Source organism: Miniopterus schreibersii (assembly GCF_964146895.1).
Source record: "Miniopterus schreibersii genome assembly, chromosome: 4".
Lineage (NCBI taxonomy): Eukaryota > Metazoa > Chordata > Mammalia > Chiroptera > Miniopteridae > Miniopterus > Miniopterus schreibersii.
Window position 1 is genome coordinate 9,288,042 of NC_138105.1, and position 70,442 is coordinate 9,358,483.

A 70,442-nucleotide genomic window follows, 5' to 3' on the forward strand; every position below is an offset into this window, starting at 1 on the left:
GATTGAACTTGCAACCCAGGTACGTGCCCTTGGCAGGGAATCGAACCCGAGACCCTTCAGTGTGTGGGTCAACACTCTAACCACTGGACAACACGGTCAGGACCCAAGCCTGGAATATTTTAACTCAACATTCTTCCTCTCTCCTAAGCTTGCATTGCAGGGACTTGGGCTCTAAACAAACAACACAGAGATACCAGAATAGGACACAGCAGGGTGTTCAGATACCTACGTAAAATTAACTCTGCAGAAAGAGGGGGATTATTCTCAATGTTTACTTCAACTTCACAAATCTCTTTTTTTTAAAAAAAATATGTCTTTATTGATTTTAGAGAGAGAAAGGGAGAGGAAAAGAGAGAGAGAAACATCAATGATGAGAATCATGGCTCTGCTGCCTCCTGCATGCCCCCGACTGGGGATGGAGCCTGCAGCCTGGGCCTGCGCCCTGACCGGGAATCGAACCATGACCTCCAGGTTCATGGGGTGATGCTCAACCAACTGAGCCACACCTGCTGGGCTCTCTTTTCTTTTTAGAACAATTAGGCTGACTGCCCAAATATTTTTGTACCATAAATTTAGGTCTGTGAATTATGTCTAACACGCCCAATGCATAAAGATGACATTTATACAGAACTTGGAAGGACGGGGAGACTTGAGACTGATTAACCCCAGTGTGAAGGAGCCTGAAAGGATCAGGGTTTGACTAGAGAAGCCGACCCACTAGGAAATGTTGTGACAGGCATTTATATGGGGCGTATCCCTACACTTGTGGGATCTGGTTAAACAATCGACGTGGGTCTGTGGTTGCTGTGTCTGGTGCCTGAGGTCCACACGGCAGCCAGTCAGGAGGGAACATGAACACAAAGTGGGGAGAAAGGACAGACCAGAACCCGCTGTCCGAGTCCAGGATTTTAATGTCCTTAGAAGCCAGTAAGTCAGCCTGCTAACTATTCAAGGTTCTGGCAGAAGACACAGACCCTGGGCCAGAGACAAAGTATTCCAGCATCCTGTTTGTCTTGGGTCCTCTCTCCCCAAGTCCCACAGGGGCCATGCAGAGGGGCCCAGATGGACGCCGTCCTACAGGGAATTTACACACAGCGAGAAACTGGTCTGGGAAAATTCACCGCAGTTAGAAGTGCAGTGAGAGCGAGCATGCCCGTCCTTCGTCCCACGAAGGGCATGCGGAATGTTCTAGAATGGCCCCCTCAGGCGAACTGCCCAGCAAGTCATGGCAGCCATCTGTTCAGACCACTAGGGTATGCTCCCGACTACCTGTCCGCCTTCATAATAACTTACACAAATAGCGGCCACGCTCCTAGGGAGAACATGCTAAATACACACCTGGACCCACAGATTTATAAGGTGCTGTCATCACAGTCGGACGTGTTCAGTCTTCCCTCCATGACCCACTTCAGGTAACGCCACTGATCCGGACACTGTACGTGCCTCATTTTCCCCACACTGTGAGGCAGAAATCTCACTGGTCTTCTTTTCCTTGGATCAAATTAAATCTGAATCTGAATTCCCGAGCTTCCATGCTAACAAGAAGTTCCAACTTTACCATGCTTTGTGAGCCACTCCTTGCTCCCTTAAAGTCACATGAGAAACCAGGGGCGGTTACACAACACGCAACACAAAAGAAACAAAAAGAACGTCCTCAGGCTTCTATGATCAGTTCATGCTGGTTCCCCCGGAAGATGCGAGTCTGTGGGCCCATCTGAAGGGGCAGCTACAGAACTTTCCAGGTCTCCTCCTCCACTGCCCTCTGCCACCTGCCCAGCAAAGGCCTCGCTCCTCCCAGGCTCCTCCTGGGGGCCAGGAGGGGGGACGAGCCCAGCCCCTCAGAGGCCCTGTCCTCCCCCCATGGGCCCCCCCCCCACCACTGCCTGCCCTCCCACCCAGGGTTGAGCCCACCGCTGTCCCCACCTCCTTTGTGGTGACAAAGGGATAAACAGAGATGCTTCCGTCCGCTCAGACCCAGAGGGACGCCACCGCCAGCCCTTCGGGTCCATGGGGCTGCAGGGGGACGTGAGGTCTTCATCTTCTCCTGGTGAGCGTCCAGCAGCAGCAGCAGCGACCGGGGGAAACGAGAACAGAGCAAGCATCCCCCTGGTCACATACTCACCAAGGCAGGGCCCAGCCACAGGCCGCAATAAACTAGCGCTAGTCCGTTCACCTACGGTTCACCTTCCTGCCCCAGCCGGCGTGGCTTGGTGGTTGAGTGTCAGCCTATGAACCAGGAGGTCAGGGTTCGATTCCCGGTCAGGGCACAGGCCCGGGTTGCGGGCTCCATCCCCAGCAGGGGGCGTGCAGGAGGCAGCCGACCAATGACTCTCATCACTGATGCTTCTATCTCTCTCTCTCCATCTCCCCTCCTCTCTCTCTAAAAACCAATAAAAACATATTTAAAAAAGATTTCACCTTCCTAAGATTTCACCTTCCTACTGGGTTCAGGGTGCCGGCATCACCTTCTCCAGCCACTCAGCACAGGCCCAGTTCCTTCCTCACTCGGTCGGGCCACACACTGCTCGGCAGATGCTCACCACACGCTTCCTACCTGCCCCATCGCCGGCAGGATAAAAACCCCAGGCTCGAGCACAGGCTCCGCCCCGCGCACCTTTACAAGTCCTGACTCGTGTCGTTTCAATAAAGCACACGCATCCCTCACTTTACACACGAGGAAACTGTGCCGGAGAAAACACGCTGCTCAGAGTGGTGCAGCTGGTCATTGTGGAGAAGGGACCGGGACGCCAGCAGGCTGTGCTCTCCCGGGGAGGTGCAGGTGTCTCCTCAAGGCAGCATCCACGTCAGCAACCAGGGCAGACCCTCATTCGCACCTCCACCGCTGTCCCTGGGGCCCCTCACGGTGCCTTCCCCTAAGGCCTATCTAAGTGAGACCATCCCTCCTCCAGGCTCCCCCAAACCAAGAACCCCACCCTTCACTTCCCCAGGCAAGACATTTACACCCAATACATGCTGAAAACACAACTTTATGTTTTAGAAATGAGACAAAGCTAAGCTATAAGAAACTCATTCTGTTCAAAATTTTCAGATATAAAAACTCTACAAAAGTGTGTTGATGTTGCATCGCTGTCTCCTCGCCTCTCCCTCTCCTTCCCCTCTCTTTTCCTCCCTCCCTGCCCCCTCCTTCTCAGGCACCCTTACACAAGCTGTCTTCATGTGGGTGATCTAGTCCAGCCCAGCCCAGCCCCAAAGATGGGGTTGGGTAGGGTCCTCGGGACACGCCCACCAGCCGGGACCCCCCATTAGACGGAGAGGAATGCTTTCCACAGAGAGGTGATCCTCGGGGTCAGCGCTATGTGAAAGCTGTTAAAGTTACTATGCTCTCTAAAGCTGTGTTTGGCTGTAACTGTCAACTCCAGTCTAGCTGTGACCATCACTTCTTAAACAAAGAGAAATGAGAATACCATGACTCCTGGCTCCTGCAGAGGTTTTGGTTTATGTCTACCACACACTGTGTTCTCCCCATTGATAAATGTATTCAGTATCTGAATTAGAAAGATAAAGAAATTAATTTATTTTAAAAAACACATAAATCTCTTCCTTCACACCATCAAAAATGTTCTCCTATTATGTCTTTTTCAGTATATACACTTGGGGTTTCTGTTCATCAAAATTCAAAATAATTCAATTACCAAAACAGCATCGGTGCCGCCTGCACAGGACTGTCTGGGCGGAGTGGAGTGTAAGGCTCGGACGCGCTCTTGGAGGGCTGACATTGTGTAGGAGGAAAGAAAGCTCTGAACAGCATCATCAAAGCACAAAGTAATGAATTTCCATCTAATGATGATATAGGTGAGATACGCTATTAAAACCTGGTCAGCCTGGTAGTAGGAACAGGGCTGAGATGTCTGGAAAGGAGACGCTAGCCATGCAAAGGGAAATGGGGGTGACGGGGACACAGGGAATTGGGCGGTACTGGCAGACCACGCTCCACACAGCAGGGCACTTAACCAGTCCCCTCGGGACTTCCAGGTCACCACCGCCGCTGAGCAGCTGTGAACCCGGGCTCCACGGACCCGAGAAGAAGGCATTAAAAAGCTCACAACGAAGAGAGTGGGAGGAAAGCCGCCAGCCCGAGGGAGGTGTGTCAGAGTTCAGGGAGATGCGGAGGTGAAGGGGAGGGGACGGTTCATGAAGCCCTGACAGGAATACACCGAGGGGCTGTGGCTGGCGAGGAGGACAATCCGCCCTGTGGTGCCCAGCAAAGCTGGTGGCCCAGACACCGGACCTGGAGGGAAGAACGACATGCAGCCCTGAGGCAGAATTAACTGCAAACCTGTTTTAGATGCAGGGCACGTATGCATGCAACACCCCAGAGCTCAGAACCCCTCTGTCAACTCCCCACCCTACCCATCCACAAAGAAAGAAGGGGAGGAGGGAGACAGGCCTCTTCTAAAAAGACCGAACAACCTGTCTAAGGAGAGCAATGTCTGCATGAGTGTGAGCCAGCCGCCCTGGAGCTTCACCCCCCACGTGCCGGAGTTAGAGGTGCCCTGTGTGGCCCAGAGAGAAATCAGCCCAAAGGATGGAGGATCCAGCAGAGAAACCCCAGGAGGAAAATGTGGGGAAGTGCCGCAGACTTCACACAGCTTGGACAACACAGACATTTAAACAATAAAGGCAGACACCATATGGGTGGGGGGGTGCAAGGACCAAGAACGGAAATGAATCATAGGTCAGATATTAGTAAATAGTCTAAACTTTTCTATTCCTAAATTCTAGAATGAACATACTGACAAGAGATGCCCTGGGGTCACAAAACAGAATATAAATAGCATCAACCCTGACTGTTCAAAAGGCAGAGCTACAGTCGGCAAGAGCTGGCAGATGAAAGGGGGGGAGGAGAAATGCAGGATAGAGTCCCCGTGCCCTCACCTTTCAACAGGAGGAGTCTAGGGACAGTTGCTATAGTTGTTGGAACAAGAAATAAATATGTAACCACGAGAGGAGCTGAGCAGCAAGTGTGCTGAGCGGCCTGGGAGACGAGAGGTGAGCCGATGACCAGCTCGATCACCATCGACCGCAGCAGGAAACCAACAGGGAAGCTTGAACTGAACGAATGAGGGAACAGGCTATATAGATACACACATCACTCAGAAACACGGACAGAACTGCCTGCGAGACATTTATATGGAAAATCATAAACATGTTTAATGCCTGTGGCACCCACCCCAGTGGGGACGGGACGGGGTGGGGAAGTGAGGGGATAAGGGCCTTTTCCTTACCCTTTCATGCCATTTGACTTTTTACACTGGTGTCTTTATTGCTTTGATAAAAATAAGGAACTTTTCTTTAATAAAAAGGAGTCATTTATGTAGTCCCAATAAGGTAATTCCTGACACAGGTTCACAGCAGGAATGGAAAGGAGGGGCGGTTGTGATAGACATAATGAGGGAAGATTGTCTGGACTTGGTCGCTAACTTAACGTGAAAGACAAAGGGAGGGAAGATATGAAAATGTTCCCAAAGTTTTGACACTGGTGAGTAGAAGGATTTTAGAGCCACTGTCAGAAATAAGGAATTTGGGAGGGCAAACGTGTCCGTGGGAGACAGAATGAAAGTAGTTTTAGACATTTGTGTATGAGAAGATAACAGGGGGGAAATGTGAATTTAAATTTTTTAAACATTCCTTCATTTCAGATATCAAAACCTGGATGGCAAATTCATTCTGCATTGGGGGGGGGGGGAGGGTTCCCTGTGTGCACCTCTAGCTGTGTGTCTAACTGTTACCAGGCTTTAAAAAGGAGAGAAATGTAGAAATATCCAAAGGCTGTACAGGGAAGGAGACGTGCCCTGTGCTCCGCTCCCCACTGAAGGGTCAGGAGCAGGAGAGAAGGGTAATTAATCAGACTATAAAATACCCTGGGGGAAACAAACCAGTGCTTTCTAAACAAACCTGAACGCCCTAAGCCAGGGTTACAGGTGAGTAAGCAAGCAGGGGATTAAAAATTAGATCTGCTTTCTGTCTGAAGGTTGGGGTGAGGAAGATTGTGTAAGAATATCCTGTGGTGCTGAAAATTTGTAAAGTTTCAATGTAAACAGGAATGTGATTTGAATGTCAGGAAGGTAAGCTTATGCCAACACCGCCACCTACTGGGCACAAGAGGGAGTGCTGCTGACCTGCCGGGAGACCAGTATCACTAAAATTAGGTACAAGTACAAAATCAAGTAATGAAACGGTTTTTCCCCATTCACATGAACTAAACTAAAGATATTATTTGAAAGTTCTGCTTACACCTAGGATGGAGAGCATCACTCCTACTCTAACAAAGAGAAAAACGCTGTTGTATTACAAAAGATTCCCTTGACACCATCTGGAATAGGCAGAAAAATGCCTTATCCCACTCTCCCGCCCCAGCCCCCAAAAGATGTCCATGTCTTAATCCCCAGAATCTGTGAATACGTGGCCTTGCATGGCAAAAGGGAGCTTGCAGATGTGATGCACAGGTGAGGGGGTACCTGGATTATCCAGGTGGGTCCAATGCCGTCGACAGGGCCCTTAAAAGGGAAAGGGTCCCAGGTAGAAGAGATGTTAAGTCAGAAAGCAGAAACTAGAGTGAGTGGTCTGATTGCTGGCCTGGAAGGTGGAGGAGGGGCCCAAGAGCTATGGAGTGCAGTGACCTCTTGCAGTGACCTCTAGCAGTGACCTCTAGCAGTGACCTCCAGCAGTGACCTCTAGCTGGGAAGACAAGGAAGTGTCTTCTCCCCTGGGGCCTCCAGAGGAGCCAGCCGTGCCCACACCTTGACTCTAGCCCAGTGAGGCTGATTTTGAACTTCTGGCTTCTAGAATGCTAAGATAATAGCACTTGTGTTGTTTAAAGCCAATACATTTGTGATAAATATATATTTGATATCTATACATTTAAAAGTATGTGTGTGTGTGTGTGTGTGTGTTAATTTGTATTTTAAACACCTCCCCCGCAAAAAAAGCTCATGACTGACTTCACTGGGGAATCTACCAGATACATGAGGAAATTTTCATACCAAGTCTCCACAAACTCACACACAGGGCAGACCAGGAAGAAATACTATTCTATGAGGTCAACTCATTTTATGAGGCCAGCATTACTCTGATACCAAAACTGAACAAAAATATTTCAAGGGGGAAAAAAACTACAGGCCAATACCCCTCATGAACATAGAAAAGAAAGCCCTCAAAAATATATCAGAAACCAAATTCAGCGACATATAAAAATGATGCTACCTGGCATCAAAGTGCAGTTTGTCCTGGGAATGCAAACTTGTTCAACGTTTGAAAATCAACTGATGTCATTCACCTTATCAGTAGGAAAAAAAGAAAAAGCTAAGAGTCCAGGTCAAGATGGTGACACATGGGGATCTCGAACTCACCTCCTTCCACGGCCACACGGAATCTGCAGCGGGGTCCAGACAATTTCTTCTAAAATAAAACTACACACCAGACGAACGAGAAAAGCCCCTCATGGAAGGGGGAAGGAGAGGCTGAGACAACCTCACCATCAACTCTGTCCCAGCACAGTGACCAAGCCCAAGCTTCTCCCTGAGGGCAGAAGCATCTGAACCCCACATCTGGCACCCCAACTTTTAAAGCCTACACCTGAGATACAAGCCCCCACATCTAGCTTTCAAAACCAACAGGGCTCCTGTGCACGAGACCCTGGGCCTTGGTGAACTGAGAAAGAACTTAAAGGGTTGGCACAAACTCACTGTGGGGCCCAGACAGAGGCCGCCCACAGAAAAGCACCCCACTTTCTGTGAAAGCGGCTTCCATGCTTATCTTAAGGTGTCAGCAGGAGGGCAGGTTTCTAAAGGACACGCCGCTCGGGGGCTTCTGAAACCTGCGAAGGCAGAAGCAGCACAAACCTCTGCCTTGCCCCAGGCCACTGGGGTCTACAGAGAGGAGCCTGTTCGCTCCACCACTGCCCTGGTTTGCAGGGACCCAGGGGACACCTCTCCATCACCTGGCTCTGGTGGCCAGCAGGCTTATGCTCACGGGTCCCACAGAAATGGAACAAATGGACAAAGGGTTCCTGACCAGCCACCTCCCTACAGCACAGCGGAGAGGCTCCCAGTCTGTCTCCTGTCTTCACAACACTGGCCCGAGAGGCAGGCTTCTTACTAAGCACACATCGAAGGCTAATTCTCTCCAAACCCGGAGGCCAGGCACCAGCTTCACGCTCTCCCTCGGCCGCACTCGAGCACCAGCCTCTCCCAGAGGGGAGCTTGCCCATGCTTTTGGTTCCCCAGTTTCTGTGGCTGCCGCCCAGGGGACACCCCTTGACCACCTGGCTCTGGAGGCCAGTGCAGCGTGTGTTCCTGGGTCTGATGGGACCACAACAAACGAACAGTTCTTTGGAAGAGCCACCCCGGGACAGTGCCCAGACATGACTGAGACACACCTGGTCCTGTGGAGAGCCCGTGAGAGTGGTCTCCCGCCTTATCTTGGGCAGCCTACCCAGGACACTGGGTGCTGTGGAGACGGAGCCGGGTGCCACCTTCGCACTCTGCCTCCGCCTTCCTGCAGGGGCCACAATGTTTGCGCCTGCCGACCAGGGGACCCTCCTTCATCACCTGGCTCTGGCAGCCCACAGGGCTGTGCTCCTGGGTCCCATGGGCCTGTTACAAGCCAAGGACAGGTCTCCACCAGCATCCTCCGTCCCCCAGGGCACAGCAGAGAGCACACTGAACTGCACCCCTGGTCTCTCTGTGGAAGGGGCTACTAGCTCATCATAGCTGCAGCCTGATGGCCAGGCTTCTAATTAAAGACATCTAGGGGCTGACTGCAATCCTCTGCAGACCAGGGAGGCCTGTGGGGGCCGCCTTCACGATTTCCCTCTGCCCCGCCCACGGCGGCCTGTGTCTGTGTCTCTTCGGGAAAGGAGCTCGTACACACCTCTGGCACCCCGGTTTCTGTGACTGCCAGCCAGAGGACACATCCATTGGCAGCCTGGCTCTGGTGGCCAAAGGGGGATTAGGTTCACAAGTTTAGGGAAATGCAAACAAAGAAAGAGTTCTTCACTGGCCATCACCCCAAGACTCAGCGCAGAGGGAGCAGACAGAAACGCCCACCTCCCGGCCTTCCCCTGGAAGGGGTACACTTGCACCCTTTAAAAGCTGCTGCCTAAGGGTCTGGCTCCAAAGAGCCTGAATCCAGGTGCTGACTGGGGCCCTCCCCTTTTGGGACACTGACAGGTCCCGGCACACCCTCAGCTACTGGGAGCCACCAGGAATACAACAGGCTGCTGACAATCACGCAGGTTTGAGAAGCAGCCCCGAGCCAGGGCAGGGTCTCCTACAAAACCGGGAGAGGTGGCTGTTTTACCTAATGCATAAAAACCACACAGAGAGCCAAAGAAAATGAAGACTGTTCCCAACGAAAGAACAAGATGAAACCTCAGAAATCAACCTTAATGAAATGGCGATAAATGACTTACCTCATAACAAGTTCAAAAAGCAGAGAGATGCTCACCAAACTCAGGAGACGAAGAATAAACAAAGGGGGAATTTCAAAGAGAGAGAAAACATAAGGTACCAAAGAGCAATCACAGAGCTGAAGAATAACAAAGTAAAGAATGCAACAGAGGGGTTCAACAGCAGCTAGATGAAGCAGAAAAAGGGATCGGTGACCTCAAAGACGGGACCAGTGGGACTCGGAGCAGCAAAAGGAATGAAAAGAGTAGAGACAGCTTAAGGGACTTAAGGGGCAGCATCAAGCAGACTAACCCACATTCACGTGACAGGGGTGGGGTCCCAGAAAGAGCAAAGAGAAAGGGGCAGAAAATTTATTTGAAGAAATAATGCCTAAAAACGTCCCTAACCTGGGAAAAGAAACCGACATCCAGGTCCAGGAAGCCCCGAGAGTTCCAAACAAGCTGGACCCAGAGAGATCCACACCAAGACTCATTGTAATTAAAAAAACAACTTGCCAAGAACAAGGAAAGCCCCATCTATCAGCAGATTTTTCAGCTGAAGTTTGCAGGCCAGAAGGAAGTGGCACGGCATATTTGAAGGGCTGGGAAAAGAAACTGCCACCCAGTAATATTCTACCCAGCAAACTGTCCTTCAGAATTGAAGGAGAGGGAGAGTTTTCCAGACCAGCCGAACCTAAGCAGTTCATTACCACTGAACTGGACTTACTAGAAATGTTAAAGGGACTTTGTTAAGATGAAAAGAAAGGGCACTAATTAGGAACAAGAAAACATATAAAAGTTTAAACCTCCCTGGAAAGGTAAATATATAGTAAAGGTACTGGATTAGCAAAACCCAACAATCCCACTACTGGGTATTTCTCTGAAGAAATCCAAAACACTGATTTGAAAAGACATATGTACGCTTATGTTCACTGCAGCACTGTTTATAACAGTCAAGATACGAAAGCCACCTAAGAGTCTATTGATAGACGGCTGGATAAAGAGGATGTGGCACATATATACAATGGAATATTACTCGGCCATAAAAAAGGAACGAAATCTTACCATTTGTGACAACATGGATGGACCTAGAGGGCATTATGCTGAGGGAAATAAGTCAGACAGAGAAAGACAAATGCCATATGATTTCACTTATATGTGGAATCTAAAAAACAAAATAAATGAACAAACAAAACAGAAACAGACTCATAGACACAGAGAATAAACTGACGGTTGCCAGATGGGAGGGGGTTGAGGGGCCAGCGAAAAAGGTAAAGGGATTGAGAAGTACAGATCGGCAGGTACAGAGCAGTCGTGGGGATGTCAAGCACAGCACAGGGCACGTAGTCAATAATACTGTAATAACTACGTACGGTGCCAAATGGGTACAAGACTTACTGGGGGACCACCTTGTTAGTTATATAAATGTCTGAGCACTATGCCGTACACTTGACACTAATATAATATTGAATGTCAACTGTAGTTGAAAATTTTTTAAGTAAATAAACTAGAAAAAAGAAAATAGCAAACACAAGTTACTCATAGGAAAAAGTAACCCTCTCAATTTTTAGGTGAAGTTTTACAGTTAGCGTTTCTACTAAGCATCCTAAGCGTCATAGAAACGTGCTGCCAATGAGTCAGAAACCTCCCCAACCCTCCACACTGCAGGGGCCGCTCAGTCCCTGGGTCAGAGACCCCTCCCCGGCCCCTCCACACTGCAGGGGCCGCTCAGTCCACGCTGCTGAGAGTCAGGCTTCTCACCCACAAAGCCAACTGCACAGTGAGCTGTCAACGGACACCCCTCACTGTTCAATAAGTTAAATTTTCTAAACACAAACCCACACATAACGTAGGGGAAGGAAAAGTTTATTTTTCGTTAATCTTTTGAAGGCAGCCACCAGAATTTCTCAGGTAACATAGTGGCCTACATGGTTAATGAGGCCCCCGGGTGTTCACAACTTCACGGCTAGGCTTCCAGTTTAGGTAATACGGTTATCACTGTACATCAGGCAAGCGCTGAAACGGCTAAGAGCGGTCGGACCTCTTAAGGCAAAGAACATAGTGACGCAGACTTTAGTCTCAGTAACTAACATAGGTGGACTTGGGGACTACAACAGTCAGAGAGACAGACGGGAGGGGAAGAGCGGAAAGAGGCCGGCGACCTGCTCCCACGAGCCGAGCCGGCCTCCGGCATCCAGGGGGTGAGGCGGGGTGTCGGCTCCGGCCGGCACCGTGCAGTGAGCGGTGCTGAGGAAGGCGGCGGCGGTGGTGGGCAGGGGACGGGGGTCCTTCATCTGGGGGTACTTCAGTCATCTTCGCCTCCACAGAGCAGCAGGAGGGCTTTCTTATAGTCCCCGGATGTATCGCCCTGAAACCGGAAAGTTCTCTGTTACCTCCATGACTCACAGAAGCCACAGGAAACAAAAAGTGAGAAATAGCTGGCAAGACATTTTATTGATGTGACTTTTCTCCCAAGTGGGTGATCTCTCTGGGACTGTCACCGCAGGAACGCTCTGCGGGCTTTCCTGCCGAGATAACTGCTGTCTAACTTCCAGGTCTATCTAAGAGGGAGAAGCGTGGCTCCCCTCTCGGGCCACAGGGAACAGGGGCGTTCTCACGGCCGCGCTCAAATCCAGCAGCTTTCTGGGCAGACTCTAGGTCTGTACCACACAGACACGTCTGCTGAGGGCGAGGCAGGGACTGCCCGGCTGCCACGGCTTCGCCTCCACAACGAAAGGGCAGCCTCTGCTTGGCTCGCACACAGATGTGTGTGACGAGCTGACGCTTCAAGTTACGCGAGCACGTTCGCCACACCGCACACAGGATGTCAAAAGCTGGCTCGGCTGAGATGCTGTTTTGCACCCAGCCCGAGCTCCCCTCCGTCGAATAGGAGAGGTGGTGGGGGAGCCGGGAGAGGGAGAAAGGGGGGGAGGAAGAGGGAAAGGGGGAGAGGGAGAGGGAGAGAGAGAAGAGAGAGAAAAAAGCCAAAAGGCCTTAAGCCAAATTTAATTATAAGCCACCGTGTCCCATGCTGTTACAAAGACAAAAACTGTAGTGATCCCTAAGCTCCTGCTATGACCTGGTCGGTTCTTTCCTGAACTATGAACCGGAGACAAGGTGATAACAGGTAATCAAGAAAAGGAAGCCGGGCCTGAAAGACGGGAGGAATGATACGGAGAGAAAGAACAAACACACAGTTGTCATGAGCCAGGGCCGGGGCCGCTGAGTCACCGGTCGCCGCTACTAAATAAACAGGCTTCTAGGCTCACTGGGAGCCCGGGCCTCACCAGGAGGCGATCTTCCACCTGGGAACCACCGTCGGACTCCAGGACACCGAGTGCCTGGCTTTCCCGCACAGCTCTCCGCGTTCCGCTGGTTTTAAACTTAACCCCAGGACTGGTCCGCCCGGCCTGCAGCCACATCTTGCCTGCGGCACGGTGGGCTGCTGGGGGTTTCTGAACGGAACATAGAGAAAGGTTCCGTTACCTTAACCATGGAATAGAGAGAGGTGGCAAAGTTCTTCCTGAACTCCTTCCTAATGTTGAGCAGGTCGACCTCGCTCCTGGAGACGATGACTCTGATGAGGGTATGGTCGTCGGTCCCAGCGCCCTGCGAAAAAGGACAGACGGGCACGTGTTTACAGACACCCATCAGCATCGCGCTCCCGAGCTGGGTGAATCGATAAAGTAAAACAAGTCCACAGTGGACTTGTTTTAGGAGGGAAAGACATCCCACAGTCCACCATCTAAAACATCATTGCACTTGGAGAAAGATAGTAACTAGAGAGATACACGGATTAGGTAAGAGACCCGAGGTGGGCACTTGCCTTCATGGCGTAGTAGAGGGTTTCCGCAAGGTAGGCCGGGATACTTCGAATGCATTTCACTGGGAAAGTAAGTAAAACACGTCAGAGGCCATTCTGATATGAAAGGACTAAGTAATTAAAAATCACAGACTGCCTCAGGCTTATGGGTCTACTTCTACACGAGGCTAAAGACCGGCTCGCCGTGAGCCGAGCGCATCCCCTCGCCGCGAGTGTTTCACAGACACGGCCGGAGCCTCCCTCGGGTCCCCAGCTGTGCGCGGCAGGGCTGCAGGGCCGGCAGGGCGCGGTCTCCGAGGCCACGCTGTCCTGGAGCGCCTTCTTCTCTAGCAGTTTTGGTAGCTTTGGTTGTTATGTCACAACCTTCTTCATCCCCGAGGAATTATACAAACACCCTGGAAGTCTCATTCCAAGATAGTCAAGCCAGTAACACAGGTGACTGACTACTCCTGGCCTGCGACAGCCCCTGGACTGTCCCCTGTAACCGTGACCTAAGTATTCCCTCTGCATTCTGTACCATCCACGCTGCACACAGAGCGGCACGAGACACCCATTTCAGTAGAAACACCCAGGTAAACTGATGCAGCAAGGACACCTTCCCTGAACAGGGACCTGTCAATTCCATCTCCTGTGAGGGCTGCTAGGACCTCAGTCTGCTGAGCTTCAGGAACTATGGCATGAAAATTCCTTACGATACGAAAATAATCCTTCGATGGAGAAAGGGTGTTGGGAAGGGGGGTAACTCTCTTTTCCAATGCTTTAAAAAAAAAACAGCCACCAGTGACTGCAAATGCTATCATTTTTATGTGTTCTAATCACAAAGAGATGTCTAAGAGTTTTCTATTAAATCCGTTAACCACGGACTGAAATGAAAGGCTGCGGTTAGGCTGGTTCATGCGGGTCTTAGCTTCTCCTCCAGAAGACAGACAGGGGGCACAAAAACAGGAGCACAACACCAAATCCTCGGAACAGACAGCAGACACGTCCACTCCAAACCTTACGAAAGCTGGGGCCACTGGGCACTCACCCACTAGACCTTCCCTGGATTTGGAGAGTGTACGATACTACAATAAACTGCACCAACTCGGTTCTCCAATTTTTCCAGATTATTCTGAACATGTAGCTAAAATAAAATTCCAAATTATTTCATCTGAAAACAGCCATCGTCGCATCTCCCAATATATCAAAGATACTTTTCCTAAGTCAGATGCCAGTTTCTCAGCCTGCCTCAGAGCTGTGAGGACGGTGCTGAAAAGAAAATTAATGTTCCACAGGCATCAGAAATAACCCTTTCAGGCCTGAGATAATGCCCACATTTTGGGTTCATGATGAAACAGTAATACGTTTAACGGAGCTTCAAAGTGATCTTTAAACAATTCTCTTTGCATTTCCATAGCATTAGATGAACTCACCAGATAATCATATATTTCCAACATCAAAAGACACATTAAGTTGGAAATTTAGGAGTTTGTGTCACCCAAATATCACAAGTTCTTCTTCTTATAAAGAAACAGGTAGTTATTTTCAGACACAGCTTGAACTGAATAAGCTACTTAAGCTCTTAATACCATAAATGTCATATACGTTGTACAATTACCTACCGACAGCAAGGAGCAGTTGCTCCAAGTTACCAGAAGTCTCTCGGTCAATGGTTTCCTCGATTTGAAATCCTGATATAGTCATGTATTTGTCAAACACTGGAGAACAGAAAAATGATTTAATTACATAAGGATCACTCTTCCCAGAGAGAAGATATTTACTCTAACCAGGTATTGTCCTTCCAAACACAAATCTCCTCCTTTTCCTTCCTGACAGAGGCCTTACTTTGTCCAGAGCCTCAATGTGCCAAGCCCTAAAAAACTGATTAAAAATGCTTTGTTCCCTGATTTCCAAGCCCTTCCTTACCAGTTATTACCAATGGGACCTAGAGATAAATCTCCTGGAAGGGATTCTAAGGAATATTTCTCTTTCCTTACTAAAAGTCATAGATATAATTAGCTTACACCTTTCTTTTCTTCCTGCTGTGAAAATGGTTGATATGGTTGGAGCAACAGCAGCCATCGTGTGACAATGAGGTACCGAGCATAAGAAAGTAAACCAAAACGCTAAGGACAGTGGAGCAGAAAAACAGAAAGGGCCCAGGTCTTGCCAAATTAGCCAAGGAATCCTACTACAGAAAGCCCAGTTTTTAAAGCCACTATTAATAGGGTTTTCTGTCACCTGCCACTGAACTCATTCCCGCCTGATACCACAAGTACTGATGAACTTCAGAGACGAGGTCTTGGTTACCACTGTTAGAAGAAATGCTTGTAGGGAGCCACAGCTCAGTGACTTGTGACTCAGAGTGACAATCTAGAGCCCACCTCTCCCTCTGAGAGCGACGGGTGGACAGAGGGTCTCTAGTTTTGAAAAAGCTACAACAGCAGCAAAGAGAATTATGAGATTCCTCAAGGTCACCAAAAAGAAGAAATACGAAAGCGAACCCATTCTGGAAGTGCCTGTTACGCAGCAGGTGTGCTGGCCTCTGCAGTTCCAAAATTAAATGAAGTATCTGTATCACGTTTTTTTTTCACTCACCCCTTCGCAAATGAGACACACTTCGAGTTCCCAAGATGGTGATGAACTTCTCTTCGTCTGTCCCCCATTTAAGCTCTCCAGCCTGAAACAGCGTCTGTGAAGATTTCAACCTTGGTGAATAAACCGTTCCTTCCTCTCGTTTCCAGGTCCTTAATTGCACCTGGGTTTTACTCCCTGAATATATATATATGTTTATAAATATGTTTTTATTGATTTCAGAGGAAGGGAGAGGGAGAGAGATAGAAACACCAATGATGAGAGAGAGTCATTGATCAGCTGCTTCATTCACGCCCCCACCTGGGATCGAGCCCGCAGCCCGGGCATGTGCCCTAACTGCGATCAAACCGTGACCTCCTGGTTCGTAGATCGATGCTCAACCCCTGGGCCACTCCCTGAATATGAATTCACCTGATTCATCATCTGATACTTTTTGACTCTCACGTTTCCTACTCCGAAACCCGGTGGAGCTGTGTCTGGAGCTACTGAGGAGTCGGCCACTGAACTGCCCTCTGTCAAAGCTTAACGCACAGCCCAGGCGCCAGGGAAACGGCGCCCGCGTCTGCCGTGACTTCGGTCTTTCCGGGGCACTGGTGGGGTTGGCAGAGAGTTTTGAGCACCCGGGTACTCACAGGCTGGGAGGGAATGAACCAGGAGCTGAGCCATCTGCTTTTCTGTTTTCTTGCTCTGTGTTCAGAAAGTCACCTCCTGTTTTTCCCTCCACAGCCGAAACTTAAGCAGAGCTAGCTACAAAACGCTCTCACATTTCTGAAAGACCACAATGAATTTTTTAAAGGCTGCCGGTAGAGCCCAGGGGTGGCCTCTCTTGCAGGCACCGACATGTACTTGCCGGACAGTTTGAGTTCCACATGTACTTTTTACCCATGGAAAGAATGTTTACTTTCTAGTATCCATAAAACTACTGAAAACATGAAATTACGTACAAACATCATTATTAAATTGGAGTCCACTCATTGAGAGGCGGGTAATTTCTTAAAACCCAGAGAAGCAATCTTTAAAATGCCTACACTGCCCTTTCAGTTACTCATTTCAAGGTAACTGCACCTGTTAGGCCAAGATAAAGGCAATTTGCTGAGACTTTGACTGGGAGCCGCCCCTTCCCCACAGCGGAAACCAAACGGACAGGCAGTGACCAAGCGCCGTGGTCCCGCTGTGTTCAAGAAGACAGGCTGTAGCAGCATTGATCCATTTTTATTTCCAGAGAATGAAACGAATGAGTCATCTTTACACTCGATTCTGAAATTATCTTAATGATAAAAATAAAGACTATCAACCCCGGTCACGTGACCATGCGCTTCACAGCTGGAGAGTCCCCATGGAGCCAGCACGTCACAGCTACAGACGCCTCCCAAACACAGAAATACAGCAGTGAAGTGACCACTGCCACAAATACCATCGCTGTGAATTTGCGTTGTCTACATATAGAGAAGGCGCACACAGTCACCCCGGGGGTGTCCTGTACACCATCGCTGGTCCCGGAGAGACTCCCTTCTCACCCACTGGCCCGCACCCTAAGACTTTTCCCGAGCAGGGAGAGCAGAGAAGCTGGATGTATACCACAATCGTATGGAATAACTGCTGAAATGGCTATTTTAACCACTGCCTCCTGATTTTCTTGGAACTGTGTTTGGGATCAATATCGATCCGAAAGCCACTGCTCAGGAATCACACGCAATAATGTTGACAGGACCTTCGTGGAAGCAAACACCCTGAGCAGTCTCGTCTCGTCTCGTCTCGTCTCGTCTCGTCTCGTCTCGTCTTATCCCGTCCGGTCCCGTCCCGGGAGGGCCCTCTCTGCTCCCAGCAGCTCCCGTATCCGAGGAGCTGTCTGGATGAAGGACCCTACCCTCCCTCATCATGGTGGGGGGGCTTTGCGTTGAGCCCAAGCACAGTCTGATAACCTCTGGTTCAGTGCAAAGGTCACAGGCCTCCAAGTCAAAAGAGGCCTGGTCCCCCGTCTATGGGTCTTAGATGAGGCACTCAACGTCTCCTTGAGCCTCAGTGTCCTCACCTGCAGAGTAGGAAGAGTGTTTCTACAGGGTCGGCAGTGGAGACTCTACCGCTTGCATAATGCACACACTGAACAGAGGCAGGCAGGTTCCCTCCGCCTCCCGCCTCCCCCTCCCCGAGGCCAGCTTCGCCCCAGGGAGGGCACAGGCCAGGCTGTGGCAGGGGAGGAGGTGAGCTCAGGTGACACGTCACACAGTAAAAAGTGAAGTGGGCTCTCTCAGCACATGTGATTCCCGGGGGAGGACTCACTGAGGCTTATCAAGCCCTGAAGTAGCAGGAATGCCTCAGGGCTGGTATCAGCAGGGAAAAAATGTCACAAGCTTATGAAAGGGCCCTTCAGCTCCCGGCTTCCTCTCCAAGAAGAAATGTTAAACTCCCGAGAGTGAAACAGTCCACTGCGCTCACCTCAAGAAACAAATGGGGGTTCCTTTCTATAAAGCTGGAAGGATCGCTGCTGTCAGTTATCAGATGAATGGCAGGGTCGCCCGTCCTGCTGCTCCCACGCACTGAGCGGGGAGGGAAGGTCCGGATGCTATTCTGTTCAGGGGACACTTCCTGAGGCAGATTAAGATGTACAGGGTTCTGGATGGTCACACCCTCTGCATGACAGGTAAGTGCCACCTGTACGGCCTCAGGACTCACAGTGTGGTTCTAGGACCTGCATGGACATCACCCAAGGGCTTGTGACAAATGCAGGATGCCAGGCCCACCCAGACCCGTGGGAACCTGCAGCGGAGGGCGGACCCCAGGTGAGGAGTCTGAGCCCCGCAGACAGCGAGGCTCCGAGGAGGGAAACCCCTGGAAGCGAGGTGAAGATCCGCAGCCTCACACAGCACAGTCACCTTGCTTCCCGTCTGCACTTAATAACCCTGCTCAGGCAGAGGAAGGGACAGAGAGAAGCTAACCAAGGACACAGAGACTGTCCTCCAGGGGAAGAGAGAGAGGACGGCATCCCACAGCCGTGACGACATCAACCCGCCCCCAGAACAACAACGCTCCTCTCTGCTCTGAGCCAAGTCGGCGGCGCACACATCCCGCGGCTGTTCCACGGAAACAGTCCACGGGAGGAGCGGACGCGGCTCCTCCTGCTTCAATGGCGCAGGGCGAACAGCCTGATTGCGTATTTATTTCATCAACTGAAACACGAGACCAGAGACAGAACTACTGTCTACGGTTCTAAGAACCCGAGTAATTCCCTTGTTACCAATTTCCTGCTCTCAAGCCTCGTGTTTCAACTTTGTTGACACTCATCTCCTACGTTTGATTACGGGGTAAACCACGCTGGGGTGACAGTGGGGTCTGACCACGGGAGCACCACGTTTCCCTGGGGAGTCCCTGAAAACCAGGCAGCGACCCAGCGAAACAGCCCACTCGGAACTCCATCGAAGGGGGGGGGACGTCCCCCGCCTGCAGTCACCTGCGGCCCACCGTATACTAAATATCGTTTATCGCTAAAATTCTTTCTTCTTTACCCTCCGCTGCCCAGAGACCTACTGCCTCCTCGGCGGCGGGATCCATAGCCTCGAGGTTGTTTTGTTTTTGTCAAATTCTCCGTTTGGTGAATGTTCCATAATCCCAGAAAAACAGCCTAATCCAGGTGGAACTCAGTATTTGTAATTTACTTCATTTCAGCTTTGGGATGAAAGATGTTGTCGGCCACATCAGAATGAAAGGAATGCACTCGCTACATAGGCCTTGTGCTCTGCAAGACCCTATAGGTGCCATAACTACATGCCACTGAGACTGGTCATGAGCACGGACTCTCTTCATTTATATGTCATGCCACAGCCCTCACGGACTCGGTCCCGCTCACCTGAGCGTCCTGTTCAACCTGCGCCTCATCAATCCCGGCGTCCGGGTCTCGATTAGCCTGCGAGAGAGAGTATGTCACGTTACTGAATTACAGGGGCACCTCCGAGCGAAGGAGAAACGGACACACCAAGCTTTCTTTCCTTAGGAATAATGCCCTTTTACTGAGATCATATCAGCCCTGCGATATTTCACATGGTCACACAGCCCTGTCCAACCTCTTAATTTTAGATTCTATGACGAAAAGAGGACAGTGATACCCAAAAAACTGAGTTAGCTATGAGTTAGCTATTACGAGTTCCGGTCAGATCTTCCGACACACACACACACACACCCCCCACACACAGGCAGAATCGAGCAAGCACCAGGAGTGACTGAAGGCATTTTAAGTAGCCTGGCTTTACTAGATTTTTTTAATCAGCTGTAAACAGCGTCCGCCCAGTACCTGGAGAAGAACCACCAGCATCCTCTGGTAGAACCCGGAGGTGTCCCCGACCACATCGTCTTCCAGGCTCGAGCCATACTCTGCAACAGAACAGCATCAGGCTCATTTACAGCTTCTTTCAACTGGAAGGAGATCCCTGCCCCTTAATCAAGCGGAAGAGACTCAGAGGGAGCAGCATCTGCTCAGCTAAATGCTCTCTGCCCTGCCCTGAGCGCCGTCGAGGCCGAGGCTCAGAGCCAGCGGCTGTGTGAACACAGACGGGTTGCCCAGAAGCACTCAGTTCCAGCCTGAGTCTGCCTCAGCCGCTCGGAAGTGCGCTGGGCCGACATGGCTCCGAGTCGGCAGACACGCGGCCCCGGAGGCCGCCGAACAGTCGGCCGAGTGCTCCGCTCGGCCTGCCTGCCTCCAGGCGGTTCATGTGGTTCGTCTCCAGAGTCTGCCATCCTCTAAACCAGCGGCCTGCAACCCTTTTCATCTCTCCGCACACGCAAACTAACATAAACTAATTATGAATATTCTGAGGCACACCAGAAAACATTTATTTTTTGCCGATCTGACCCAAAAAAAAGGTATGATTTTGATTCACGCACACTCCCAACATCTAGTCCCGTGTTGGCTGTTACCTTTTTTTATTATTTTAATCCTCACCAGAGGATATTGTTTCCATTGCTTTTCAGAGAGAGTGGAAGGGAGAGAAACATCGACGTGAGAGAGACACATTGACCGGTTGCCTCGGCGCCGGGGACCGGGCCTGCAACCGCAGTACGTGCCCTTGACCGAATCGAACCCGAGACCCTTCAGTCCACGGCCCGACGCTCTAGCCACGGAGCCACGCCGGTCAGGGCAGCTGTCGTCATTTTTTTATTTGACCATCTAAGGGAAGAGAGGTCAGGGCCCCCGACTAAATAGTCAGGTGCTGCGTGTTTTAAAAATTCCTGCGGCACACAGTTGAAAATCGCTGCTCTGACAGTCTGAGTTTTCTTCCTTCGGGCACAGCCGTTCCTCCCGCTAACACGATACTTCTCCTCTGAAGCAAATAAAGCTGACTGAGGACAGCAGTGAGTTTCCAATGTGCCCCTTCCCACCATAGCCTGCGGCTGTTCAACGAGAGGCCGTGGGCGGGGAGGGGGGCCACCGGAGCCACCGGAGCCACAGGAGCCACGGCCCTCTCACTAGCTCCCGGAAGCCCCCACTGGAGGGAGGAGGTCCGATCCAAGGCGCTTAAATATTTCAGCATTATGTGAAAGCAGACAAAGTTTAAAAGCCTGAAACTTCTATTTGAAAAGGTCCAAAGAGGGTTATATGTTTATTTCAATCAGTGACCCAAATACAGAACCTTAAAGGAATCTTTCATTCCTTCCTCTACTCCAGCACCTATCTACAATGAACCATCAAAACCATCAAATCCTTTCACAGACGATTCCCCCGTCTGAGTTAGTCCCTCGAACCTGCCACCCACCGAGATGGGTCACAACTGCCTCGCTTACCGCCCCCCACCCGCACACACGGCCACCTGGCCAGCCTCCTGACGCAGACCTCCCTCCGCCCCGACCCCTCAACACTCGGCGCCCACTCGGGAACCGCCGTGCCTCTGAATCAAGGCCAAACCTCTAGCCCAGCTGTGCGAATCCTGCTCTGAGGGACTCCCCGCACCTACGCAGTTTACCTCCACACGGTCCTGCTCTGTTCCTTCAATACGGCAGCCCGGTCTCCGTGACTCTGCAGACAGCGGGTGACCAAGACGCCTTCATTCCTCCCCTGCCCCAGCCCACCTGGTCTCGGAACCCTGCTCAGCGCCCTGCACCTCGAAGACTCTCCCAACATCCAGAGCCACGATGGCCTCTCTTCTCTGAACTCCTGCATTAAATACTTTTGATATTTGACTTCAGTTTGAATTCTACTATCCTGTTCTAACTGCCGTTTTCCTAAGTCGAGTCACCCCTCGGTGGACTGCAAACGCCCTGAGGACGGGACCCATGCTGGGTGTGTCTTCTCTGTCATTCGTGGCAGCCCGCACACAGCCAGACCCGGGGCCCCCGCCCGGCGGCGTGGCTGAGCAGGGCATCACACGCAGTCGATGCCCTCGTGGCACCTGTCCGTCACTGTCCGCACACAGGCTCACTCCTCAGTGTCAGAAAGAGACACCTGACTATGACATCAAATACGGCTCAGAGGTGGCCCCAGGCAGCTGAGATGCACGCACCACTTCCGTCTGCCTCATGGCTGGGGCCTACCCAGCTATCAAAAGAGCAGGAAAGAAAGACCAGCACTTGGAAAGGCAGCTAATTAGTTGCTGTAAATTCCACACTGTTCCAACTCGCTGGGTTACAATGGCATTTCTAAGATTAACAAACAAATGCCGAGAGAGGGACCCGTGTTCCTTGGCTCAGGCCATGGGAGCAGAGGCCTGTTGACAGCGGACAGTCCAGATGGTCTGGTCGCCCTCCGCCAGGCGGGAAAGGGTCTGTTACAGGAAATCTCACGGGAAAAGAACTCTCTGCTACCTTTACGTTTTATTTAATTTTCCTGGTTCCCTTCTCAGAACATGCCTCAGACTGGAAGACAGATTTTTTTCACTTTAAAGTAAGGCACACCATACAGACAGGCCCAAACGCAGAGCGTCTGAACACTGCCGTTTGCGAAACGGCTGCACCGCCTCCAACACTCTCAGCAACTCTCACCTGACACGGTTTCTTCTCACTTTAGAAAATTCTCTACTTTGCTAACATAAAACTGAATTTTTATAGGAAAGAAACACCACTTACATCCTAAAGTGAATATAGAAGGAGGACCTGCCTGCATATCCATACGCTAGCGGCAAATCCTATTTAAAAGGAAACCCCATCTTCATCTGAAGCTCCTTATAAACACCAAAATAGTTACCCGCTAATAACTAAAACGGTTATGGGTAAGGTAAAAGGTGGTCTTTCCCTTGCTCAAGGAGTAAAGCTACCTGAATTGTCGCTCATTTATTCCCTCACCCATTCACCCGGCAACCACACGTGGCCTGCCTCCCATGACCACGGGCCTGCATCACCCATTCACCCGGCAGTCACGCCTCCCGTGACCACGGACCTGCATCACCCATTCACCTGGCAGTCACGCCATGGCCTGCCTCCCGTGACCATGGACCTGCATCACCCATTCACCCGGCAGTCACACCTCCCGTGACCACGGACCTGCATCACCCATTCACCCGGCAGTCACACCTCCCGTGACCACGGACCTGCATCACCCATTCACCCGGCAGTCACGCCTCCCGTGACCACGGGCCTGCATCACCCATTCACCTGGCAGTCATGCCTCCCATGACCATGGGCCTGCATCACCCATTCACCCGGCAGTCACGCCTCACCTCCCGTGACCATGGACCTGCATCACCCATTCACCCGGCAGTCACGCCATGGCCTGCGTCCCGTGACCATGGACCTGCATTCGCTCTAGAGAAATGAAGGAGGGACAGTGGAGACAGCGAGAAATGTAGTTCGAAACCAGTACCTTCTTCATAGACACTCTTTATGGCCGTCAGTTCTTTAGGGGTCCTGGACGCAATAATTTCCGTGAGGACTTTTTCATTCGTCCCAGCTCCCTGTGTGGAGGTTCATTTTTAATAGAAAAAAAACATGTCAACAAGATTAAAAAGGAAGAGATTTTCCTAGACCAGTCATCACCCGAAGTGCACAATCATATAAAGAGGATCCAATGTAACAGTCACTCCTGTGTATGTGGGTGCCATTAGTTACAGAAATAAGAAACTTCAAATTAATTCTCTTTCCAGAGACAATTCTATTCCTTTTTGTCTAATGAAAAATAACGTTCATTGTATGTAAGTGTGCAAACAGGGAGGTTACAGGTCTTATCAGAGGAGCAGTGATCCTTAAGCCACGTGTATCTGGAACGGAGCCCTGCCCCGAACTCGGTTCTCTCGAGGCCCAGGGAGGGCCTGAGCAGAGGGGGTGGCAAGGCCAGTGTCGTAGGAACTGAACCAGTCAAGGGAACTGGGACCTGCTTTCTGGACTTTTGAAAAATAATTTTAATCAGTTTTCCTTTTTCTGATTATAAAAGTCGTATCGACGCTGATAAATTAGAAGATACAAGCAATGATACAGCCGAGCTTAATTTTAAAAGATAGTATATTTCAGCATTTCTTCTCTTCTTACTTCTGTTTCTTTACCAAAAACCAGGCACTCGGGGGACCTAGGTCTATGCTCTGGCAGAATTTCAGCTGCTGCCAACCTTCAGAAGCAGCTCACAAAGACACCTCGGCCCCAGTGACCTCAGATTGTGTTGGTTCCCAAAGAACCACGTGGGACAATGAGGAGCGTAGCCGAGGAAGGCTCCCAACCTGACATCCCTCCTCCCTCCACAAAGAGCCCCTGAGCTGTGCTATCTCTTCGTTGTTTGATCTGTTTTCTTTCCTCTTCAAACTCTAAACCGCTTAGGAGCGAACAGTTTCCTGTCCCACAAGCCCAAACGCAGGTCTCGGTGGGTCAGGTTTATGCCACATTCCCAGCACCAGTCAGGGAAACAGCGAGGGATCTGCCACAGTGTCTGCTACAATGAAACCGTAACAAGTTCACCGGCTACCTCCAGGAGAGGGTCTACGGGCACCTCTTTGACATGAAAGTTCTCTGAAGCTTTATTTTTTTAACCTATAACAATTAATGATATTATTGTTCCCCCACCAGCCAACTTTCTATTTTAAACAATAAAATATCTAACCTGTAACACGTATAAGACACATCTCAAAATGAGGAAACAGGCATAAAAATAAGATAGAAAAGGCCGTAAACAATTTTAAAATTTAAATAGCCACTAGAATTGCCTTAACTATACAAAAAGAATTCAATGGCACCCTCGTCATTTTCTCCCTCCTTTCCTCCTCATTGCCTCCCACGGTTTTGTTTTCCAAGAAACCCTCACAGAAATAATTCAAATATTTTCAATATAAAAAAAGATGACACGATCACCAACACAAAGCCGCACTGCTGGGGAGCGCGAGCCGCCGCCGGCCGCCTTTACCTTGAGAGCGTGCTTCAGCTCGTAGGCGTCGTAGAGCCAGGAGGGCTTCATCAGCGCCACGATCAGCTTCTCAAACTTCCCGGTCAGCTCCGACTTCAGGTCGTCCAGAAGGTCCTGACTCGCGGGGAATACAAATGTGTTAGCCAGGCACAGATTTTAAGGAGGGTCTTCTTTTTTTATATATCTTTATTGATTTCAGAGAGAGGAAGGGAGAAGGAGAGAGAGAGAAACATCAATGATGAGAGTCATTGACCGGCTGCCTCCTGCACGCCCCCTACTGGGGGGATCGAGCCCGCAACCCGGGCACGTGCCCTGACCGGGAATCGAACCCGGATCTCCTGGGTCACCGGTGGCTGGGCTAAGGAGGTTCTTCTTAAACATGAATGACAGCCTCTGCTCTAAGGAACTGTCCTAACAGAAGGGCGGGAGCACCGGGAGCGCTCTGAGTGAGGTGCCTGGCGCTGACCTAACCGTGAGACAAAGCAAAGTCACTGCGTGTCAAGGTCGGTGGCTGTTCTTAAGAGATGTTTTTCCTACTTCGAGTTTAAAAAAAAAATGAATACTTTAAAAGGACACTAAAAATTCTATTTTAAAAACACAATTTTGAGAAACACATGTAGCTTAAAAAAAATCCCCCCCCAGCCCCCAAAAATCAGAAATGTATTTGACATAGGATAAAATCTGGCCCATCCCCCCTGGACATTTTTTCTTTTCTCTCAGTGTCACGGGGAATGCTCACTCTGTGCTCGGCCTGCGGGGGCCGCAGCACCCTGGGGACCGGTGCCCAGGACTGTGAGAGGAGAGCACAGTCCCGTCCCCTCCAGTCTGAGCCCCCCGACGAGAAGCTGGGTTTCAAGTATCTGCTTTGTTTTGCTCTGCGTCTGTTTCTGAACCAAAGGATGAATGAAAATTTTCAGAATAATAAAATGACATCTAAGTTTTCCACGTAGGCACTCATTCATTTTGTAACAAATTTAACTTTTAGTTTGAATTGTTAATCAAATAAGAGCACTGAAATCAGTGAATTAAAAACTCATCTATTAAAATACCACTCTCCTGGCTGCTGTGGCTCAGGCACCGTCCTGTGCACAGAAAGGTTGCTGGTTCGACTCCCAGTCAGGGCACATGCCCGGGTTGTGGGCTCGATCTGACTCTCTCCCCCTCCTCTCTCTTCCTCTCTTTTCAAAAATCAATAAACTATTCTTTAAAAAGAGAAAAAGTACCATTCCAAAAGGAACCAAGACTGTGTCACAACAAAATGCATTGTGATCCGGGCCCACAGCTAGGAAACGGACGCTGGAGCCACCCTGGAGGGAGGCGCAGAACAGGGGCAGTAATCGGTGGGCCGTCCATCTCAGCCCCTCGGCCGCCTCACTCAAGGACAGGCAATCACGTGAGGACAAGCGGGTGAGCACTGTATACCGAGCGCTGCTATTTAAGCAAGGGGGGCAGGGGGGGGTAGGAAAGTCAGAGCCATTGAATACATGATGTTTGCCAAAGGATATTAGATTTCAAACTCATCTGAAAACAGGCAGCTGCCCTCAGTCTACCCTGGGATGGGGTGCGGTCTTACCCGGCCAAACAGCGTTTTGAAGGCGGCCACAATTTCCTGGCGCTGAGCATTACTCCGGGACGTCAGCAGGGTCAGGATGCTCTCCTCGTCGGTGCCTGCGGTGGAGGTTCGCCACTCACATCTGGGCCCACACGCCCACTCTCCCCACCTCTGTAACCAGTGCCCTCAGCTCCTTACCTCATAAAACATGTCGTACTATGCAACTGATTAAACTAGAAAATTTACAACATATCCCCTGTTCTACTGCCAATAGATTCTACCCCTTTCCTGCTGCTCTGGCAAGCAGGTGGGAAAACACTCCACTTTTTAAAACCTTAGTGCAGCAGGTTTCCTCGCAGCAGACATTTGCTCAAACAATGGCCATTCAAAAGGCACAAAGCGTTGGGCTTCACAGGAGACTGAGAGAGAACAAAGATGTAGGCCCTGGTTTCAAGTGACAGACAATTAGGGTAAAAAAAAATACAGAAACACACAAACGGCAGAATGTGACAAGGGCCTAGGTGCCCAGGGGAGGTCCATGTTAAGTGGGTTCAGAGGAGGTTCTCTGGTGACAGGAGGTGGAAGGGGGTTTGGGGAAAGCTTCACAGAGAAGGTGGCACCCAAACAGTCTTAAGGACAGTGAGGAAGGACAGGCTTTTATTAGAATGAGAGAAAAGCTCAGCGGGAGGAAAACACGGGACTTTGGCGAATAGCAGATAACAGAGCATGGCTGCTCAGAGGCCGGGGTGTGGGAGGAGTGGGACAGGATGGGCTGGGATACCAGGGAGGCCTCACCAGGCCAGAAGCCCACCGCTGACCCTGCTCCACTGGGAACCCTCCCAGGAGGGGCAGCCACATCTGGGAAAGGTGGGTCCCACACACGGGCTCTGATGGGAAACACCTGGTGCAGGGGCCTGGGGTCAGGACATCTGGTGCAGGGGGCATGGGGTCAGGACACCCGGTGCAGGGGCCTGGGGTCAGGAACACCCGGTGCAGGGGCCTGGGGTCAGGACATCTGGTGCAGGGGGCATGGGGTCAGGACACCCGGTGCAGGGGCCTGGGGTCAGGAACACCCGGTGCAGGGGCCTGGGGTCAGGACACCTGGTGCAGGGGCCTGGGGTCAGGGAACAGGACATGCGGAGGTCTTCAGGAACAGAGGTTTCTAGGTGGCTGGAAAGGAGGCTGGGACAGAGGAGATGGGCACATGATGTAAGAGGTATGACGTGGGTATGGCCTGGGCACAGACAGTGAGGAGCTGCAGAGGGCTGGCTCTCAGGAAAGCCCACTTCTCTAGCCTGTCACCTGCCACAGGTAAAGCTGACGGCTGCCAAACCCGCGGCTGCTCAGTTCCAGACACTGAACACCGTGGGTGGCCAGCCATATTATTTTATCTCAATGTACCTTTCTCTTTCTCTACAGATTAAAATATTCTAAAATTAATCTTACTGTGAATCAATGACTTTCTGTTTGGAAAAACAACTGTCCCATTTTTTTTTTAGAACACAAAGGAGGCTGCATTACCCAGGCCCTTCATGGCCTTCCGAAGAGTTTCAGCATCAGCCCGCTCGTCAAAGCCGGGGAAGTCGGTCACAGTGCCTCGGAGAACCTGAGGGGGAAAAGGGACATTACTCACAGCGTGACTAACAAACACAGCAGAGCAAATACATAAACAGTAACCACCGGTCTATCACCTCCCGTCCGTAAGTGAGTTCACCACTGGACAAGCTGTGTCACCCTGTTTGAAAGGGGCCACTGACAGTGCGGATCAGCAGGACCAATTCAGTGTTCGATCAACGGGGGGGGGGGGGGACGACCGCCTGCAGGACCTGCAGGACCTCAGTGGGAGGTGGGCTCCCAGGGCTCTTCCCTTGGGCGTGGCCCTGAGATGCAGCCCCTACACCCCTGGACTCACTTCCTCTCACTTCCCCTCGGGCCTCCTTCCCAGGAAGTCTCTCGCCCCCTGGATCCAGGCGCACACTGAGCCCGAATTCAAGCTTGAGGCCTGCCCGGGCGCTCAGCTCTAAGCCGTGCTCTCATCACACCACTCTGCATCCAGCCCTATTTCTGTTTACTTATTAGGGATTTAGGATACCCTGGCAACGCCTGAAAAGACATTTGGAGATTCACGTGCCAGAAGACGGTAATCTCTGAATTTAGAACTTCACAAAGGTACATTGGAAGAGACTCTTCATAAGGTTCCTGCTACCCATCCTTTAATCATATCTACAGTACTTACCATGTCCATGAGTTCTCAAGCTTATCATATCATTAGATCTTTGGCATAAGAAAGCTTTACTAACACTGAGTCATACATTTATCTTACGACAAAGGGAGGCTCCCAGCATTCACTTTTACCAATAAACGTTTTCAAAGTCCCTCGAAACTCCTGTTAAGGTTCCATCTGAAATGGAGAGACAGCTCGGAGGGGGAGGGGAGGGGAAGAGGGGAGGGAGGGAGGGGAGGGGAAGAGGGGAGGGAGGGAGGGGGAGGGGCGGGAGGGGAGGGGGAAGGGAGGGGAGGGGGAGGGGAGGGGAGGGGGAGGGAGGGGAGGGGGAGGGAGGGGAGAGGGGAGGGGAGGGGAGGGGAGGGGGAGGGGAGGGGAGGGGGAGGGGAGGGGAAGAGGGGAGGGAGGGAGGGGGAGGGGCGGGAGGGGAGGGGGAAGGGAGGGGAGGGGGAGGGAGGGAGGGGGGAGGGAGGGGAGGGGGAGGGAGGGAGGGGGGAGGGAGGGGAGAGGGGAGGGGAGGGGAGGGGGAGGGGAGGGGGAGGGAGGGGAGGGGAGGGAGGGGAGAGGGGAGGGGGAGGGAGGGGAGAGGGGAGGGGAGGGGAGGGGGAGGGGAGGGGGAGGGAGGGAGAGGGGAGGGGAGGGGAGAGGGGAGGGGAGAGGAGCACGCCCGCCAGGTTTGCATCATACCTGTCTGACTAGGAACCCACGGAAGTACAGTCACCTATGAGGAAAAAATCCTCTCCCACCCTGGCCCCCAACTGCTGCATTTGCCAACCATATCCTACCACCAACCAAACAAAAAAAAAGATGAGAGAGAGAGAGAGAGAGAGAGAGAGAGGGAAAGGGCGTGCACGCATGCCCCACGGGAAAGAACTGCCACAGGACACAGCGCCTCCGAAGGTCAGCCCAGTGGGCCTCTCTCTATCATGACACTGAATTACGCCTCCTGAAAAAGGACCTTTTCGTGGCTGCTCCGAGCCCTCCTGTGGCGAGGTGAGGTCAGTCCCCAGTCCTCAGCTGCAGCAGGAGTCCTGCTGAGTCGGCTGAGGGAGAACCCTCATTCCCCGCCCCCCGCCTCTGAGGGGTGAGCCTGTGGGATGCGCTCAGCAGGAGCCCCCCACCCTGATGTGGCCTCTCAGCAAGTTTCCACCCACTGACCCACCCTGCTCACCGGCCGCACAGCCCCAGGGTCTGCTGTGCCCAGGCCTGAGCCTGGTCTCTCTCCTGCTGCAACAGCCCTGAGCACAGTCCCCCTCACCGCTTCAGGGAGTGTCAGAGTAACTTTTTCTTTAGTCTCTCCTCTGTTCGAGGAAAGAAGGACAATTCTTCCTTCCTCTGAACAAGTCACCATGAGAGACTCTCCAGGAAAACTTGGGGGTTGCAATCCTGAGGCCAAAGGCACACACTCCAAGAGGGAAGGGGTGTTGGCCCAGCCCGGGGGTCGACTGGGAGCAGCTCCCTGAGCTAAAGAAAAGGGTGTGGCCAACAAGGAAAGGGGAGGGGGAGCCTTGTTCCCCCTTATCTCACTGGGGAAGTCATGACACTAAGTCAAAGCTCTTCATCCGCCCCTGGGAAACGCAGCAGGGTGGGGCTCGTCTGCACTGCCACCCACTCGGAACAGCACAGAGGCGCAGACAGATCTCCCGCGGCTCCGCAGCTGAGCCACGCAAAGCTGGACGGCAGAATACTGGCGATTTCAGATGGTTCAACAAAGCTAAAAGGAGCAAGAGCTTGGGAGGTAGACTGGTGAGGTTGGAGAAGAACTGGCAGGAGGTGGGACAGTCCCGTCTCTCAGGCCACAGTGCAGCCGCCCCCTTTTGAATGCCTGGCCGTGCCAGGAACTGCACTCACCAGGAGGGAAAGGTCGTGATCCGCACAGCCGAAAGAGGGTGACGGCCGTGTGGGGAAGGGGGGTGCGGTGGGCCCCACACAGAGGGTTCTCCGGGCCCTGTGAGCACACGGGGAGGGGCTGAGTTCGGAAGAGTGGGAGACATCGGAAAAACTTCCTAAAAAGGTCCTGACAGTTGCCTGTAATGTTGCCGGGCAGGTTCAGGAAAGCAGCGAAGTGTGGGGGGGTATCTCAGCAGCACAAAACATGGAAGAAAGCAACCATCTGGTGAGGGGTAAGTATTTCAGCAACCAGAGGTCACTGGGGGCGCAGAGGGGCTGGGAAGCCCTGCAAAGAAATGCTGGCTTTGGCCTGTGCTCAGCCAAGCCCTCGGGGACACTGAGCCAGGAAGAGCGGTGTCCACTCCGCAGGGCCATCACCAGGGCAGTGGCGGGGACCGTAAAATGGACCGTGCACAACACAGGAAGACTGTTTAAGAACTACCAGCACGAGAAGATGAGAGACCCTTAGGTCAGCAGCAGCTGAGGGAGAAGGGGACAGACGGACAGGGCTGGGCGGAAGGCAGCATCGAGGACGGTCCCTTGTTTGCAGGGGGACCAGGACGGCGGGTTTTGCCTTTTTCCAGAGCAGGCCTGTGAGGTATGGCACGTAGGTGGGAGCTGGAGCTGGAGCTGGGGGAGGAGCCCGTCACCAAGGACAGAAACAAGAAAAGGTGGGACGGAAACAAGAGCCAGAGGAGAAGGGACTGTCACCTGCAGTCAGGTGCCAGCCAACACCTGCCGATGACACAGGCACCACGCTCAGAGTCACACGGGTCATCTCAGCGAAACCCCCTCTTACCGGGGAAGAAACTCACTGGCTGGGAATGTTTGGCGAATCCCCCAAGTGACCAGCAAGCAAGTAGCTAAACCGGGACTGTGGGGTCTCAACCTTGATGGTCTTAACCACAGGGCCTCCCAGAGACAAAAAGGAAACCCAAGAGGGCGAAGGCATGGACACCGGAGGAGCCAGTGTTCCGGGGGGGAAGGAAGGAGGGGAGCGTCCAGCACCAGAGGAAGTCAAGGAAGGGGTCGGACAAAGGGCCCCCGGGGTGGGTAACTGGGTCCTGGAGGCCGTCACAGCCGGACTGAAGGACACAGCAGTGAACTGAGGGCAGAACATCTCTGAGAATCCCCATTTTACAAAACAATGGTTTATTAAAACATGTCTTTAAAAATCACACTTCGGCCCCGGCCGGGTCGCTCAGTGGTTAGAGCATCGTCCTGGTAAGTCAGGGGTGCAGGTTGGATCCCCAGTCAGGGCACATACAGGCAGCAACCAATGATTCAGGACTGAGCAGGAGAACAAATCGTCGTTTCTCTCCCTGTCTCCCCCCCTCTAAAATCAGTAAAAAAATTAAAAAACACTTTACCCAGTTTATAGGCTATGGAGATGTTACAGAGAAGTTAAAAGCAGGAGCGAGGCGAGCGAGAGGAGACAACAGAGATCTGCCTTAAAAAGAAGAGGACTGTGACCCCTGAAAAGAGGGAAACGGGGTGAAAGATGGAAAAGTGTCCTCAGAATCTCAGCCACTAACATGAAGAAGGAATAACTGCTGGCTGCATTTCTGAGAGCTTTCTAGAAATGGGAAACTACAGCCCGGCCGGGCGTGGCTCAGCGGTTGAGCGTCGACCTAGGATCCCAGGAGATTGGGGTTCGATTCCCGGTCAGGGCCATGCCCGGGTTGCGGGCCAGGCAGCCGATCGATGACTCTCTCATCATTGATGTTTCTCTCTCTCACCCCCTCCTTTCCTCTCTCTGAAATCAATAAAGATATATTTTAATAAAAAAAAATTTTTTTTAATGGGAAACTACATTCCTTAGGACCAGAGTCACCGTCCGCACTAACAAAGCCCCAGGGGACCAGACGTGAATCACAGATGTGAGTCAGAAGGCAGAGCCCTAGCGGGACGTCCTGCCCAAACCCCGTCCCGCCCCCACAAAACGGCCACGCTGGGCAGTGTGGCTTCATGTGACTCAGACCCAGGGCTTCCCCGCCTTCCTGTGGTTCCCTCTAGCCCGGAGTCACTCCCCCTCCCCCAGGTGAATGCCAACTGTGCCAGGTTACTGCCCCTCAGCCATCCTCAGCTCACCCGCAGTCACCCTGTCCCTGCCTCTCCAGGGAAATTATACCTGTCCTCAGACAATACCTGGCCAAAACATGTAATTCACTCTTTTAACTCTCACCTTCAAAATTATCCAGTCCTCTAGCTCTACCATTTTGTTGGCTTTTTTAGCTGGTTTGTTTGCTCTAAATGAAAAAGTTCTTTGCCTTCAAAGACCAGGTATGCCAAAATAAAGTGGGTAAAATTAAACCAAAAAGCACATGAAGGGTTGCTTTTCTATACACAGAATTTAATGGCACAGAAAGGCTGGGTCCAAAAAACACTTGAAGCAAAGAAAGGTCTTGAAAGCACTGATTTTTTAATTTTTTTTTTTAAATCAACTGATGTGTATGTGAAGTTTTATAATGGTATACAGATTATAGGAATAGAATTTATTTCAGAAATGGATCTATGATACAAAAATATTGTTATATTTCTACCATGTCAAACTTCTAAGTCACTCAAAGAAGAAATCCACCGACTGCCGCTTCTGACTGGCCAGCCACCCATGCAAGTCTCCCAGGGGGCATGAGATGATTGATAAGGGAATGAAGGGGCCGAATGCCAAGGAACTCCTCAGCGACACCACAAAGCGGCCACGCCCTTTTGGATCCAGTTCTTTCTAAGCATCCAAAACAAAGGCCCAGTCAAAGGACCTGGGACCTGAGTGAGACTAACCAGAACCAGCACAGGCCACGGGTCAGTGATAACCCCGACCTGAGATCCAAGAGGGAATCCTTTGCTACAGAGAGATACGACCTCAGGTGAATGGCCTGAAAAGGTGCACCCAGACACAGGCAGCTCCTCTAGAACGAGCCTCGCCCCAACCTCACTCACTCACGTGGACCCCCTCGCCTGCACTGGGCCTTCAGAAGTTATCCCAGCGCAGGGATTTCGAACCAACCGCACATTTTTCTAATCCAACCTTCCTATCAGGGAGATAACTCTGATGTTTCTAGTGAAATATGATGTAGCCTGATTTTGCCTTTATGATATGCCTGCTATCCTTGAATATACTTACTCTTTATAAACAACCTTTTATAAAGGAAGCTAAGTTCAGTCGGCCCCGATATAGTATTTTAGAGTTTCATAACCCTAAAGAAAATTACAGAGATAAAAGCCTTAAACTGAATGAAAATCATTCATCTATGAAATACAGCCAAATCTTGATTTTTCCAAACCAGGAGACATAATGTACTTCTAAGTACTTAAATAAGTTAGACTAGCTATGAAAAAAGCCGGCCCTAGCTAACCAGTGGTGAGATGTAAAACTCACGGGAGCAAGTCAGGAGGTCCCAATGCTAAATAAGAAGAGAAGACCACTGGTATGGAAGATAGTTCATAAACATGAAGAACTGCTGTGGAAGGCTACGTTTTAATTTTCCAATAAATAAGAGACATTGATTTTTTTAATAGTAACACTTTAAATTGCTGACATGTGCACCTCAAAGACTCAGGCATCCGATCCCATGAGTCTACAGACGCCAGAGAGTGAGGTCTCTGGTTCCCATACCCACAGGCCAACAAAAGGAAACCATGGAAACCGTTGGAAACCAAACACTGACGCTTCCCTCCAAGTGCACTGGAGTCCAAAGGAAATTTTAGACAATAAAAGTGCAATTCCACAATGGAAGCATAGACAACGAAAGTCCATCATGATATTAAACATTTTAACAAAATGTTTTACTTGAATGGCTTCCGAAGGTTAACTAATAACAAAGCCAGTGCAAATTCAACACTGTATCTTTAGTAGCAGCTGTACTTTTATGAGATACTTTTATGACAAACTGTGGCTTTGACTGAAAACAGTCCTGGTGTTATACTGTGATAGAAATCACATACGTAATATTATAATACAAACCACCATTCTCCCATGCCGTGCATTTATAAGGGCCCTTACACTATCTCCATTCTTTGAAGGCATTAATATCCACACCGGAAAAGCGTGCTCCCTGATGCTCGCCTGGGTCAAGTGTCTACATAATTAAAAGGAATTGATTGAAAAACTTCAGACATCGCTGGGTACACGTACAAGAGAGATTAAGAAACGGCCAAGTGATCAAAAGAATCATTCTGCGCAGCTCGATCGCTCACTCACCACGTATGAATCATCTCACAGGCACATCAAGACAGGAAAAGTAATTCTCAGGGAAGTTAATCCCGCATAAAAGTATCCTTTACATGGGGAAGAACCTAAACCAAAGTTTCCACTTGCAGTAACAAGAGAATTGGTTCTACTGTGATATTTCTTAAGTGCCAAAGAGGAAGTAAGAATGGAGCACTGTATAAATTTAATAGTTACCAACTCATCTTAACCTTCCCACTTTCTCTTGGAAAGGACTGCGATACCTAATCCACTTTTGACAAGTCAATCTGATAAGAAAGGAAGAGCTCTAAATGAGAAAGGGCGCTGTTTGAGTAGTTAAAACACTTGTTTAGAAAAGCGATCGGGAGGCCGCCGAGCCCCGTAGACGCGCCAGGTCTGCGAGGTCCGCGCTGGGCGGCGCCCTCGGGCGGCGGCGCTTTACCACCAAAGACCGTAGGGCCCGGTCCCCGTTTGAAGGCTGCCCTGCCCACCACACCACGTCCTCCCCTGCATTTTCTGATACATGTTAAGGACATGAGAAAGCCAACGCTGTGCTCGGGCCGCCCGGTTCCGAACCAGTCCCACGGCAAAGTCAACCCAGAACCCGTTCCGCGAGTTCCTTACTTAAGAAAAGCAGCTCTTGGGTTTAATGCTTTGCATTGGGGAAAAAAAATAAAAATAAATCAGGGCCTACGACGAGCAGTTCCCTTTAGTAAAACCGGGTTGAGCAACCGGGAAGAGCTGCGCGAGAAGCGCTGCAGGGAATGGCCGACGCCCACCCAGGGTATTGAAATGCAGGAAACTCGGAGGGAAAAACGAAGGAAGTGAGGAAAAAAAAAAAAAAAAAAGGCATTCGCCTCACATGACCGCGCCGGGCTGTTCCTGCTCTGGTTCTAATTTTAGCGACCGTCTGGGTCTGGGGAGGGCCCCTTCCCCGCGCCCCTCGCCGCGGGCGGAGCGCACCGCCGGCCACGTCAGCGGGCCGCGCGCGGGGCTGGAGCGGGGCCGGGGCGGGCGGGGCGGCCACGGGGCGCGGGGCCGGGCGCGGGGCCCCCGGCTCAGCCGCCTCACGCCTGAACTTTTTTGGCTTTCAGACGAATTCTGGAACTCCCTTGACGCCGCTGGCCAAGGGGACCAAGGGGGCGCCGCGCGGGGCGCACGGCCTTACCTGTGCCATGGCGACTGCTCGGGTCCGGAGACGGGACGCGGGCCTGCAAAACAAGGGACAGCGCTGGTTCCCGGGGCGGACCCCCTCCCGGCGGCGGGGACCGCTCCCCGCCGGCCTCCGCGCACCCTTCGCCCCCTCCAGGGGGACCCTGCCCGGGCCCGGCGCGCACTCACCAGACAGAGGGACCGGGAGCCAGAGCCTCCGGGAGCTGCCGAGTGCGGGCGGCGCGGGGCAGGACGCGGATGCGGGCGGAGGGCTGGGGACCGCGGCTCCGGGCCAGCTCCAGGCAACGGAAACGCCCCGGCCCCGGCCCGCCCGCCGCGCCCCGCCCGGTCCCCGCCCGGTCCCCGCCCCCGGCTGCAGCGCGCCTGCGTGGGGCGCGGCCTGGTGGCCGGGGGGGGGGCGAGGGGGGGCCGGGGCTGCGGCCGCGCGGGACCCAGAGGGGGCGCCGCACCCCGGGGAGCGGGACGGGCGTGGGGGCCGCGCGGGCAGGGGGGTGGGTGTCCTTTGGCTGGGCAGTCCGCCTCTGCGCCGGGACACCTTTGACCTTGGGACGGACAGCGTGAAGCCCCGCGGGCCGTTCCCCGCTGGCGTTTAAGTTACGGCCCTTTCTGGCTCGCGCGGCCCTTCGGTAGCTTCGGTGGGACTTTTCAAAACCTGCGCCCGGGGCCGGTGTCCTTTCCAGAACCAGCTGAGCGCTGCAACGTAACTTAAATTCCATTTGACGCCCCGTATGAATTCCACACACATGTGGGTACAGGCGAGGGAGGGACTGTGGGTGCTGCGCGAGGCCCGCGCGCGAAGGGCAGAGCGGGGGGCTGCGCCCCGCAGGCCGGTGCGCGGGGGGGGGCCAGGGCGGGGTCCCCTGGCCGGGGGCAGAGCTCGCAGCCCGGGGCGCACGGGGTGTTCTGCGACAGGGCAGAGCTTGTGGCTGAGAGGCCAGAGGCTAGTTTGCTTTGGGGAAAGCTGGGGTTTTGTCATCGCAGCTGGAGAGCTGCTGCGGCTCTTTGCAACTTCTCGTTTGCTTGGGCGAGCGAGCGCCTGCGGGGTCAGGCCCTCGCCAGGGCGCAGCAGCGAGGGGGGCAGAGCGGAGAGCGCGGGGCGCGCCGCACCCCCCGCCAGGCCTCTCCTCGCCCAGCCCAGGCCCCCCCGCCCCCCCCCCCGTGTCCTGTTTCCAAGCGCCTAAGTCCCGCCGTGATCGGGGAGGTCACCCCGGGAGGTAGCCGGCGTTCTGCCCGCTCCCGGCCCGGCCCCTGCCCTTTAGATTTGAGTGGTGGTCGTGCCCTTAGGGGACATGGGCCCAGATTTCTTTCAGAACCGCGTCCTGCGCCAACGGTGCTGCATTGCAAGGAGGCGACTTAACCTGCCCCTCCTGAGGTCCCTGCGCCCACCAGAAAGGAAACAGAGACTCCTCAGATTTTTAGCTGTAGGTGTCCTTCCACTGTTTTTATTCAAAACAGTATTTGTATTTATCCAGGAAAACACAGATCGGCTCCCCTAGCAGGAGGCTGGAACGCAGGCCTTGGGTAAATAGGGAGGTAAGAGGAATTCTGCGGCTCCTTCGGGCACCGCGTCTGAGCTGTGCGCAAAAGGCGGCCATGGAAACCCTCCGTCCGCTTGTAGAACAAGCCTCCTGTCTGTCTGTTGCTGTAGCCCCTGCTCCAGCCCCGGCCCCACCTGGGCAGGGCTCCCCGAGTGTTTTAAATGGAAGAGAGGTGGGCGAAGGCATCCACTGTGGTTGGTGTGCGGGGTTTTATTTTTAACAACAGCTGCTATTAAGTGGAAACCACTGATACTCAGAATGTTGAGAAGACACCAGAGGCGTTGAAAGGAAACCTTGTACAGAGAGCGGTGCCAGGGAGCCGTGTGCTCAGGCAGGGCTTCCTCTGGGTGGGTGAGGTTCGGCTCTGTGGTCTTAACCAGTATGCCGCCTTGGACAGTGATTTGATTTTCCCTAATTCGGGCTGGTGGTGGGGACTAGAGGAGCTCACTTGTTTAATGCCCAGAAATAGCAGGAAGACTGGTTTCCATTTGTCATCCCTCTTTCTCCGTCCAAAAGCTCTCGCCACCAAACCCCACCCTCATCTTCCATGCTGATGATTCAGCCCCGGCCCACCCCAGCCCAGAACCAAAAAGCAGTCCCTGTGACCGCACTGCGCCAAGCTGCAGGCCTTAGGGGTCCCAGCCGGCTTCTCAGCTCTCACACTCTCTCTCTCACACACACACACACACACCACACACAGCCCACTCCACCCCAGGGCCAGCTTATGGTCCTCTGAGCACTGGTTCTTTTTTTGTTTTTTAATTTTTAAAAAAATATTGATTTTAGAGAGGGGAATGAAAGGGGAGGGAAGGGAGAGAGAGAGATTTGCCCTACCCCTTATTTATGCATCACTGATCGATTCTTGTATGTGCCCTGACCAGGCATCCAACCCGCGACCTTGGTGTATCGAGAGGACACCAACCAACTGAGCTACCAGCCAGGGCTGAGCGTTGGTTCTTTACCTGGGTTTTTCTTCATTCACTCAACTACTTTATTGTGTCAGACCTTGTGACAGCCACTGAGGATACAAAAAAAAAAAAAAAGTTACATAGAATCTGTCCGGTGAGAGCACCCAGTCTACAGATTCAATGGGGTGGCAGCAGAATTCTGTGAATTTTATGTAAGGGGTTCTGAGGAGCCACAGCTCCATGCTCCAGTTGTCACAGTGTCACCCAGCCTGCAGCAGGCCTGGCCGTCCCAAATGACACCTCCGTAGTCCCCTCTCCAGCTCAGACCTCTCTCCTGAGCCCCAGGCTCATGCATCTCCCGGCCCTGCTGCTCGTGTCCCAGCCAGGACGTCCCACAGCTAACTCCAAACCAACATGCCCAAGCCTAACCCATGGTTCGTGCACCGAGACCAGCTGCAGCAATTAGACATCCATATGCAAAAGAAAAATGAATGAAATTAGATGCAGACCTTACCCATTTCACAGAAATTAATTCAAATTGGGCCACAGGAGGTGAAGCGTAGTTCTTCATCCCTTAGGTGTGGGCCCCACAGAGTGGATTTTTCTTCCACACCCCATCCTGGTAAATCCTCAAGGTTAATGCGTGGCTCCTGCAGAGTCCTGGGTCCTTCCCTTCCCCTCACAGCCCCGCACCCCACATGGAAGGAGGTGGACCCTAATAACACTGCTCCTCGCCTTGCTCTGGCTCCCTCCTGCCCATCTGCCTGCAATAGTCTCGCACCGGCGTCTTCATCTCTCCTCTCTCTAGCTTATCTCACAGTCTGATTGTGTTACTCTGTGCTTAACATCAATCGATTTTTATGTTCATCTCAGCCTGAAAAAGACACGTATGAAAGTAGTGCCTACTGCCAAAATCAAGTTGTTTCCCAGTTGGAAGGATGACTCTCTTTTAGGAGATGTAAACAGGGGATTGAGAACACCAAACAAGGAACTTTCACATCACACAGTCAAAACTAAGCAGTTCCTGATATTTTCCAAGAACGGCCTTTGAGAAAAGTGCACCTCAGCCCTGAGCCACGATCAATACCCTCTGATTCTTGGCACCAGCAGCGCCCTCTCTCTCCAGCTGGACTCGGGTGCGAAACCCACATTCGACTGCCCTCACTTCCACACATGCCGCAGTTCAGGGCCCTCCCCACAGAAAGGCCGGGTGGGCAGGATGGACAGGTCCAGGGGTCCAGGGCAGCGGGCAGAGGGCTCCGTGACTCAGGGTCCAGGAATCAATCCCACAGGGCAGAGGGGGAGGGGGTTGAGCATAGAAAGGAGAGGGAAGGGGGGGGACATTGACAAGGCCTCAGAGTTGTGAGCTGGGCTGCACCTGGGACAGACAGGGAGCATTGGACACAGGGAGTCAAGGAGGTCCAGGGGCTCCATGGGCAAAGGGGGCAGAGATTGGGCACCAACGCAGGTACTCCAGGTGCTCCCGCCTGCGGTGAAGGCAGAATAGGAAAAGCGGTAGGCAGGCTCAGGGAAACCTACTACTATGTGAAGAATTCAAGCTGCTACCGAGTAAATACAGACCCTGGATTCCTCCCAGGTCTCCTGCCCCGCTGCTCAGCACCCCTTCTGATTCACCCTTTGCTGGGTGAGGTTCAGACTGGCCTGAACACGCTGTGTAGGGTCTTTTCTATTTCCCCAGCACACACATCATCAGGGCCTCTTTCTCAAGGAAATGAGGCTGCACTGCCCTGGCCCACCTGGCCCACCGCAGCCCCCACCTCCAGTGCCACCGAGGTTCCCTCAGGTGGTTGCCTCGATGTCATTGCCTTTCCAAGTCTTTCCTAGCTGACCGCCCCCCAATCTGGGTTAAGGGCCTTCTATGGGTCCCCAGAACCAAGCAACTTTCTCCACGTATTATGGCTGCCTGTTGATTTTCTTTTTAACTATGAAACACCTTAAACTATAGAAAAGTGAAAAAGGTATTTTGTTACCGCCCGGACGGGAGTGGTTCAGCTGTTGAGTAACAACCTAGGATCCAGGAGATTGAGGTTCGATCCTCAGTCAGGGCACATGCCTGGGTTGTGGGCTCTGTCCCCAGTCGGGGGCGTGCAGGAGGCAGCCGATCAATTAGCCTCTCTCAGTGATGTTTCTATCCCTCTCTCTCCCTCTCCCTTCCTCTCTATGAAATCAATAAAGATATATTTAAATATATATATATTTTGTTACCAATTAAGTCTCCTTACAATTAATATCTCCTTAAACAGATTTTCAAATAAAGAAATAAAATGTTACAGACACAGAATAGTATAACCATTGTTGTTCCTTATGTATCTTAGTTATTTACATATCTAATAAAAAACAGTATATATTTAGCTTTGCTTGGTATGTTTCAAATTTCTTATAATTAGTGACAGACTCTAGCAGTTCTTTCACTCTATGTTGTGTTTTGATATTATATTGATGAAGAAATTAAGACCACAAAGAACAAATCATAAAAGGAAAATTAACACATTTGACTACATTAAAATTAAAACGTTGGAATGATAAAATATTATATAAATGAAGTTAAAATACAAGTTGCTGGCTGTAATAATGTATTTAAAAAATATATTGTTCTTTCAAAGATACTCATGTTCATAATTTTAAAAGCCAAGTTCTTCTAATATTTACAGTTTTTTAAATCTTTTGTCTTACTGGTCCCACTATTTTTTTTTTAACTCAATGGATAGTTATTTCCTTGATTTGCTTTAATTACAGAATCTCTTAACCCCCAACTCCAGATCCCATCATGTATAACCATGTTATTGTTATTTCTTCTCAAAAAACACTTAAGTAACTTTTCAAGGATTGAAAAATTTTACCTAGAGAATTAAAGTGTCAGTCATTTTACCCCTATAACAGATGGTGCTCAAGTTCAAGTATCCGCCCTGGGTTGTCCTGCTAGCGCTGCTTAGTCTTCTCAATCCCTGTTCTCTTCTTGATCACGTCTGTACCCTGGCTTCAGCTCCCATGTGTTTTTGTGGGTCCCTTTTACATTTTGAATACCAATTTCTCTTAAGATTTCCTTCGCGTACACCACAGGCTGTTTGTGTGCCACCAAGTCCTCCGGATTATAGGACTGATGTTTCTCCAAAGCTGAAAATAGCGTGTCTACAACATCCTGTCAGCTCGAGCTTGTTTTCCATTTTTCTTTTGCCTTTTGTACTAGATATTGTACTGATGACGCAACAGGTGTGTAACTGGTTGTCACAACCCTGTCCAGCTGTTGGGACAGCGATAGCCATACAGTTTAGAAGATCCTTCTACTACACTCTCTTTCATCTCGTGGTTTTCACTCGCGGCAGGTCGGCTTTCAGCTCTTTGCACCACTCACTACTCCTTCCAATGCAAGCTTATCTGATGGGCTCTTGGTAAATACTGTTAATGTTTGTTCTCCAACACTTTGCAAGACAAATGGATGTTCTCTAGGAGCCCTGACTGAAGCTGATTTCCCCCCAATATCATGAATATTTGTAAGATCCTCATTCAAAGTAAATGACACCTCAGTCCTTCCTTGATTCTTGGCAACCCCCCCGTTTCCCTCTTCCAGGGGCTTCACCTCTTCCTGGGCTTTAGCCCGTTGCTATGACAGATATTTAGGAACCCTGACCAGCCACCCTCCGGTGTTCTGTCTGGAGCTGGTGAGGTCAGCTTCCCCGCTCGGCCATGGGCCTGTCACCGCGGAGGCGTGTGGCCTACAGCAGCGGCTCCGGGAGCTGGGGGGCTGGGGGGTTGGGGGGCTGCAGGGTGAGTGTCCGGAGCACAAGCCGTGGGGAGAGGCCGATGGTGAAGCGCAGGCTCCCACCTGCCAGGAAGCTGGGAACCCCTCGGTCCCACTATTAATTTCCACTCTCCAGAAGTAGATTTTCTCAGCTTTTTAAACTTTTTTTTTCTTTCTGAAATTGGCATCCATGTTTTCAAATAACATGCCTTTTTTTCTTTTCGGGAGAGCACCTATGGACTCCATACGGTGGCAGATAGTGACCCAAGGTAATGAGTTACGAGCTCTCTTCAGCGCTCCCCCTGCTCCCTCTCTCCCCACCATTTCCAGAGCCCTGATTTGAGCAATTTCTCTCTGTCGTCCCCATGACCCTCGCTGGCTTCATAGCCTCTGTGTCTACAATGTATTTATCTTGAAAATCTCTCCCCAAAGGGGAATTTCTTTAATACATTCAAGGTCACCAGGAAATACACACACACACACATGCACGTACGCACGCATGCATGCAGATGTGTGTGTGTGTGTGTGTTTCCCCGGAGATGAATTCCCAGACCTTCCTTCTGAGGCTTTCTCTCCTCCCTGACTGGCCCAGTTGTTCTATGTCTGCGGCCAGTTCTCCACATGGGAGCCCCTCACTGCTCTTCTGGACAGAGGATGACCAGCTCACCCCAGTGCCAGGGCTGGGCCCAAGTTTTTGTTTGTTTTTTAAATATATCTTTATGGATTTCAGAGAGAGGAAGGGAGAGGGAGAGAGAGAGAAACATCAATGATGAGTCATTGATCGGCCTCCTCCTGCACGCCCCCCACTGGGGATTGAGCCCGCAACCCGGGCCTGTGCCCTGACCCAGAATCGAACCCTGATTGCCTGGATCCTAGGTCAATGCTCAACCGCTGAGCCACGCCCGGCAGGGCTTGGGCCCAGTTTTAAAGCTGAAAGTCCCACATCTGTCCCCTGCAGGCCCGGGCGGACTGGAACGACTGGTCAGCCTGCCTGGCTGTCCCTGTGCCTCATTCCCGTTTTAGGTCCTATTTCCTGGATCCTCTCTCTTTGTGGTTTATTGCCTTATTTTGTGGAACCCTTTCGCCAGTGTTTTTTTGAAAAAGAGGTAAAGAAATTTTTAACTTGCCTGTGGAAAATGTCTTGAATTGGCCTTCACACTTGTTAGAGACTTTGACAGAGCACAGAAGTCAGGAGCTGAAATCATTTTCCACCTGAGCCTTTAAGGGATTGAGCCACGGACGTCAGCTTCCTGTGGGGCAGAGAGCAGCCTGGGGCCCTCCTGGCCTGGAGCTTTCCTGTTTAACCTCGGGGAGCGGGGAGCGTGTGGGCCTCTCCTTCGCCTCCAAGCCTCTGACGTCTCTCCACAGCGGGCCCTGGGGCGAGTTCCTGTCTCCACCGGCATTGTGCAGGGCACCGAGTGAGCTCTCTCAGTCGTAAGGTCCTTCTGTTCAGGGAAATCTTGACCCTTTTTAAAAAAATCCGGCCCCTATCTGTTCGTATGCCCTCTTCTGGGGCGCCTGCTCCTCGGGGTGCTGGGCCTCCTGACATTTTCCTTTCCTTTATTTTTCATTGGCTTTCTGGAAGATTTCCTCAAATATCTGCCAAACTTGCTTCTGAAATTTTCTATTACATTTAACTTCAAAGAGCAATTTTTTGGTGTCTGAATAGTTCCATTCTGTAGCCTTCCCTGTCCTTTCCCAGGTGGGCGTCTCTTCTTACCACCTGAGGGTACTGACCATAGGGCTTGTTTGTCCGCTTTTAAGTTTCCTTCTGCTCTATACATCGTTTCTATTCTTCAACTGTTGCTTAGATTTGGTTCCGTCTGTCCTGGCACAGACTTTCCCTAAATGTCTAGTAACCCTTGGCTCATATTTTTAAATACAGCAATAAAAACGAAGTGACTGGGGCAGATTGGAACACGTCCCTGTAGGGCAGCGATTTTCAAGCTTTTTCATCTCGTGCCACGTTAACTAATTACTAAAATCGCTTGTCCTGGGGCAACCTGGCTACGTTGTCTCCCTGTGTCTCGTTTGTTTCTTTGTTTCTGCTTTTAGCTAGTTTCCCATAGAGGAGGCCTCAGCCACACTCACCTGGGAAGCAAACGTTTGGCAGCCAATTCATTTCCTCTGCAGACCCGCCGCTAATCCCCCCGTATTGGCACCACTGCTCCCTTCTCAAACATTTCTAATATCCTGAGGCCTGTGGTTCGGCTCCGCCTTCATCTCGGCCTCCCCGCTGCAGGGCTTGGTGGCAATTGTGAGGTTGGTTTGGCTACCAGTTGTCTGCCTCCCAACTTCCAACATTCCGGGGCTGCCACAGCCTCTGCTTATAAGTGTTTCATTGTCACCTTAAAAGCCCCTTTACTGTCACTCGTATGCAGTTTGGGAGGGAGGTGAGCAAGCATGTGTGTTCCCTCTGCCACATTTAACCAGAAGATCTGAAGCTGCCTCTGTGTGTTCCCTGTGCCCTGGAGGCAGCTGCGGCGAGGCCTGCACCTGGTCGTGACCGCCTCGTGTCGAACACATCGACTGGCACGCAAAGGAGCTAAAAAGTAAGGGTTTTTGAATGAACGCACACATGTAGCACAATCATTTATTTGAAATACTAATCAATGTTTTGCTTCGTGTTTCTCTCCAGTATTTCACTGTCCCCTTTTCAGCTGGGCTAACCTGTAGCAAACTGTTCCAGGAGCTTGAGTTTCAAAATCCTAGGTCTTCTGTAAAATTGAAAGCGCTGTTGCAGAAACAAAATATTGGGGCAAAAGCTGGTGATAGTATTGTGATGCCTACATCCATTTCCCCCCTCCACCTGGACGGCTGGTCCAAAAGAGCCGGAGATTAGCTCCAGGAGGCAGCCACATTTTATAGGAAAGCAGAGAGTGTCCAGGGACCTGGGACCATTTCATCCTGCTAGAATGGCTGGGAAGCACCTGAAGGCCTCCTCTGCATTTGAAAATGAGGACGGTGTAAACAGAGACCCCTGTGGGTCGGACGCGCCTGCAGGTAAGAGTGAAGGTCAGGAGACCCCAGACTGGACCACTGAATGGGGAGACCGCACGATGCCCATCGGCGGGTAAGTCACAGACAGAGACGCTGAGCATGAGACCCTCCCCGACCCTGTGCAAGCCTCTCTTTAAACACAACTCTCAGGAAATCCCCAGTTTGACTGGGCTTAAGTTTCTGCCACTTAAGTAAAATGGGAGACAAAGATTGAAATTAAGTTGAGTTATAAAAAAATAAAATTACATTTCCTCAATATCTCTGTTGGTTAATTAAAAATCATATAAATTGCATCAATATGGTGATTGTGACCAGATATTTTGAAATCTATAAAATATTCATAAGTATTTACGTGCCAGATGATAGGATATGTTCCCCTACCAATGTATGCTTGTGACAGACCATCAAGCCTGCGGTTAGTGCGGTAGGTAGGTGGCTTGGCTAAAAGGTTATGTTATTTGTTCACCTTAACAGAATAAATAAGGAAATACAGAATCACCTGTCAGCAATATATGTCAGGACCTCGCCTTCTGCCAAAGTGAAGGCCAATGTGCTCACTAATGAGGAGAAAAACTGGATAAAACACAAAACAGCGTTAGTTTGGAGGCACTGGGGGGCTGCAGGGAAGCGTGGACTTGAGCAGCAGGATCTGAGGAAGGAAGAAACGGGAAGGAGAGAGGCCTTCTGCAGCCGCTTCTCCTTTGGGCACTTGCCAGTTCTGAGTACTGGGCGAGAGCGAGAATCCAGGCCACAGATCTGGGCAGGAGGTCACCAAGGGACAGAGGAGGCGGCAGAATTTTGGGCAGTTTTGGGAGCTGGAGAGGAACACTGGAATCTGCGAGGCTGGGGTGCCAGTGAGAAGGGTGGGTGGAAAAGCAAGTGTGACCCTTGACCTGTTCTCCCCAGCTCTGGTGCTGCGTGGAGCAGGATACCGAGAGGCTGAGCAGGAGCCTGCAAAGGGGAGCTGGGGTTCTGCCATCTCAGGGGACTCACCGGGAGGAATGGCTGCAGGCGGGACCCTAGGAGGCCGCTGCCATCGGGTCAGGCTGCTATAACAAGAGCACGGACTAAAACAAACACTTATAGCCCACAGTCTGGAGGCTGAGAAGTCCAAGGTCAGCGTGCGGCAGGGGCAGACTCGGTGCGTGGCGGGGGCCGGCGTCCTGGTCCACAGCTGACCCTCTCATGCTGTGTCCCTACATGGCGGAAGGCGCAAAGGAGCCCTCTGGGGTCTCTTTTATGGGGACACTAATCCCATTCATGAGGGCTCTACTCTCACAACAGCATCACCTCCCAAAGGCCCCGCCTCTTCATACGATCACGTTGGGGGTTAGGATTTCAGCATGTGAATTTGGGGGACCATAAACATCTAGTCCGCAGCGGAAGGCTGCTGTCTAGGACCGGGACGGATCAGATAGAGCAGACCTCATGAAAACGATAATGCTCCATGTGACATTCTGGAAAAGGCGAGACTGTGGGAAACCAAGAGCAAGGCCGGCGGTGGCCAGGGGCTCGGGGGAAGGAGGGGGGCTCAGGGCAGCGACAATCTCCGCGAGGCACTCTGACTATGGATACTTGTCATTACATGTTTGAATGTACAACACGGAGAGTGAGTCCTAACGTAGACTGTGGACCGAGGGTGGTAATGGTGTGTCAACCTAGAGCCATTCGTGCAGGACAAAGGGACCGTTCCAGTGGAGGGTGTTGACAATCAGGGAGGCTGGGCGTGGGCGGGGGCAGGGTACACGGGAACTCTGTACTCCCTGCTCAATTTTCCTGTGACCTTAAAAGTGCCCTAAAAAATAAAGTAAAAACAAAACCCCTGCAATCGGCCTGCAGCTGGTTCCATCTCTGACGGGATTGGGGTGATCAGCGCCCTGGCGGAGGAGGGGTAAAGCCTCCAGAGGAAGGTTTCACCCCAAAGCCTCCATAATTTTTGAAATACAACGTCTGGCATTGGAGCAAAACCTACCAGGCACTCCAGGAGACAGAAACAATTACTAAAAACCATATAAATAAAAAATAGAAACACTGATCCAGATGTTTAAGCGATTAAGAAACATTTAACCATGACTAAGATGCACAGGAAAAGTAGATGAGAAGAATGTTATTAGTTAAAGCTAAATAAAGACATGAACTTGGAAGTGCAACATGTATCCGAAGGTCATAATAACAGCACTTCGCACATACCGGATGTTCATTTTGTGCCAGGCAGGCATTGTTCCAAGCGATTGTTCGATCATTGCCTCTGCCCACGTTACAAATGAGGAAACCTTCATTCGAGATCTAAGGAAATGTTCGGCAGAGGTAGAGCTCCAGCTCGGGCCCTCGCTTTTAGCAACAATGTCATTCTGTAGGGCATACGTCTCGTACAACTACATTAGCCATAGATCCATAATGTTTTGGTTACAGGGATGTAGAACCCGGACAGTTCAAATTATTTAGGTCACCAAATCGTTTCCTTTCTCACGAGTGTGAGATCTCCAGCTGGGCCTCAACAGCAGAGATGTACCTCGAGTCCACGCGGCCCAGAGTTTGCCTGAAGGTACAAAAGACCAAGAAAAGTGTCTAATTTTAAGTAGACTAGAAATAGAATATAAAAATAAGTATGTAAAGCTTGACCGAAAGCAGTGCTCGATGCTGCCCAGGGGTCTGCGTTACCCCTGTGAACTTTGGCCTGGACACTGTGATGATTATAATCGCCGCCTGTGAATTCTTGGCTTCGGAACCACAGTTAATTCACTTACCCCCCGGGGGCAGGTCACTCGGACAGAAAATTCCACCAGCAGGCTCAGAAAAAAAAGTCTTAGTTTCACCCTCGCATACACACTGTTCTCGTGGACGGACACACACACCTGCTTTGCCATCTAAGCCGGTGCCATCTAAGGCATGTATTTGAAAGGACAGTGGTCTCCACAGTGGGAAATCCCTCCGTCTCCCACACTCCCTTTCCCAGCAACGCCTTTTCACGGCCAGAAATACCTACCCCTAGATTTGACTTCTCTATGTCTCCTTTTTATAGAGAGAAATCAAACATTTGTCATCACTTTTACCTTAGTGTGAGTTAATGAAATGACCGAGTCTCATCGGGAGCTTGAAGTTTTGACCGAGAGGCAGTCAGTAAGCACAAGTCACGACCATTTTTGAACATAAACTGCAGGGTTGTTGCTGTTTTCTTAATCACTACAGAATGAAAATAATTATCTACCTCGTAGAATTACTGTGAAGATTGAATGAGAATCGGGAGCACAAATGTGCTTAGGATAATATTAGGTACACAGTAGGTGCTTAATAAACGATGGCTCTGTAATGAACTATAATGACTTTGGCAGTAACGGAGAAATTTAAGGGAATCAAATGTATTTTACAAGAACTGGCAAGATGGTGAGGGCAGTAGATCCAGATAAAGTCGATAAAAGAATAAAATTAACCCCTCAGCGCCCAGAGCACAATTTCACTCCCAGCATCACCAGAGCTGCTATGGGTCCAGATGGAAGACTTGGGAGCATCCTGGGATCTAACTGTTTAGCATACAGGCCCAAATATTCATAGACTTACATATCTATTTAATGCACTTGAGAAGTTTGGTGGAATCAGAATGTCGGGTCTATAGTTAAAATCTCTCTCCATTTACTGAGTGATCCACGATCTCTTCGTCTATTTTCTTGAGAACAAAGTAACCGCCTAACATCATGCCCAGCACACAGGGTTGGGTCTTTCTCCGATGAAAACTATCTTCCTGACTCAGTATCAGCAGACTGTGCCCACTGAGATATTTTTTCCAATAACAGCAGCGTGTTGTACATAGAACCCCAGCACTTTCTCACCGAGTTTCTTTTGTGACCAGGAGCCAAACCTTCCCAAGCTTGTTAAGAGGTTTTATAGGAACAGTTGGCTCTCGTTCAAACCTAAGTGCATGTCTCCTGGGACCAAGAACGCGGAGTCGGCCTAATGAGCGCCCTGCTCTCAGCAACCGGGCTTCTCTGAGTCCCCGGGGCTGGTTTTCTGCTCAGCCCTGTGGATGACACAACACTTAATCACCCAGAAGCATGGAGAGCTACAAATTAGTGCAACTGGAGAGAAAGCTCAAAAAGGCAGAAGCTCTGTTTAAACTAGGACACCATGCGGAGGGACCGGCCAGGCTGGACTCCTCAGTGAGCCACTGGTCATTGATCGGTGGCCCTGTCACTTACCAGCCACCGTATGACCTTGAGCAAGTCCTTCATGGCGTCCTGCCTTTTCTCACAGGATGCACAACACTGTTAGAGGAGAGGGCCTCTAAACCCGGTTCTCACCCTGATATCCAGTAGTCTTACCTTCAGAAATAGAAATGGACGACTTTCTGTTTCCTTGTAGAAGGGCCACTTCGGACAGCGACATATATGGAGATAGAAGACGCTAATGAAATTAAGTTACACAAACCAGTGCAAGTAAAATCAAAGTTCACTAATTTTCTCAAGGATCACCCTCAAGTGTATTTTCAATGTCCATAAATGAACGGCCCACGAAACACAGTCGGCTGGTTTTTACAAAGGCAATTCAATGGAGAAAGGAGAGTCTTTAAACGGAGCTGCAGCAATTGGACATCCATATACAAAAATTAATAAAATTAGACAGAGACCTTACATGTGTCACAAAAATGAACTCAAAGTGGACCATGGGGTCACCATAGGATCACAAGTGTGGGCTGCGCATAGCGACTTCCTTCTGAAGAGCGGGGCATGGAAAGCGGGGAAAGGGTAGCTTTACGGTGGACAAGCCTGACGAGCACAACCTCAGCTAGGCGCTCAAGGTCAACAACAGCAGCTGAAGGTCACGGTGACACCGTCACTTCCGATACGCCTTCTTAAGAACTAGGCTTTACCTCTGCGGGCTTCCTCCAGGAGACCCGTAAACCCAGCCTAATCACAGGAGTAAAATAGGACAGGTCCCACCGAGAGACAAAACACTTGACCAGTAATTCTCCAAACGGTCACGGTCGTCACAGACAAGGACCCGCTCAGCAGCTGCCGGCCAGGGGGACCCTGAGGAGCCCTGGTGACTCACTGCGGTGTGGTGTCCCAGGTGGAACCCGCCCGGAACAGAAAGGGGACGTGAGACGAAAACAAAGGAAATCCGAGTAAAGGGAAGACTTTGATGACTAACAATGCGTCGACCTTCCTTCCCTAACTGTGCCCTGTGTGCGGTGCTCGGGTAAGATGTTAATAAAAGAGAAACTGGGCGAAGCGTACGTGGAACTCTCCCTACCGTCTTTGCCAACCTTTCCATAAGCCTTAAACTATTCTCGGATCAAAAACTTATTTTTTATAAATCACATGGTCTTTTTTTGTGTGTATTTCCAGGCAGCGACACTGCTCTGAATCTTTCTCTCTCCTCCCTTCACAGTAAGTGATGCAGCTGCTTTGTAACATGGTCCCGCCCTTCAATATTATTTGGGCCGTCAAGGGTCTTTCAATTTTGGAAATAAGTTGCATCCAGAGTTACATCTTTGAAGGCAAAATACCACAAGCCAAAAACAAGGGGAAAGCAGCTCACTTTTGTGGGTGAGCATTTCACCCCCAAAACACCCCCCGTGGTCTTGGTGATTGATGAGCAACAGACACCCCGGAGCCCGGGTCAGGGAAGATCCGAGTCTGCAGGAGGCGATGGGCTGGCGCTGAAGCGGGCGCTGGGCTGGTTCTCTGTGGTTTGCCCGTTGCTCCCCGTGTTCTGCCCGTGGACAGGTTGCCCGGACGTCCCGCAGGAGCCCTGCCCTGGGAGTGCTCAGAAGCGCGCTTCTGGTCCCCATTTCCCCGCCCCAGCGTGTGCGCCTCCGCCCCCCACCTTGTTCCCTGCATCCCCTGGACTTGGGCTGAGCTGGCCCCTCAGATCCCTCCCTGGTTTCGGATCCGAGGGGGAGGTGGCGCCTGCAGACGCCGTGGCGCGGGTTTGCTGCGCAGATGACCCGGCCCGCCTGGCGCAGCGGGGTCCTGAGGGAGGAGAGTGCAGGCGGGTAAGACAAAGGCAGCTGACACTTAACCTGGGAAAGAGAAGTCTTAGGGGACCCGCCTCCAGACTTTGAAGAACAGCCATGTGGGAAGGGAGGGCAGACACGCTCCGGGGACTCCCTCCCGGAGGACAGACTGGGCCCGCAGATGTGTGGGAACGGTCCACGCCGAGCCAGTGTAACCTCTGAGGTGGGGCCACGGTCACAGACGTCCCAAGGAGAGTGGCCCCTGGAGCAGTGGTGACTCCTGGGGGCTGAGGCGGTGAAGGCCCGCTCACCGGGCACCCACTCACCTGGCACCCACTCACCCGGCACCCACTCACCCGGCACCCACTCACCCGGCACCCACTCACCTGGCACCCACTCACCCGGCACCCACTCACCCGGCACCCACTCACCCGGCACCCACTCACCCGGCACCCACTCACCTGGCAGGTGTGCTTGGGACACTGCCTTGCCCCCCTTGCCCACCCCCTTCCTTTCCTGCCACCCCCTCCCAGGTTCCCAGTACGAGCCCTGCAACACTTTCTACAACAAATATTCTGTGCCATCTGGGGCAGAGAAAACAAACAGGTTGAGAGGCACTGATCTAGACGCTTCAAAGCCCCTGGCGTGCTAGGGGCCTGTGAGGACGACGGAGTCCCAGACCTGTCCCCCGACAGCCCCCGCTCCCCGTCTCACCGTCACACCCGTGCACCACCTCCGCTCACAACACAAGACGCAGCCATAGTGCAGGAACCGCACCATGCCTGGAGTGCGCTCTTGCTGGCTTTTTAAACGCTTCCAACTCCCCCGGCACATTTGACCAGCTCCCTGGGGACTGGGGGACGGACACGTGTAAGACGCCTCCCTCACGGTCACAGCCCTTCCCGGGGAAAGGCCCGGCTGCCGAGCTGCCACGTCAGAATCCAGGAGACCTCACTTCTCCCCTCGGCTGGAAAGCCACGGACACCGAGTCCGTGTCCCCTAAGTGCCGCGTTGGCTGAAAGCCAGGGCCCACTGCAGACGGAGGTTCCTGGAACAGGCTTTTCTGCGAGCCCGCACCGCCCTTCTAGGCCGTCGGTGAGAGCCAGAAGCGCACACGCTCGCGGCAGCCCAGGAGGAGCCGGCCATTCCCCCCCACCCCCCACCCCCATGACTCGGGGCACAAGCACTCAGCATCGAAAGTGGCCGCACACGGGGAGGGGGGCCGCTGAGACGCCGCTTTCTAATTTCCTCCTGGAACAAGAGTGGTTTTCTAAATTGATTTTTAGAGAGAGAGGAAGGGAGAGGGAGTGAGACACACACACACATCACGGTGAGAGCAGAACATTTCGGCTGCCTCCTGCTTGCCCCCTACCGGGGATCAAGCCCCAAACCCGGGCACGTGCCCTGGCTGGGAATCGAATCGGCAGCCTTTCAGCGCCAGGACGACGCCCAGCCAACTGAGCCACACCTGCCAGGGCCACAGTTTATCAGTTCTCTCGATAACGAGAGCACACAGAGGCAACCGCCCAGCTTCTAGGCCATATGGTATTTTACCATCATTCTTTTCCCAAAGAAGATAACCCAGGTAGTAAAATAATGGGGGAGCGGCTAGTGACAACCTTACCTGTGAGCAGGCTTCAGACCGGGTCCACCAGGCTTCCCTGCGCCGGAGCGGCCCGCCAGCCGCTGGTCCTCGGGGCTCCGGGGGCGGCTCAGCTACTCACTCACCCGAGGGAGGAGGCGACCCAGAGACAGGACCTCCACTCGGGGGCTGTCTGTGCCTGTCACCGCCTTCTAAGGTCGCTCGTATCTGTTTATGGGTCCATCTGGCGCACTAGCCTGTGAGCTCCTTGAGGACTGGGGGGGAGCACGTCTTATTTGTCTTCCGAGTTTCAGGGCCTGGAGCCGAGTAAACAAACAGTGAGGCCCTCAGACAGCCAGGCTGGTGGTTAAGCTGTGCCCTGGGGGCGGGGCTGCGTCTCAGCCCTGGCGCCCCCGCGTCCCCGCCCTGTGACAGTGCAGATAACCCGCGTGTGCGCAGTCCACCCGTCAGGTGGGGTTGATAAGAGAACTTCCTTCCTAGGTTGTTGAGTTAGTCCACGCGAAACATGGAGAAAGCGCAGGCACGCTGATGTTTATACGTGTTCCCTGTGGTTGCTGTTATTAATCTGTGTCATTACAGGCAAGAAGAAGGCCCTTCTAATACTTCTGGAAGACTTTCTGACGTGCGTTCACGGTTCCTTACACCAGAGCCTTTGGGAGTAAGGAGCCCAGCCGGGTATGTACCACGTGATGACGTCTGAACCGTGCTGTGTCGTCTCCGAACGAAAGGTGGCGAAGGCTGGGCACAGTACTCCCTACACACAGAACAGTCACTACGTGCCTGGCCTACATGAAACCTCTTTTAATAGGCTAGCTTTAGAGCAGGTACACTCCTCCTGCCCTTCCACGCACAGCCTCCCCGTGGCAGCACCCACCAGGGGCACATTCGCTGTGACCGATGAGCCTGCCTTGGCGCATCACTCACCCTAAGTCCGTAGCTTATCTTCGGGTTCCCTCCTGGTGTTGTGCATCCTGAGGGTTTGGACACGTGTGTAGTGACATGTACCCACCACTATAGTGTCATACAGAGTAGTTTCACTGCCCTAAAAATCCGCTGTCTATGGCCTCTTTTCACTTTCAAAGCAATTATGAGCCAGAGGTTGTTATTCCCATTTTTAACAGATGAGGGAAATGAGGCTCAGCGTGGCTGAACAGTGAGCTGGAGATTATACACTAAAAGGAGGGCACCTGGGCCCCGAGCCCATGATCCGTCTGCTCCAAGCTGCCCCCCACGGAACATGCCGGGAGCAGGGGAATCGCAGAAGGTGGTCACCGTCCCCCACAGCAGCGCCCAGCTCACGAGGGTGCTGCCAGTGCCAGCGGCCCCTCCAGCCCACGGTGCTGATGAGGTTCCAGGGACAGTAATACCCAGACAATGGTGGGTCTTCGGCTTCCCTCCGGATACAGAATGAAAGACAACCTAAGCAGCAAATAGGGGGCAAAGAAAACCACAAGGGACACCGGGGGACGTACATTGCCGAGCTTCCACACAGAAGGACGCCGGCCTGGCTAGCCCTCTCCTGGCCTCCCAGAAACCATAACGCATGGCTCCCAAACTGACCGTGGGGCCAGCATGTCACCTTCCCGGCCGTGCCCACGTTACTTAATGATATTTTGTAATTAAAAACCTTGACACGTATTATGTAGTACAAAGCAAGACCCACACTCCTGTAAAGGCGTGGGCTTCCCTGAGACGTCGAAGGCAGATTTATCCACAGGTGTCTGAGGCTAGCCTGCTCCTGGGGCGCACGTTTACCCCCTCTCTTCGGCCCCGGGGAGCAGGTGTGAGAAGCGCCAGCCTAGGAAATGCTGCTCCAAGCGTTGGTGGGAACCATTAGAACGAATTAGAAGAACTGGACGTCTAAAACGTCTGTGCTGAAGCGTGGGGGCGTGCGGAGTTACGTCTAGAAAACCTTCAGCATGCCACCTTTCTGATATTCCCCACTCTTTGGTGCGCTGAAATAGCTCAAATGTGCTTTCAAAAAGAAGTTTAGCTTCAATTTTGATAAGCCTTTCACCCGTTAAAATCACAAACAACCCTGTTCCAGGTGGGTCTCCTCAGTCACAGATATTTTTGGAGTTTTTTACAATCTCAACACTGCCACCTGGTGGCCAAAGGGCTCACATGCCGAGCAAGGAGTTGCGCTCAGGCTGGGAACGTGTCCCCCAAAATGGGTACTGAGTCCTCTGGCCGCAAGGGTGGACCCCAGGGCCCAAGGCTGAGGGTGAACTGGAGACGCCACGTGCTGTGGGTGCAGAGTGTGAAAAGAGAGGAGGTGCGGGGGAAATGGCGAGGCGTGCTATGTACTGCACCCTCCCCCGGGTGTCGTCTGGATGGGTGAGCTGCACCCTCCCCCGGGTGTCGTCGGGATGGGTGAGCACAGCACAGGGCGCCTCTGCCACACAGCCAACACTCAGCCCTGCAGGCTGCTTCTATTATCTTTCCTCCAGGATGAAGACCTGTGCTGGGTGCCTGGGGAAACTGGCAAAGGACCACCCAAGCCCCACTTTAGAAGGAACGGTGACTCCTGAGGGCAGACCTGGGGGAAATACTGAAGGCAGACTCCCTCTCCGGGGACAGAAGTTCCTCACAAGGAAACAGAGAGAAGCTGTGAGTTTGGTGAAATGTAATGACTGCGGAGAGCTCACCTCCGAGGCCTGAGCTCACATCTTGTCACACGTCACACTCATTCCTACAGGAGAAGGGACCCGTTTAGGATACACATGTGGAAAGGTTTCTGTTGTAACTCAGACTCTCCTTGGAATGAAATCTCTAGTTGGAATGAGCGTGAGAGCCCGCAGCCCACGCTGGAGGGGAACGTGGTGGCTCTGGAGCCCGTCTGCCACCTTCCTGGGCAGAAACCTCACAAACTCAAGGGCACAACCCTCCAGACCCCCCTGGACCTCAGAGCTCACGCCGGGAATATTTAGATTGCAACCTCTCCTTCCCGACGACTCTCACTAGCTGTGTGCCCATGTGTTCTGGGCTCGTGATTATGTCCAGGTTAGGTCAGAGTCTGCCAACATTGGTCGAATCCTCCTGGCACGACTGACTTCTAGTGGTTCATCTGGGCACACAGAACACGTGGGAACCCCCCGGAGTCTCTGCGCATTCTGGAGGAAGCGGAAGGGCCAAGATGTGTTTTTATATTTCCTTCCAGGACAAGGGTGCGACTTTGCCAGACGAGGGAGGAGGCAAGGAGCGAGGCCGCTCTCTTCGTGGGTAGGGCCGGCTTTAGATTTCTGAGACGGGACCCTCACGGAGGCTGGGCTCTTTTTCCATGACCTGGAAGGAATACATCGGCCGGAAAGTGCCAGCCCGAAAGTTTTAGGGAACTTAAAATGCCCAGATAAACCTGCGCACGTGCAGAGAATACCAGGCGTGACCTGAGAAGAGCATCAGATCCGAGCGACTGGCACGTCTTTGCAGAAAACAGGGACGTGGAACCGGGAACAGACCATGAATTCACGCGTCTGTACATAAGTGAACAAAATATGGGTTATACATCGTAGCTGGAAACTGTCACAAAGGAGCTGAAGGCTGCGTCAGATGAGAGGATGTCATGCGACGGGCGAACACGGGAGGGGGGCGGGGGGAGGCTCGGCCTTGTCCGATAGAAGCACCAGCCAACACTCCTCGGCGCTCACTGTCACACGTCACACATGGCCAAGTGTCTATATTTCCCAGACAGCAGACTGAGGCACAGAGGGCTGGGCGCGGGGTCGGCTGCTGTCTGAGGTTTGAGGCAGCCTCTCCGCAGGCCCAGCTGGCCAGCAGAGGCTGTGGGAAATTCACCGCCAGGAGGGGATCCCCGTGAGGCCACGGCGGCAGGAATGAAACGAGAGAGAAAGGAAACAGTCTAATAAGTCAGCCCCCGGGCAGCCTCGGCTACCACAGTGCAGTTTAACTCGAGGAAAACCGGCGCAGTGCCGTGGTGACTGGTGATTTCAGCCGCCAGGAAAGCTGCCGTCCACGTGGCCTCGCTCCACCCGGGGTGCTCCACCCGGACAGGGTGGGAACCCGGACTTCGGAGGCGAGCCAAGGGCCCTGTTTTCCTGAGGCAGGCAGAGCGGGTGGGGCAGAAACGGGGAAGGCGGGCATGATGTTGATACACATCAAAATTCTGTATTTAAACATACAGCTTGTGAGCATTTAGAACGAAGCCACCTGAAGACCACTGGATCATAGGGGTGCAGAGAATATTCTAGATGTGGTCAGTGGTTCCCAGTTCCTTCAGCCCTGGCCCTTCCTGGCTAGCGCCTGTGCCCGCCAGGTTAGAAAGTGCAGGGGCCATGTCAGCTGGCCGGGGAACCTGAAACAGTCCTGCCACCACCCGGACACCCGGGAGCCTGCAGTAAGTGACGTCTCGCTCACAGCCTCCTGCTCCTGACTGAGCTGGCCTCAGCCTCATGACTAGGCCTCTCGCTCCGCGTCTCCGCCTCGCTCTCTAACCTACTGTGTCCCGGAGGCCGGCCCTTCACTGTGTCCCCGGGTGCAGCTTCCCTACGTCCAGGGGCTGGCCCACCAATGGCCAGATGCACACTGGTACCTTCTGCACGTCTGTGTTTCTCTGTAAGAGACGGGAGAAGACAGAATCACCGCTTATGTTGGCTTAACTGGTAGTAGAAACTGCCAAGTTGCCCTCCTGTTGGAATTCACACTCCTCCCGGAGGGGGCGGGAGGGCTGCTCGCCCGCGCCCGCGCCCCACGCCCGCGCCACAGCACCGCGCTCTAAGTGGAATGCGATCAGGCTGGAAGGCGTCCAGGGAGAGCGACAGAATGGCAGTGTGGCATCCTCCAGAAGAAACGGCCTATCTATAGCCCAGCAGAGAGAAATTTTAAAGAGCTCTCGTGCGAAAGTGGGATCCGTCAGGCTTTGTCATCTGGAGTGTGGGTCAAGTTCTCCCCACGCACACCCGCGGGCAAGTCAGTCCACGCGGACCTGGTCTGAACTCCGCGGCCTCACCTGCCCCTGAAGAGCTCGTGACCTAAGTTACTTGTGTAATGACCAAGGGGCAAAATATCCACCGAAAGAGAGAAATATCTATCTTTCTTGGTATCGTTTTTGCTAAGCAGCTGACACTATCTCATGAGGTAATTGTAGCTACACAACAGTTTTTTACTCATTTGTTTTTGGACCCCAATGTTGAGATAACAAGTACTAGGTAAAAACTACCTGATAGCCGATTAACTTATAAAAAAGATTTTCAGTCTCATCAATGAACTACAAATAGAGATTGTTTTAATCTATGAGACTAGAAAAGACATAAAAGACTAACAAAAGCTCCTTGCAAAGATGTAAGGAAACGGACTTGTTCATGCACTGCTGGGTGGAGTATAAATGGGTATAAGCTTTCTGGAAATAATCTAGCAATCACAGTTACAAAGTGTGCACGTGCTTTAGCTCAGCAATTCTATTTCGAGGAACCTATCCTAAGGAAATAATTATGGAATAAATGACTTAGCTGAGGACTTCCAAAGTTATTCTGTTCACTTGTGCTAATGAAAAACTGGAAACAAAATAAATATCCATCTGTTTGGGGTTTATGATGTAAATTATGGTACTAGGTACAAAGCAATACATGCAGCATTTAAATCCTGAAGATGTGTGTGCTGGGTTATATCCCATTTGACCCTCCAGACCTAGTTTTTACCCTTGACAACCCTGCCTGTGTCCCCAAGGGAGCATCGGCGAGCTCCCTTGTCCTCTGGCCTCTGGCTGGGCCACTGGAAGGCACTGGTGAGAACTGCATAGTTGGGCCCTGGCCAGGTAGTTCAGTTCATTAGAGCGTCGTCCCAAAAGGCCGAAGCCGTGGGCACAGTCCTCAGTCACACACATACAGTAACCAATGAACGCTTAAATAATTGGAACAACAAATAGACATCTCTCTCTCCCCCTCCCTCTCTCTCTCTCTCAAATCAACAAAAAACATATCCTCAGGCAAGGATTAAAAAAAGGAAATCTGATATAAAAATAAATATTTTCTTCTCTCCATTAAGCTCATCCTAATTAACTCTCTAAAAACTATGGGTAACAATAACTCACACACACAAAAAAACTGAGTTACATATCATTATGTTTTTATTTCACGGCCTTTTAAAAAATATAAACCACTAAGTATTTGGAAAAACATTCACGGAATAATCATGTAGCAACCACATTACAGAAATGAAGTGACACAGGATGGACTGCAGAATGGACGGACCAGCCTCAGCTGACTTGCTCTGCCAGAGGCAGGTCCTCCCTGGGAGTGAGGAGGGGACCCAGGAGGGGACCCAGGGCCACCACCTTTCCACCCTCAATCGTCACTAAAGTTGGTCACAGGACCTCTCCCAGGAGGCCACTCTGTTTACACCTGCAAGGTGTGGCTTTCAGGTTACAGTCCTTTCCCTCTGGAAGGCAAGGGGGGGGACAGGGAAGGCCATGGACACCAAGCATGGGACTCAGTCAAACCCCCCCCCCAGTTCTAAAACCTATGGTAGGTGGAGACGAGTGCCCTGCTGTACAGCACAGTAGCCACGATCCACGTGTGGCTGCTTAAATTACTTAGAAATTAGACACATTTCATTTAGGAGTCAAATGAAATGAAAATCTCTGTCCCTGGTCGCACAGGTGGCCAGTGGTGAGCCTGTCGGCAGAGCAGAGAGGACATTTCTGTCTTCACAGAAAGTTCTCTGGCCGGCCTGGCCGTGGGAAGTGTTTCTCTTCCCTCGCTTAGCCAGGGTGGGGGCAGCTTGGAGAAGCACTTTTTCTTCCAGAATACTCCGAGTTGGCAGTGGAGTCAGACGGGGGTAGAGTAGCTTTTTTTACATAGAATACCCTCCCCTGTGCGTGAAAGGAAGGTCCCTGCGGGGGGGGGGGGGGGGGGGCAGCCAACCAACCAGATGCCTCCCAGATTCTGTAGGGAAAACTGGAGAAGAGACGAGAGAAGGGGGGCGGCCCGGTGGGAGCCTCCTCCATCCCAACCTCCACGAGGAGCCGATGTCCACGTAAGCGCAGGGTGCCCAGTCCTCCGCCAGCCGCTCCTGAGACAGGGTCACCCCGGCAAGGCCCAGCGCGTCTTCCCTACGCACTCCGAGCAGAGCACCGGCGCCTGGCCTGTTGCCGGTTGTCAAACATTGTCTCCTCTACAACTATACTTCGTATCTGGGCACCTTCATCTCTGTCCTTAGGAAGAGAACTCAGCCCTGGCCAGTGTTGCTCAGCTGGCTGGGCGTCATCCGGTGCACCCAAGGGTCGCGGGTTCGATTCCCAGTCAGGGCACATGCCCCGGTTGCAGGCTCCATCCCCGGCGGGGGCTGTGCAGGAGGCAGCCAATCACGGTTCCTCTCTGACATCGATGTTTCTCTCCTCCCCCTTCCTTTCTCTAAAAATCAATTTAAAAAATCTTTTAAAAATAAAAAAACAAAAAAGAGAACTCAGATTTTTATAGAAAGCCGTTATATATCCAGCTACATAATCTACATTTCTCAGGCAATGGTGCAGACAGCTGTCGCCAAGCACAGCATCTGGCCGGGGAGACGTAAGCAGAAGCGGTTGGCGCTGAGAAAGCTCTTTAGCAGGGAGCACACTCAAAGGGCACGTCCTTCGGGCTCCCTCTGTCTCCTCGGGGAACCTGAAGGAAAAGCCAGGGAACCTCAGGGGCCACCCCGACCCTGGCGCCTGTGAGCTGCTGAAGCAACACAGGCCTTCCCCATCTTAACCCCTGACGTGGCTAAGCCACCGGTCAGTCCAGCACCTTCGAGAGAACAACCCACCTTGATGCCCGAGAGGAAAGCGAGACTTCCACCTGCGAGTAAAAGGTCCCTTGCCTCAAGAATCTGTACACAATTCAGGAAGTTCAAGTGACCCAGGGTCATGCGAACACAACACAAGTTCAGGACAACAACGTTAACGTGAACCCACCCACATCGACACAGGCCGAGAGTGGACGAGATGATTCAGCTTATTACAGAAAATAGCTGCTGTTAAGGAAAATAGGGGGTTTCTAGCTTAGTCCATCAGGGCGTTTTTTTCTGAGTGCCTATTCTGTTCTGACGACTGCTGTGAACACAGGTCTGCCCGGTGCTTACCCAAACTCCTATATGGTGAGATGCTCGCTGCTCAGATAATTAATCAGGTCATTGTTTACACAAAATAAATGAAGTTATACATTAAATAAAGTAAGAAATGGAGAACTGAGAATTTATTTCACTGATTCAAACAAACAAAAATGTCAACACCAAAGTTCTGCACCTCGACTTTTCCCCTTGTGTGTGACACAAGCACCTCGTGGTGTTTCCGACTGACCCCAGTTTTAATTATGGATTTAGCTTCAGTGAGCAGGAGTACCTCAGAGGTGCTGTAAAACTTAGAAACAAAGTCCAGCCCTCTGCAAATGTTTCCCATGCACCACATCAGCACCATCTGTATTCTAAACGTCCCAGGTGAGTAGGTAGGAAAACAAGCATTTCCCACTATCCTAACTGGTTTAAACATTAACAGTGTTTAAATTTTGGCCATTTAAAAAATGTTAACTATTGCACTTATTTTGAAACTGCAGAAAAAACTGGAAACACGAACTGACAGGCTAAAAAATGGGGGTGCTGTAGATTTTCACCCCCCTACTTCCCAGTTTCCGCCCCTGCAAGGGAAGCAAACACAGGCCCTGGTGCTGCATCCTGCGCGGGAAGCCAGGACAGAGCACACTCTGGGCGGATCTCTCTGACCCTGGGGAATCACACCAGACGGCATCAGTCCTGAACCTGCAGCGGTGCCCTAAATCTGAAGTTCTGACCTGGAACCTACTCCACCAGACATTTTAGGTCCTGCAGGTGTGCAGGTGACGCCATCCACATTCCACTCAAAGTGCTCTTCTTTCCAGGAGAACTGCAGATTCATTGCACTCACAAACATGGTTACGGGCGAAACAATTAAGATCACTCTAATAAGATTTGGAGTCATTTCAAACAACTGAAATTTAGAAACAGGAATGAAATAAGAACACTTGAAATAAAATACCAGCATTACATAAAAATCAAATTATGGCCCATTTCCTTATAATGCAAGAAGTTCAACTCAGCTTCTAACATTGCTAAAAGCCTTTTATTGGAAATAAAACAGGAATGTTCTATAATTGGGTTACACGTATGGAGTGAGCAGCTATTTGAAATGTGCCTGACTTTTCAGATGTTTCCATGTAGAGCTCATATGTACATGTCTTCAAAAAGATGCAGTGATTGTCAAGACAAGGGTGTGGTCAGGGGACAGGAGCAGCCACGGTGTGCAGCCTGGAACCTAGACCCTTGTGGCTGTCAGAGCTTTCGATCAAGAATGTACAGAGCCCGGCCGCTGTGACTGAGTGGCTGAGACCTGATCAACCCATGAACCAAGAGGTCACTGGTTCGATTCTCAGTCAGGACACGTGCCTGGGTTGCAGGCTTGACCCCCAGTAGGGGGCGTGCAGGAGGCAGCCAATTGACGTTTCTCTCTCATCAATGTTTCTCTCTTCCTCTCCCTCTCTCTTCCCCTCTCTCTAAAACCAATAAAAACATATTCTTTAAAAAAAAATTTTTTTTAAATGTACACAGGCAGCAAAAATGTGAGTTGAAAAGTAGTTCTAATTTGGGAGATCAGTCTGCGTTGGGTTTTGGAAAAACGATGATGGAATAAATGCTGAGAAAAAGGCAGCTCATGCACAGGTGTCAAAGTTTCAAGAGCTGAGTCTCAGGAAGCAAAGGGCAAGGCAGGAGACCCGGGCACCAAGCTCTGCGAGCAGACGTGAGGAACCCTGCCTCCCAGAGCGCAGGGCTGCAGTCCAGGTGGAGAGGGGTAGATGGGAACTGAGTGGCTAACGGAGGTTACAAGAGAGGACAACCGCTGCTTGCACAGGAAACTGCATCAGCTGGACCAGCAGGGAGATGGGCTTAACACCCGGAGGGCAGCAACTACTCACCCTGAGTTCTCTGTAGCCTCCTGTTAGGAGAGTCAGGCCGGCAAACGCTGGACCAGGAGCTAAGAAGGGTCGAAAAATCAGGAAGCCGAGCAGGAGGTTAACATAATCTGCATCTGGTTATTTATAAAGTACCAAGTGACTGTTTCCCATCTGGTAAAGACTATAAGGGCTAATTAATGACCCCCACACTCATCTTCAACGTCCGTATGAACCACTCAGCCTGTAACTAAACGCCTGCAGAGGTGCCGCCCAACTAGAGAAGCACAGGACAGCGTCGGGGCGCCTGACAAGCCCGGGGAATTCAAGCCGGGTCTGCACGGAGCTCCGATGGAGAGGGGCGTGCATGTAAAGGTAAGAATCTGCTCATGACGCTGTATTTAAAACAAACCACTTGCTTCATTGCCAACAGGTCTATTCTAGCAAAGTGAACGGAAAATATGGGAACTTGTCTGACTGTCTCAGGCCAAATACTTTCCCCCTAATTACTCACCTCAGGGAGACTACTTTTTCTTCCCCTTGAATTATCAAAATAATTGCCTTCCACCTCACTTCCACATTAACAACTTAGGCAAAATTTAGTATTCTGTTGTTTTTAGCCTCTCAAGCTGGTCTTTCTTTGTGCCTAAAAATTAATCAATATTTTCAGTATTACAGACATGACAGGACAGCTGCTCCCACCTCACACAACTGAGCCCAAATCGCATCGGCAACGCCTATTTCAAGGTCAAGCACCCCCACGCTTTTCCAAAACAGCGGACTGCTGGTTACAATTGCGAACGCTCTCCAACCCCACTCTGGTTTCCAGGCTCCTCCGTGGACCCCGATGTTGCCCCGAGTTAGGAGTCTGTGTGGCCCCTCACTGGGTCTGAGGGCCAGGCCTTTATCTCATTGCACCATCTCCTCCATCCCAGCCTCTCAGCTTTTTGTAGACCCTGGGTCTTCCTAAATTTAGCTACGCCCAGGGACACAGGGAAAACCCAGGGTGGTGCCCCGCTTACCATTTGTGGAAAACTCCCATCTCTGGTGGTTCCCGCCCCTCGGAGCACGTTCCTGGGTCACCGTCTGTAACTGAGGCTGGGTCCTGGCTGCACCCGCCGGGGCAGTGGCTTGGCTCCGGACCTCGAGACCACATAAATCGAGGAAAAATCACCTGTAGGTGAAGTAGTAATTTCCCAAATTAACAGTCTGGAGGGTGCTCAGAGCACACTGGTGAGAAGCCCACTCCTTCCTGCCCGTCCTCCACAAGTGCCCCGTCCTGTACCCTGGAATGACCGCCTTGCTCCCCGGTCCCTTCTCCAGCGGCTCCCCTGCCTGCAAACAGCACATCTTTCCTCCGGCCTCCCTGGCAACGCCAGAGAACTCTCCGCGCGCACCCTCCCCGGGTTCCAGGCGCAGGGCGCAGCCACCCGGACACCACAGGGCCGGCGGCGAGGGCAGCAGAAGGGATTACGGGGAGGTCAGGATTCCCCTCAAAAGTCAGGCCAGTGCCTCCTTTCTCCGGCACCTCTGGTCTCAGCGCAGGGACCCCAAGGCGGTGCTTGTGGTACTTGAAGCGCCTCGCTGCCTCCTGGCCCCTGCCCCCTGGCCCCTGCCCCCTGCCTCCTGCCCCCTGGCCCCTGTCCCCTGCCCCTGCCTCCTGGCCCCTGCCCCCTGTCCCCTGCCCCTGCCCCCTGCCTCCTGCCCCCTGGCCCCTGCCCCCTGCCCCCTGCCCCCTGCCCCCGCCCCCTGGCCCCTGCCCCCTGCCCCCTGCCCCCTGCCCCCTGGCCCCTGCCCCTGCCCCTGCCCCCTGCCCCCTGGCCCCTGCCCCCTGCCCCTGCCCCCTGCCCCCTGCCCCCTGCCCCCTGCCCCCGCCCCCTGGCCCCTGCCCCTGCCCCCTGCCCCTGCCCCCTGGCCCCTGCCCCCTGCCCCTGCCCCTGCCCCCTGCCCCCTGGCCCCTGCCCCTGCCCCCTGGCCCCTGCCCCCTGCCCCCTGCCCCCTGCCCCTGCCCCCTGCCCCCTGCCTCCGGGCCCCAGACCCACACTCTTCCTCCGTCATCCGGATACTCAGGCTGACGGTGACCGCGTTGGGAAGGGGCTGGACCGAGGCATCCGAAGGGTTCCGCTGCGCGCGCCCTGGGTACAGGCTAAATTGCAGCCGGGCCTGGAGGAAGGGCTGGCAGGTGCCGGAGCCATTCGGGCTCCAAAAGCCGACCCCCTCTCTGTTCTGCCTCCCTCCCGGGGCCCCGAGACGGGAGCGGCCGGGGCTCGCCCCTGAGCGCGCGCCTGAGCCGGACCCGCGCGCCTGAGCCCCCGGGAGCAGCGACGCCCCTTCGCCGGTACTCCCCCCCCCCCCGACCCCCGGCCACCCCCTGGCCGCCCCCGGCCACCCCCCGGCCACCCCCCGACGCCCCCGCGCTGGAACCGACCTGCCCGCCCGACCCCGCGGGGCGCCCGGAGCCCCGCCGCGCCCGCCGCCCCGCGGGTCACGCTTCCTGCTCCCGGGAGAAGCCCCAGGGCTCCCGCAGCGACAGGCGCCCGGGCTGCGGCGCCCCGGCCGCGCCGGCCACCGAGTTCTCCAGCTGCCTGACGAGCAGGAAGAGCAGGAGGAAGAGCAGGAAGAGCAGGAGGAAGAAGAGCGCCAGGTAGAGCAGCAGGTCCAGCTCCCAGTCCATGCTCCCGTCCGAGGGGCCGCCCCGCGCCTCCGCCCTGCGGGGGACGGGCCGCGCCTCCCGGGCCCCGCAGCCTCCCGGGGGCCGGGCCGCTGTTCTGCAAATAACCTTCAGATCTACGAGTCCCCCACCCGGTGGGGCGCTTCGCCCCCTCTCTCCCTGTTCACTGCGCTCATCACTCCCGTCCTGGCCCTTCCAGGGGGCAGGCGCTCTGCGCGCGTCTCCATGCACAGCAGCAGGCGGGTGAGCAAAGCAGGACCGGCAGAGCGCGTTCCAAAGGGCGCACTGCACAGAGCTTCCCACTGTCAGCTTGAAATTCAGGGTCTTTGGTGGGAAGCAAAACCAAAACACAACAAACAACCTAAAGGGCGCCTTTTAGCGCCTGCCACCTCTATGTGGCCATGAAGAGGGCCCGTGGCCCACAGGGTCCCGCTTGGAAAGGAGCCGGTTTACCTACTGCTGTGTGACATGTCACCCCAAACACAGTGGCTTAAACGACATGAACACTGGTCACCTCCCACAGTTTCTGTGCTAAGAATTTAGGAGCCCTCAGCTGGGTGATTCCAGCCTGGGGTTTCCCGGGAGGTGACAGGCAGATGTCAGCAGGGAGCGGGAGGACCCACTGACAGGACTGAAGCAGCGCTGGCTGCTGGCAGAGGCTCCGTTCCTTCCATGACGGCTTCCCCCTAGGGCTCTTGGGTGCCCTCACCACCTGTGCTGGCTTCCGCAGAGCAAGCTGCCCACCGGAACCAGGCAAAAGCTGTGGCGCCCTTGAGGCTGCCCCCCAAAGTCACGCCCATCCTCCTGCAATATCCTGAATCTCACGGGTCGGATGCCTGCTCACTGCAGGAGCCCAGGGACATGCACACCAGGGTGTCACCGGGCCCTGCTGGAGCCTGGCTATCAAAGCCAATACAGGCCATCACCGCCCACTCTGTGGGCCTCCCACTTTCTTTCGGCCTTCATCTGCGAAGATACAGGGGAGGCCCTGGGCTGAATTCAGGACATGCACATCCCAGACTATTTGATGGGCTGCCAGTGATGGCAGAGGGCTCAGGGAAGTGGGATGGTGTGGAACAAGCTGTGAGCAGGACGTCTCAGCCCCACCTCTCAGTGGTCACATTGCTTTCTGATCTCCTCCCACGTCACACACCTTGCTTACATTCCCTTGGGTTTGTTGTGAGGATAGAAAATGAGTGGGATGGTGAATAAGAATGTGTTTTGCCAGGGAAATGTCAGGTACTATTATTATTCTGTTACTGACTACTGTACAAAACTCCAGGTCCTAGGCCTCTCTGCCAAGCATCCTACTGTGTGAGGATCTCTCTCTCTCTGTCTCTCTCTCTCTGTCTCTCTCTCTCTCACACACACACACACATACACACTCCTGCAATGAGGTGCTGGAGCTGGCCATAAATTGTTTTCCAAAAACTTTGCAAGCCATTGTGAAAATACAGCTATTATTAAAAATCAAATCATATAAACTTACAATTAAATAAATTATGCTAGCAACAAAAGTCATAAATACTCAAAACTCATCATTCCTAATTGTTTTAGGACATATGACTATTACCTACGCCCTGCCGCAGCTGTGTGGCTGAGGTGTTGTTATGTAATAGTATGTTACTGCGCATCTCTTCCCAACTGTGCTCAGCTGCCACGTGAGCAGCTTGAAATTGGCCACCGTGGGGGTGTCTGCCCTGTGGAAACGTACAGATGCTACGAGTCCGGGCCAGAGAGCCCACTGCAGCCAGCTGATGACCTGCTCACGGTCATCAGGAAATGTGAAGTCTCGAGCAGGAGAGCAGAGCTGGGGGTTTGTGACTGCCCAGAATGCACACACCTCCACGCTAAGCACCACACGTTCCCACGGGCTGAATGACTTCTCCGTTTTATGTAAATCTTGGCAAGGGGACCAGTCCCAGTGACTGGTTTCCATGGCCACCTCCCGTAATGGAAACCAAGGGGGTTGGTACATCTTTGACCCACTCCTGATCCAGTGCTCGGGGGAGGACACTAAGAGCTGTGCCAGAAATGCAGCCACAGCCCTGGGTGCCAGGGCCTGGAGCCTAGCAATGGGCGGGATGGGAGGCTATAGAGGTCAGGGGCATCTGGTGGCAGAGGGGCTCCCGGAGCCAGCCCAGTCCAGGAGTGGCCGGGCAGGGCGAGGCTTGCTGCCTGCCTGCAGGGCATCCTTCACGCCTGCCCTTTTCTGTTCTGGGAGCTGCCGCTGGTTTCCCGGTGACTCAGTGCAGCAGGCACAGTGCCGATGGCAGCCTGCGCGTGAGCACGCGGACTGAGAAAGCACGGCTCACGTGCTTTGCTCGTGTTGAGTACTTGTCATCAGCAAGGTGTTTGGTGGACAAGGCATATGCCACCTGGCACACTGCCATTTCCAAGCCATCAAAGGATGGAAACCAAAGCACAGAGAGGTTAAGGACCTGCTCCAGGCCAGGCCGCCAGCATGTGGCAGAAACTGGGAATGGGAACCCAGGACTTGGCTCCAGAGCCTGTGCTCTCCACCCCATGATAGTCGCCTCACAGGGAAAAGCACCGTTTCTCATGCATGACCATCAGATTAAGGACCATATTTTTTCCATCTTGAAAGAGATAAATTTCAAGAGACACATACCTCCTGCCTACATACATCTCAGCTCCTTCCTTTGAAATCTTGCAGGTGGAAGCTTCGGATGAGCCAGTGTTTGCCTGTAGAGTGCTGGGGAAAGATGCAGAAAGACAAAGGTTTTGTTGCTAATTCAAGCCCGTTTCAGCCCCCTAACCATAGCCACTCACACCATCCATCTATCTGAGCTGTCTAAATGGATTTACAGCCTCCTAACCATAACTACTCACAATATCCATCTCTCTGAGAGGCCTAAGTGGATTTATAAATATTAACAAATAAATCCTCATATTCACTCTCAGTAGAGTTTGTATGAAATAATATTGCTGTCACAAAAATAACATTCCATTTATTAGATGCTCCCAATGCCTTTTAGCCTCTGATCATATTTATACACCTCACACGATGGGCTGAATTTCAGTTTGTTATTATAAACATCTCCATAGAAATAAGACACAATCTTTCTCTGCCTAAATATGCACAATAATGGAAATCCAGAGAAAAAAATTCCAAGCATTTTAAAGGGCACAGAGGACACTCACTATAGACAAGGGCTTGGCCGGTGCCAGCATGTATAAAGAAAGCCCTTGTGCACGAACTGGTGAGGTGGAGGGAGGCTGTATCATTACAATCCCAAGCCCCACACACTGCCCACAGAGTGGGCCCTGTGCACACTCCCACTCAGCACAGCAAGCCTCGTCTGCCACTCAGGGTCACACTTCATGCCTCTTCCAATTCCTCAGTCCCCTCCTCATGCCTCAGAGACCCGGAATGTTGCCCCGGGCTACTCCAGGAGCTGGCCCACGGACGTCTGTAGTGTGTATCACAATGGGGTTCTCCATGCCTTTGCCTCTGCACCCTCACCTCTGATAAGGACACGTCTTTCATCAGAACAAGCATCAAAGCTATTGATGAGAAGTGATTAGTAGTAGCAACGGAAGAGAGTCTTGTAAATATGCTCTCGAAAGAGTCCAAAGGCCCAAGGAGACACCCAGGAGGGGCTGTGAAAATCTGCCACAATCCCAGGAGGGAACTACCTGGGCCAACCTGTTGGAGGCGCCTGCAGGATGGAAGCAGCTTCTCCAAGACCAGGGCAGGATAAGAGTGGGAGACCAACGGAAAAGACAGTTCTAGGTACCTTTCTAAGGCTGACTCAGTTTGTCCTGAAATGAACCCAAAAGAAATGGAAGAAATATTTTACACTGTGCTCTGGTCTCAAAATGTGCTGTTGAGACCATGATTAGTAACACGGGGTTCTTAAATAACCTGACCAGAAAAATCAGGTTGCAGGTAGATGGTGCTGCTTAGATGGGGTGTCCTTCAATGCACCCATGCACATGCTGGGACGAGACCTGCACTCTATGGAGGGTCCAGGCCCTAAGAAGCCCTGTCTTGGCTAGTCAGGGCCTGAATCAGCCCCAATGACCCTGGCAGCCCTAAGTGGCCCCCAAATATCCCAGCCATACTCTCCTGGTCCCTCTGTTACCCCATGTTCCTTGTTCCCACCCCATATACAAATATACCGCCATGTTCATTTTTAGGAGACAAAAGCTGGGCCTCCCTGGAACTGCCTTATGTACACCCTCCATCACCCCGATGGCCCTCTCGAGCAGAACTGGAGGATCTGTGAGAGTGCTCACTGCTGTAGGAGAGCAAAGAAGCGAGCCGTTCCTTCTCGGGGGGCCCTACAAAGTTAGTCAACAGCCACTGTACCACTCCAGCCACAGGATCTGCTCTCCGCACTCTCACCTCTTTCCCACTCCATCCTCAAAAGAATGACTTCAGCGGTTATGCAATGCTTCCAAAATGAGATCCTCTTCAGGAAAGAAGTAAAATGCATGTGATAAGCTGCTTAAATCTCATGTAACCATTTAGAAATTCCAGTGAGAAGGCAGGAAAGGAACGAGGGAGGGAGGGGGGGAAGCTAAGAAAAATTTATTTGAGGGGTCTGTGGAAGCTCATGCTATGTGGGTAGCCTTTGAACGACAGAATTCATCACTAAGAATAACTCTATGAAAACACACACACGCACGCACACACACACACACACCCTCCAGACCCTGTCCTCGGTTTAGAATGTCTTAAAACACATCAGAAGATACCCAAGTCTGTCCAATATTGAAAAGTATCAAGTGACAGATGTGGCAACAGCCAAACCTTCTTTTTAAAATTAGTCTCTTCCCGGTAAGTTAGCCGGAACATCGGACGTGGCCGTGACTCCAGACTTGATCAGTACTGTGTCACGTAGCCAAATGGACAGGGCAGGGTGCTCTGTCCCGCCCGCTCCGGTGGCAGTGCAGGCGGAGCCTGAGGAAGGTGCCAGCTTCTGCTCGA

The 70,442-nt window shown here is 52.2% G+C and overlaps 2 protein-coding genes, 1 long non-coding RNA gene and 1 pseudogene across 5 annotated transcripts; all 4 read right to left on the bottom strand.

Annotated features, from left to right (window-relative positions):
• Positions 1-11,259: 11,259 nt before the first annotated feature.
• Positions 11,260-36,462, bottom strand: ANXA5 (annexin A5). The gene is made up of 13 exons (XM_081135976.1): positions 36,310-36,462; positions 36,137-36,179; positions 28,187-28,271; positions 26,687-26,781; positions 25,114-25,227; positions 23,590-23,680; positions 20,092-20,171; positions 19,651-19,707; positions 15,810-15,903; positions 14,834-14,929; positions 13,236-13,294; positions 12,896-13,018; positions 11,260-11,777 (listed from the first exon to the last, which is right to left on the bottom strand). Exons 2-13 carry the CDS (start codon positions 36,143-36,145, stop codon positions 11,715-11,717), a joined length of 966 nt encoding a protein of 321 aa, XP_080992102.1. The 5' UTR covers positions 36,146-36,179; positions 36,310-36,462; the 3' UTR covers positions 11,260-11,714.
• A 5,084-nt stretch (positions 36,463-41,546) lies between these two features.
• Positions 41,547-43,750, bottom strand: LOC308555628 (general transcription factor IIF subunit 2 pseudogene; annotated as a pseudogene). The gene is made up of 2 exons: positions 43,745-43,750; positions 41,547-42,209 (listed from the first exon to the last, which is right to left on the bottom strand). The product of its transcript is annotated as a general transcription factor IIF subunit 2 pseudogene (transcript).
• Positions 43,751-58,964: 15,214 nt separating this feature from the next.
• On the bottom strand, positions 58,965-65,097 carry LOC308556125. Of its 2 annotated transcripts, XR_013998677.1 has the most exons (5): positions 64,857-65,097; positions 63,837-63,988; positions 63,329-63,460; positions 62,839-62,897; positions 58,965-60,270 (listed from the first exon to the last, which is right to left on the bottom strand). It is a non-coding gene; the product is annotated as an uncharacterized lncRNA (long non-coding RNA). The 2 variants fall into 2 exon arrangements; XR_013998678.1 differs by lacking the exon at positions 63,329-63,460 and having other exon boundaries at positions 64,857-65,095.
• A 202-nt stretch (positions 65,098-65,299) lies between these two features.
• Positions 65,300-65,488, bottom strand: SMIM43 (small integral membrane protein 43; the record flags this gene model as incomplete). Its single annotated transcript, XM_081134018.1, has 1 exon — positions 65,300-65,488. One exon carries the CDS (start codon positions 65,486-65,488, stop codon positions 65,300-65,302), a length of 189 nt encoding a protein of 62 aa, XP_080990144.1.
• Between the last annotated feature and the right edge of the window lie 4,954 nt (positions 65,489-70,442).

Bases quoted from the DNA above. Each gene is read 5' to 3' on its own strand.
- ANXA5 (XM_081135976.1), bottom strand. The intron at 20,172-23,589 runs GTACTGGTTTCG...GTTCTGTTGCAG, and splicing joins AAAGAGTGTCTATGAAGAAG to AGTATGGCTCGAGCCTGGAA. The intron at 19,708-20,091 runs GTACTGGGCGGA...TCTCTCTCGCAG, and splicing joins TGCTGGTGGTTCTTCTCCAG to GCTAATCGAGACCCGGACGC.